The 72,089-nt window shown below is 37.9% G+C and overlaps 2 protein-coding genes and 1 long non-coding RNA gene across 3 annotated transcripts; all 3 read left to right on the top strand.

The window, feature by feature from the left end:
* The first annotated feature begins 25,516 nt into the window (after positions 1-25,516).
* On the top strand, positions 25,517-30,428 carry LOC139125402 (uncharacterized). Its single transcript, XM_070691489.1, has 3 exons — positions 25,517-25,520; positions 26,829-27,164; positions 30,292-30,428. The coding sequence occupies exons 1-3, from the start codon at positions 25,517-25,519 to the stop codon at positions 30,426-30,428; spliced, it is 477 nt and encodes a 158-aa protein (XP_070547590.1).
* Positions 30,429-33,992: 3,564 nt separating this feature from the next.
* On the top strand, positions 33,993-35,375 carry LOC139125275 (uncharacterized). Its single transcript, XM_070691363.1, has 4 exons — positions 33,993-34,010; positions 34,116-34,558; positions 34,858-34,952; positions 35,268-35,375. The coding sequence occupies exons 2-4, from the start codon at positions 34,153-34,155 to the stop codon at positions 35,280-35,282; spliced, it is 516 nt and encodes a 171-aa protein (XP_070547464.1). The 5' UTR covers positions 33,993-34,010; positions 34,116-34,152; the 3' UTR covers positions 35,283-35,375.
* A 936-nt stretch (positions 35,376-36,311) lies between these two features.
* Positions 36,312-37,460, top strand: LOC139125571 (uncharacterized). Its single transcript, XR_011550282.1, has 3 exons — positions 36,312-36,398; positions 37,054-37,153; positions 37,396-37,460. It is a non-coding gene; the product is annotated as an uncharacterized lncRNA (long non-coding RNA).
* Positions 37,461-72,089: the final 34,629 nt, after the last annotated feature.

Below are 72,089 nucleotides of genomic sequence, written 5' to 3'. Positions count from 1 at the left end.
TTAGTAGAAGACCCAGGGGTTAGTGCTATGGGTGCGGCAGCACCCTCAAACCTGTCCTGTTTCCCCTGGGTTGTGTCACTTGGCCACGTACTTTGAACGACTTGGAAGAGTCGCACAGTGCAGTCCACTTTGACGTAGTGTCAACGACATAGCTCCGCCATTGAAGGAAGGCGTGTACGTAGTTTGGCCAGTTCAGTGCACACTTAGCTCGTTAGTGTTACCGTTTCCTAACAGGTTAGTTGTGCAGTTGTTTCTAAGGTGCAGTTTTGTACCACCTTAGCTCTGGACAGTGCAACTGCACCATGCACTAACCCAAACGACAGATGGTCGGTACAACGTCTACGTCGCACGAGCACAGCCTCCGTTGGGCTGTGCCCCTCCCACGTGATACAACGCACGTTCATCCATTACTATAGCGTCCTTACGGATCTGCCAAAAACGAAAGTGGGGTAAAAACAAAAGAAACGAAAATATGCGATCCACAGATAGTATTTTATTCGGGAATAATTTACATTATGCCGAACAATAAATCTCGGAGTCTGTCTCGACGTCCGAGTGCATGGTCCGTGTTTCAAAAATTAAAAGGGGGGTGGCAGATCCGTGTTACAAAAATAATAATCGGGGGAATTGTACAAAATAATCCGTCTAAACAAAACAAAACAAACGAAAATATGCAATCCATAGATATAATTTTATTCGGGAATAATTTACATTATGCCGAATAATAAATCTCAGAGTCTGTCTCGACGTCCGAGTGCATGGTCCGTGTTACAAAGATTACAATCGGGGGATTGTACAAAATAATCCGTGTTTCAATTTACAATCAGCGGGATCGTAAAGCACAAACAACGGCACAACCGTGCTCAAAATGTGATCATGGTCCGTGTTAATAATACAGTCAAGCCACTGTAAGGCGAAGCTATCCCCTGTCCGTTATTTATGTCGGGTTCTCTTGCTGATGGGTGTCGTCGGGGCTGTGTGAGTAGAGGTCTGCACGCCAACGCTCCTCTTACCTCGTAGCATCATGTGATGATGAAAAGCCGCAAAACACTCGCCCTCGTGAAGATGAACCCCGCACAGACTACATCCTTTGGACGTCTCAGACAGTCGTCCGCTCGCAGTGGTCTTACCCTCTCTGCTGCATACTTTACAGCATTTCTGCCGCCCCTCCAAACGGCTGACAACGTGCATCGGCTGATTTTGTGGATTTATGTACGAGGAAAGAGAAACGGTGGCCTCGACCTCTCTCACACTGGGCTGCGATCGCCCACAATAACCGCCAATGAGTTGTTTCCCGACACGCAGATGAAACATCTTATGGGTCAGCTTACTATCAGGGTGTACATGCTTGAAGCATATATATGCATTTACCAAGGCAACATCAATCAGGTAACATGCCAGATATGTCCACCATCTGTGATTCTTGCGCCAGTGTGAAGTACTTGCGCTTCTGGTTGGCTCGGTCGACACCTCCCATGTACCGGCGATAATTATACAGCGACAGAGGCACTTGTCACTGCTCGTCTCCCTCCCCCACTGGCACGCACTCCAAGGGTGGATAGACCGTATTCAAGATCAGCACCTGAGCGTTACTATCCTGATAAGCAGTGATGTTAAGACGAGAGTCCGTTCTGGTCGTGGCTTTCATATCCCCAACAGACAGAGGAAGGCGCTTCCTCTTACCCGGCGGAATTAATTGAGGGGGCATGGTGCGACGATTACGGCGGTTAAAACTCCCGACCATGTAGATCCCGGTCTCCATCAGCTCTCTAGCAGTAACGACCGTGCTAAACAGGCTATCACAAAATAGGCTGTGATTATATCCACAAAATGGCTGGACCAGCTCCATCGTAATTCTTTTCACCACACCTCGCTCCTGCCGTCTCCCATCAGTCCGATCCCGAAATTTCACACCAGGTACGGTGCAAAGTTAGCGATGTATGCAGTGGTGGAGTCGCATAGCTGCCATATCTTAAAACCGTCTCGGTCAGGCTTATGCGGTAATCTCTGCTTAAATTTAGAACGGCCCTTGAATCGCACCATGCCCTCGTCGATGGAGATCTCTCTACCCATCTTATAATTATTTACGCACCTGTCAACTATGGGCTCCATCCATGGATTGATTTTATAAAGGGGATCCTCCTGACACCGACGTCGGCGGCGTGCCTCATCAGGATCACGACGTGGATCGTTCTCTGGGTCTGCCAGATGAAATATCGCATAGCTGCTGAAAGCGACTGCGGGTAATCACAGTAGAAATACCCTGGTTTCTCAGAAATGGATCGCTATAGACTAATAATCCTCCACTGATGATTTACGGTCGATACCCATACAGACTAAGACGCCAATGAACGCCTGCACCTCTCGGTAGTCAGCGTTACGCCAGTATTTATCGATCTTTCTAGCGATATATCGCTGGTGAACTTGGCGTATTTATTAGTCTCGTCCTTTGCCAATCTGATCAGTGTAGCTGGAATAAACTTAAAAAAGTAATCGATCTCACGGGAGTGGCTGAACAAGGTGAAAGTCAGTCCTCTCTCATGGTCAAAATCGGTCTCCTCAAATATATTAGCATCGGTAGTTTCCGACATACGCCAGACAGGAGGGGTGTCGTCCTCCGCCAACACAGCAGCAACGTCATCATCGTCGTCAGAGCTTGCCTCACCTACATACTGCCTGTCATAAAAGTCATCGTCCTCTGCCGCATCCTCGTCAACCTCCGAGTCGGACTCAGCGGTGATATCACCGTCGTCTGGGCGTCTGGGCCTGAACTCGCCCGTAGCGGCATCAAGGATCATATCTGGCTCAAAATCAGGTGGGCTATCCTGATAACGAACCCTCCGCACTATCTTTTTCGGCGGGGACATCGCAGCACACGAAACTATGGCAGGAGCGGGCTGGGCAGCCTCTGCTGATGACGAGGACTCAAGCTCTTTCGCACTGGGCACAGGAACCTCTCCTGACGCAGGATGAGGGCTCATGGTGCACGCAACAGGTGGTGTCTCTCCCGGAGCAGCCGGGGGAGAACCAATGGCATCAGCCGTCTCGTTACTAACTGTCTCACTAGCAGCAGCAGACGTAGTCTGTGCAGGTGAAGTATCTCCCACAAGAGCAGCAGATGTCTCTGCAGGTGAAGTAGTCTCTCCCGGAGCAGCCGGGTGACCCACCATCATCATCGGTAGAACGATCAGTCTTACGTTTACGCTTACCACTGGGCTTTCCAGCCGGAGATAGCTTCGCCTTACGGGCGCGTTTCTTGCCCGACTTCTTCGAACGTTTACTAGGGACATCACAACGATCGCTACCACTACCGCCCGGAGACTCTGCATCTTTGAGCTTCAGTCGTCTGCTCGCCTTCAGAAAACTTTTGCGGTCCGTCAAGCTCATGTCTGGAACAGTGTCGACAGACTAGCAGGTCCCACCCTTTTAAAGCCACAGGGAAACAAAGCCCTGGACATGACTGGACGCAGGGGTGTTTATATATGCAGCCACCTGTTATTATAATGAACCTACGGCAATCAGGCCACCAACCGGCGCTGACATTCCTACCCGTCATGTAAATTGCCTGTCCGTACCATTTGATATGCTAATAATACTCTTTGCAATGCAAATCCCTCGAGCACTTAGCATAACATAGTCAATGTCATTAGCATCTCAACTTGACATTCCATCCAGCTGGGTACGTGGCATGCGCACCTGCCACCCAAGGACGTTGGCCCAAGCCCATGCTCAGTACGGGTGGGAAACCCGTATCTTTAACCTCATGTCCCTTCTAAGTACGCCCGAGCAGGGCGTATTGTCATCCAAGTCGGTGACAAGCCAACCCGACTGATCGCCCATTAAGCAGTAATGGACTGGCCGTCTCGTTCTTGTACGGCAACGAACAGTGCTTCAGCGGCTTGTTTAGTTCATAACCGTTGCCTTCCGAGCGGCTTACACAACTAAGGCGGTCAAAGATGAAGGATACCAAAATTGTCAACAGCTGTCTCAGCCTCATCCGTTGGGCAATCATGGCTCCTTCAAATAACGTGGCCAGCACGTCTACGTCATCAGCGGTGATGACGACCCGTCATTGACGCCCGAGTGCGTAAAACTCGGAATATACCGACAGGTACCTCTACCTGAGTCGGTTATACCACGGTATAAACCAAACACAGGTCTGCCAACTCCCGTTAGACTCGGCCGTTAGCCGAACTTCACAGGGACAACATAGGCGTAACAAGTCGGTGAACAACGGTTCACGCACCTAACCGCAGCCGCCAAGTCAGTGAACAATGGGATCGAATTTCGAGGCCTTGTTCGTGAATGGCAAGGCTGAGGCGGTGTGTTTCGTTGCACGGCTTGAACGTCTAGAGCCAAGTGTAGCCGACAACGTCCGACATCTGACTGGGTAGTCTTTTCGAGAAGGTAACAAGTCGGTTAAAAGCGGTGGTTACCCTTCACAAATGTCGCTCAAGTCCGTTCGGATCAGTTCCATGTCAGGGACTAATCAAGCCGAGTCCGTCAAATCCGTCCGCACTTCCCGTCAATCAGGACGAAGTCCGTGATTTTCGTCTCGCACCATTGGCAAAAATTGCACCGCCAGCTGAGGCGGTCTTAGGCGGTTGCCTTATAGATTAGCGTTGCCGAAATGGTCAATTTCGGCCGCAATCTATGTAGTCGCTCAGAGCCAAGTTAGACCAAACTCCGCTAGGATACGTCACCGTGCTAACCTGCCAAGTACGCTACTCGTCCCCCCCCAAAAAAACCAGTCCCCCAACGGGGTGGGGGACTGGCTGGGTAGCTTCTGCACCTTTCCCTGTCCTTGGACTCCCTGTGAACCCATTTCCAGAGCAAACGCCGTTCCTCGCCCAAAACCTGTCCTCGAACGACCCCTAGCGTGAGCAAGGGTTTGCTACACGTAGTTCCGTCGACTAGGCAGGAAAGGGGGTACCAAAAAGTAGCCCGATTTCCACCGCCTTAGGAGAATAACGGCCGTGGCTGCTCAGCTTCTAGCTACACCGAATTTCAAGCGGATTTTCACCGACTTGGCAGGAAAAGGGTTAAAGGCATAGCTGAACATGATTTATTCAGTCACATGTGATAAATCAGGATACATTTTGAAAATTAATCTGGTGATAACCTGTTTTTTATTTTGCTAAATGATAAAGTGGACAATTTTGTTTCATTTCATGATTTTTCAAAAATTAGACATTTGTAGAAGCTTGCCCATGGTACATTATAAAGTTAGTGTATTTTGAAAATGGCATTTTTTATATAAAGAGAGCCTCGCCTGGGCCTTCGTCAGATCCAATTTCTTGAACGTACAAAATCCTATGCCATTGTGGTATAGGTAGACAGGATTTAGGCTTGATTATTGGGCAAGGGTCAGGGGTCATGAGGTGGACTGTCTGTCAGTCATCTGTGTAGGATAGGATCAGGAAGGCTGCTAGCTTGGTGTTGGGGTTGTCAGCCTTGGAACAGGATTGTACGTGTGGTGTAGAGAAATTATTCAAAAGCAATAAAATTTGCACTTTGAACCATTTGGTACATAAGTAGCACAGTTTCATTGACCATTAGAGATTCTGTATGCTGTATTCTAGATAAATGTTGATGATTTCAGTCACAGGAAGAATACTGACAAGCTGGCACAGAGTGGTCAGTATCCATGTCACACTAACAACTGCTATTTATTCCACATACATCATGTTTAAAAGCCAAAGGTTGCATAAAGATGTTAAAATCTCCAGGAATTAAAACTTAATTGAAACTTTATTTCAATTGTAATTCAATTTTCATTATGTTTTCCTTTTTACACAAAATTTTGCATTGAAACTTCACAAAAATTCACTTTTTTGGTGACCTAACACTAATATTTATATTTCACTATTGACTAGAAAACTACATAAAAAACAATGATAATGCTAATGAAATAATCCTGAAGGAAAGTCAGTCACAGTAGCTGTATGCTTTTATTGCATTGTTTTGACTAAGTTTTGTCATGAATAATTCCTCCATTTTACTGTCAGGTGTAATAAAAATAAAGTGAGAGGTAGGCCAAAATTGATGAAAAATAAGGGATTGTTGAGTAACAATGACATAATTCTTTCTTGAAGTGCACATTGAATTATAAAGTCTACATTGAATTATGAAATCTGCATTATTGCAGTATTGTTTACACAGGAATACTAAAAAATAAAAAAAAAGATCACAAGATATTTGTGTTTCTGATTTGCAGAGTACAACATGAAATAAATTTAACATAATGCACTTGTCAGTGTATTATTTTTGGCACCATATTCCAGACATTTTTATGTCGACTTATCCATACACCAATTTGCAAACTCAAAATCCATGGACATGTAAAATGCACTGTTTCTGTTTACATTCCAATTCTAGTCTGGACTAGAGGTCACTGGTCAAAAATAATATTTTGTAGTTCATTCATGTACAGACTGACTTGACATGCAGAATACTATTCCCAACCAAAAGGACTCGCAAAGTCACCAAAGTTTCAGTTGCTGGCCCTTTAAATACAAATAAATTTATTAATTAATGAATTGATTATTTAAAATATGTATTTATTAATGTATATTTATTTATTCATAATGTCATACAACAGGCAATGCCCAATATCAGTATGTGTTTACAAAGTACAAATTATTTAAAATGAACAGCTTCAAGACAAATTATGATCAAGAAACATGCCTCAATTAAAAAATGTAAGACATGCAATCATCAAATACAATCAGACTAGGATTGTCAGCAAGAGATGAAAAGAGAAGTCCCATAGTTTTTCTGACATGATCTCCCAGCCATCCCTTAGATAACAGCTCTGTCCCTTCTGTAATCTGAATATTGATACACAGACACAGATAAAATCTGCATAGTTTATCAAAATCCTGACAATGTGATTTTTGTAAAGTTGCCGTGAAAAATAAACACCTACCCTACAGGACTGGTCTTGCTCACTCAGTGCTTGACAGGATGACAGCGCCCTCTATCATAGAGTTATTGTGACATCAGGGTGTTGGCAAGTCTGTTCATAAATTAAATTTAAATGAAACAATAAATATTAAATATTATTATTGACTTTGTTTGTGTACCGTCTATTTACTGTCTGTTCTGTGCTGTTTGTGTCTATGTTTACAACTATTTCCTACAAATTTTGACCTAGTGTTATCGGATTATGGATTGGTATGATTGCGATTATTAAAGTCTACGGGTAAAGCAAAGTAAAATCAATAACAATGAAGTCAATGTTTTACACTTACAAGAGTGAGAAGCAATTACCTAGACTGAAGCTGTAACTGTTGATGATCTGTTTTCACTTTTTTTATTTTGCATATCAATTGTCAGTTCCATACATACCCCTAGTGCATAGTTGGTATCTGAGATTTGAAAACACTAAAATTTAAAATAGGATCAACATAAAATCAGAAAAGACAATGTCATGTTTCTTCAACAGACATATTTTCATACAATGTATGCTAAATTCTTCAACTACACTTACAACAAGAGCTTCCAAATAAGTCAATACAGACTCCAAATTATTGTACATCATGTTTCTAGACTTGTAGATTGAGCTGCAGTGCCCCAATCACTGCTGACTTCCTTGAAGTTATTTTCAAATATGAGTTGTCATTCCAAAAGAAATTTAATTCATCTCATGACAGTGTGATTGCAGATTGAATAAATTCATAATTTGCCAGGATAGATAATGCAACTTCTGACTTGCCAATGTTGCATATCAATTCAAATTTAATGTCAGCCAATTTTCAAATTTCCATTTAATACTGCATCACACAAATTCAACTTGAGAGCTCACAGTAAAATCAATGTCAAGTACAGAAGAACAATACACTGAATTGATGAGTTCTATGATTGACCTGAATAACAAAGAACTGATGTCAGATTTAAACTGAGATGTTTTTTAGAATACAAGTCAGACTGATCATTGTGATTCCTTTGATGTACATGCTGTGTTGGTATTTCTCAACTGTCAAGATAATCTCAAACAACAATGGATGATTTTTAAGGTTTTGACAGAAAACAAAAGTCATTCTCAGGTGTCTTGAATTTTTTAGCATTCATTAAATCAACTCTGTACTGCAGGATGGATACAAAGACTATTTAAAATAGTACTGGACATACATTGCCACAAAATTAATAAATCTAACTCCACTACAACAAAGGAACACACATGCCAAACATTGATGTGACAAAATGAATTGGGTTTTGAGGTGAAGTGGAAAATATACAGTTTGACTGAAGTCCATAAAGGTTGCTTTAAAATGATTAAATGAAAAATATGAACAAAAAACTGTTTAAAGTTATTTGCCAACAAAATTTCAAATAGTATTACAAAATGGATTATATCTCGGTTAACACATACTAACAGCATACAACATATGGCATATGAAAATAGCATGGCATCATTTTGTTGGACATTTGGTCCAGACAAATATAAATTGTTCAGAACAGTAATAACTCTGAATCAATACTGTTTATGATTATATTTCAAATTTTTTTGTTCTTGTTAATATATTCTAATATTAAAGTTGCAGCTTACAGAAATATTCTGCTATTCTCTGTCAGAGTTAAACAACTTAGAGTACAAGTGTTGAATTAATCAAGAAATTTCATAAAAAGGCTATTTAAAATTTTGTTCAGGCCAGTACCCGTAAATGTTACCTGGGTTCCCCTTGGTATATAAATGCAATCAGATTAGGGGACAGCAGAAATGTTACCAGGGTTCCCAAATCATTTACCAATATTTCAAAACCTTAAAAAGCAAAATCACTGTTTTGTGTTATTGTTGCTGTGTGTGGTTCACAAAAAAGTCAGCTTTCTCTCCAAATTTTAAGTTTTAAAATGAATGCAGTGTCACAAATTAATCTACTGTATTAATGAATCATAAAACGTCTGTGTTGATTGTGTCCCTGTCTAGTGTAACAAATTACAATAAGATAAAAAATACACTTTAAACTAAACAATCAAAGTTTCAATATTTTCAAATAGAAAAACCAGAGACTGGCCAAAGTTGAAATCTGATGCAACATATTTTTGTATGATAACTCATTGACAGTGATACAAGAATTTTTTTAATTTTTAAATTCGCTGTTGTAAAATAGCAGTAAACAGTTTGATAAATAATGCATTTTAATTATTTTTCACTAATTTCAAAGTGAAAACTTACCTGCAGTAGCTTTGTTTACATTCATATCCTTTACCTCTTTGTTACTCCTCAGGTTCTGAGTGGACAGTGCAGGCATTGGCAGTATGCAGTCTGGTACAGAGCCAGGACAGTTTAATTCAGCACATGGTCTGGCATGGCATGGAGATCAGCTTGTGATCTGTGACACAGAAAACCATCGCATACAAATACTCAATAAGAATAGGTGGTCATAGAAATTATCAGATTTGATGGTCAGTTTGACAAAGAATTCAAGCCATGGGATGTGGCCATATCCCCTGATGGTCACTTCTTTATCACTGACATCGGTAATAACCAAATAATTATTTGTGACCAAATTAAAACAATTATTCAAATTATTCCCCAAAGTGCTGATATTGAGGTTAGGAGCATTACTGTAATGGCAGCATTTATTTTTGTCACTGACAGCAAAGGTAAAAGTTTGATCAAATACAACATCAAAGATGGAAAACTTGTTGCAAGAGTCAGTGATCAATTCAGTGATCCACACTCTGTAATGGCTACTAGCAACAACCATCTCTTAGTGTCAGATGAAGACAAACATGTCATTCATGTTTTAGATTCTGATTTGAATTTTCTGAATTCATATCGCAATGATAGGTTACAGTCTCCACAAGGCTTGGATGTCGATTCACACGGCAATATTTATATTTGTAGAAGTAAAATGTGGAGTTATGGCATTGTAAAACTGAGATCTGATGGACAATTGGATTGTGTATTATTTGGAGGTGTTGGGTATTACCCAGAGTTCATTGCAGTCAATGATGACATCACAACAACAATTGCTCTCACAGAGTCCTTCCACCAAATCAGAGTATACTCTGTATCAACATAGATATGCATTACAATCTCATCAAAATATCACCATTTTTAACACATTTTTCACATCCTACACCCCAAGTTTGGACTAAAAATCTCTTGTCCTCAACTCGACACAGAACTTTATGTGCATCCAGATCAGAATTGTGAAAATTTTGGTGAAAAATTCAGGAATTTTTTGAAAATGCATTGAAAGCAATGGACGGTCTGCATCGGTGACGTCATCGATTGTTTTGTTGACTTCAAGTAAAGTAGGTCAGTAGGTTTTCTCCATTTTTCTCAAAATCCAGACATTTAGACATCAAGTGTGGGCTAAAAATTTCTTGTTCACAACTCGATGGACACGTTTATGGTGGTTGAAAACCAAGTTTGAAAAATTTGGGTGAAAAATTTCTGACATTTTCATAAATGCATTGATTGCAATGAGCAGTTTGAATTGGTGACGTCACTGGAATGCCAAGTAAAGTTGGTCATGATAAGAATTTCTCAATTTTTGGTGGAATTACAAGATTTAGACATCAAGTGTGGGTTAAAATTTTATTGTGTATGAGTCGCTAGACTTGTCTGTAGTGACAAGAATCCATGATGAGAATTTTTTGTGAACAAAATATGAGTAACTTTTGATAAATCATAATGAATGATGAAAACAATCATTGATTCTTGAAAATGCAATGTTTAAAATTCAACTTTCTGAATTCCAATAATGGTATCTGACTAAAATTTGATTTCCGTACTTTGTACGGATTGACTGCTTTCATTGAAAAGAAAAACCAGCGATTTTATAATTTTCCAAACTCACAACAATGGAATATTTTGATGAGATTGTGTATTGGACTGTCCTGACAAACCATCAGATCTCAATTACACCAGAGACAAACGACCGGTACGGTTTATTTGTCAGTGAAATGTACTTGTAAAACATTACCTGTATATCCTGTGATAACTCCTGCATAATATGCAACAAATATTTCCATCCGATCGCGATGGTAAATTCCAAACTGGCCATGATCTGACAGTCAGCAAGTGATGGCCAGCTTAGATGGCCGGCCACGAAACTTGAGTGAAGCCGAAATTCGGTAAAGCGCCCCCTCCGGCAGATTGTGATATTCTTTTGAAAGAGGGCGCTGTTAAACTCATCGTGTAATTCCAAAGTGTATACCCAAAGTTTCTGAAAGAAAGGCCACAGCCGACGATAAGATTTCCAGAAATATTGACAGAAAGAAAATTTTACTTGTAAATATGCTAGTCTGATATATTTTGAACAGAATAAATCTGTCGGGTAAAAGAAAAAGCTGTTTAAATTGATTTACTGAAAGTCTTCTCCTAGACATTTTCTATCATAGTCATAAAATGACGGTAAGCCAGCTGAGTGCATTGTAATTTTTGTGACAATACTCTTAAATAATTATTAGTTTCAGTATTGCGTGTATAATATTTTTATCCTGATACTTTATTTTGCTCTTAACAGATTTCCAAGGGTAGACCAAACCATTGTACAGATTCATTGATACATATGCAGTGGCCATAGTCAGTATTAAGGGACTGGTCAGTTTCTTCGGCCTGGGGGGGGCCGGTGGATTATTTTTTGCCGACGTCAAAAAGTGGCTGACCCCCCCTATTCCAAATTTTGAAAACAGGGTGACCCCACCTATTCCAAATTTTGAAAACAGGGTGACCCCCCCCCGGCACGCAACAACTGTTATATGTAATTATATAACACTGTAATATATATATATATATATATATATATATATATATATATATATATATATATATATATATATATATATATATATATATATATATATATATATATTATATTTTACATACATTTATATATTAAGTCATTCTGTGTTTTAATGAAATTGTTGGCATGTCAGTTGTAAGATAGGAATTTCAAAGTGTCAATCTTAAAGTTTGAATACAGTACATTTTGAATGAGCTGTGAATGTATTTCACACTTTCTATGCTTAACCAGATGTTCTGAACTGTTGTACAGGAATGGATGTCAATCATTAATATCAAAGAGGAAAAAGCAAATCCAAAACATTGATCCAATTAAATCCAATTAAATCTCCTGAGGAACCATAGAGAGGCATTTTAGCCAAATCTGATGTGTGCAGAGTCTGAGATGACCTTTTCTTGTAACATTGATATTTGTGCATGTTGCTTTCTCATACTGAATTCTCATAGAGAGAACAAAAAGTATCAGGAATTTGTCATGCTTTTCATATGAAATGCAGATTTCATAATACACTTTCACTTAGCAAACATCAAGATATCTCTGGCATATATCTCTGATTTATTAAAGAATGGCACCCGAGGGGCGCGGAGAAAATATGAAACATCCTGATATCTCTGATATATGTCTTGTATATTAAAGTAATGCACAGGAAGGGTGTGCTGAAAATGTCTGATATATTAAAGTAATGTGCTTGAAGACATATCTCTGATATATGTGTGCCTGATATGTTAAAGTTGGGCGTGCTGAAAAATATGTCTGATTATTAAAGTTACGCGCCCGAAGGGCGCGCCGAAAAATGCAACTGGATGAAATTTGTGGCTAACACGATGCATTTTAGGCAATGATGAGCCTGTGTCGAAATTCAAAAACACACTGACCCCCCCTATTGGGCATTTCAAAAACATGGTGACCCCCCTATCACCAAAGTCAAAAACAGGGTGACCCCCCCATGAATTCACCGGCCCCCCCAGGCGAAGAAACTGACCAGTCCCTAAAACTAGAAATTCTTGCTTTGACTGTACTTTCAGTTTTATATGCAAAGACTAGAAACCATGTGTGCTTCATTTCATTGTAATTCATTGTATAAAGTGTTATTGTCCTGGAAATAGACATGTATATTTTATACCAACTTTCATTTGTATCCAAGATCAGTGTGAATATTTGTTCAATTTTTTCTGTCAGCAATTTTAACGATTACTGACTTATACATGTATACATGAATTACACTGTTATACAGATTAGCCATTTCGATTGCTGCTGGAACTGTTGTCAATCACTGTAAACTGACAAAACATATAGTCCTCTTCCTTTTAACATGCAATTTACGTTTTTATGTTGTTATGTTTTCATTTTCTTCACTGCAATGTACCTTAACCGTTAACGCAATTCTTGCATTTGGTGTATTATATTGTTTTGTTTTTGTGGTTTTTTGTTTGTTTTTTTAAATATGACGAAATAAATAGATCAAGTATATGAAAATTCCGTATAGTGCTTTTACTGCTAAAACCTAAATAAATTAGAAATCACACACCATGGCATTGGACGGCTATCCGTCTTGCTTGAAAACGCTGTGAAAGATACAACAACTCCCTTTAGGGAGCCGCCATTACTTACAGCCTGGGGGTGTCGGAGGAATTTCGTCGGAAAATCCGAAATTTCGAGTAACCCCCTGCCAATCATGATGAATTTGAGCAACCTCCTTCTCTAATACAAAAACTTTGACTTACTTCCGCCATTTAGAAAAGTGAAATATCAATACATAATGATGACTACATGGAATCCTTGTAAAACTTCCACAGGCAAGTCTCGTTGAATTGGGGATTCTATTACATCGTCACACTCAAGGAATCACTGACATGATATGTGTGAATGAAACAATGTTTGAATGATGCAAGATGGTATGTATTGTTAAAATTACACAGAACGAAAATAATTGCCAGCACAACAGACATATGATAGTATCATACTCTATTACTCTCAACAACAAGATTTTATTCAATCTAAACTTCCATTACATTGTTGGGCAAAATCAACAGCATCCTAAGTATTGGTTTGTCGTATTTTTTAATGCGGATGATGATACCAGAATGTATTCAATATACACAAATTTTTATTTTGGCCAAAAAAATGACAACTACTCTAACATTGAGAGTTTCAAACTTAGCCTGTTGATTCAACATCTGATGCAGTCAAGACTTCATGAATCCATCGACTTATTGAAACCTTTCTTTGAGGCACCCTTGAAATAAGAAAACTAATTGTCATTGTATGCTGCCCTCCACGGTCAGAGGAAGTGTATTACTTCAATGAGGGAAAGGCATATTTCAACAACCTTTTAAGAACAATTCATACCGATCTCCAGGATAATGTAAATCTACAGCATTTCCAGGTGATTTCCTGTATTGTACACACCAGCTTAACTTAAGTTGTCATCGTCTTGAGTTTTTGCATGTTCACACAAACTGTATAGATGAGCGATATGAACAACGCTATCAATATATCTATTTTGCCTATCTGTCTCGATCCAAGTATCTGCTTTGGATGATTCTGGACAAAATGGTGTCTTTTAAAAGATCTATACCGACTAACAACCGTTGAAACGACAAACAGGCAATAGAGCTGATCAATATACGAAGCCGAATGCCACACTTGATCGTTGGTATTTCGCATCTCCTAGGCTAATAAAGAATTATTATTGGTAAAAACTAAAGCTTCCAGCAACCAACATTTATATGGCTGTGTACTTCCAATTTTTATTTTATTTGATGATAATCAATAAATTCCAGTTGAATTAAAATAACGGTATCAACTTTATACTTTGAAGGTTGCGAACAAGGTGCAGTATGGGTTCTAACTTAAAAAACACAGCATTTCACAGAATGTTACGCACACCGACAGTTATTTATTTCTTCAATCTATTAACAGCCATCTTTGCCAGTTGCCAGCGGTCGATTTTTCCATTGATTCCTACAGGAAAATATCAAAGAAAACAACGTACTTAGGAACATAACCATCGTCAAGTTTTTCCTTCAATATTTCAAGCATTTCTTCTTCCGTTGATTTCACACCAGGACGCAGTACAACACACAGACAAACCTCATTGATAAATTGCTCATCTGGGACAGCCACTGCTTGACACATTTCTACATTTGAGTGACCGACAAGGTGTCTCTCTATTTCTATAGTATAGATTTTCAAAGCATTCCTTGCCATACGTGTACAATCATCTTTCATCCCAAGGTACTGAATTCTTCCGTCATCAAACATGATCCCAACACCTCCAGTCATAAACAATTCACTCTGAGTTTTCACAGCAGATGTATTGTCTTTATCGCCATGGTAACACTGGAATACAGTTGGTCCACGGACACACTTTTCGCTCTTATTGTTGATAGGAACTTGAAGTTTACTCAGATTTTCATCGACTCTCTTAAGGGACCGTTCAGTTTTTACGGCCGGGGGGGGGGGCGGCAAATCCAGGGGGTCATCATAATTTTGGAATCCGCGAAGGGGGGTCATCACTTTTTCACTGGTAGGAAAGGGGGGGGTCACCACATTTTCAAAAACATAATACCTACAATAAAGTTCACTTTTATGCCATGGCCATGATCGACCCTCTTTACCGGCGGGCCGCCTGCAGCGGCCCACTACAATAAATTGACTTTATTGTAATACCCCATGACCATCTTAACGGCCGGACGCCTTCAGCGGCCCTGTTCAGTAAAGTTTACTTCGTGCAATGGCCATGATCGACCCTCTTTTTACCAGCGGGCCACCTTTGGTTGCCCACTAGAATAAAGTTGACTTTACTTTACGTAATGGCCCATGACCCTCTTAACCGGAGGGCTGCCTTTGGCGAACCACTCCAATAAAGTTTACTTTATACAATGTCCATGGACATAAGTTGTCTATAGAAATGAAGTTCAAATTGCCTTACAGTCGTCCTAATTAACAGACGTTTGCATGGATGTGGCTGAGAAGTTTGTGCACTGGCATCTCTGCTACACGAATAAAGTGCGCCGCGTACCGGAGTTCAAATCCAAACCATGCGGGTAAATTTGACATATGGGTTTTGGTTATTTTTCAGCGGGGGGGGGTCATCAAAATTTTTCGTCTGACAAAGGGGGGGTCATCATTTTTTCGCGAAAATGCAGGGGGGTCTATATTTTTTGAACACCGGCGACAAGATTTTGATGCAACCGTTTTGCCTATTTTACTGTATGCCTCTGAGATATGGGGCTATCAATATTACGACAAACTTGAGCAAGTACAAAGAAGATGGTGCAGAGTATATTTGGGTCTTCCTTCATCTGCGCAAAACGAAGCTGTTATAGGTGAATGTGGTCGTGGTTCCTGTGTTTGTATCAACTGTAAAGCGTTGTGTAAAATTTTGGTTAAGATTGATAGAATTACCTTCTGCTAGGTTGCCAAATCAAGCCTACGATATGCTTTTGAAACTAGATTCTTTGGGAAGACACACCTGGGTTACGTCAGTGAAACACGTTTTATTTACATATGGTTTTGGTTATGCTTGGTTTGCGCAACAAGTTGGTAATAAAAATAAATTTTTACAAGATTTCGAATTAAGAGTTAAAGATGTTTCTAAACAGAATTGGTGGGCAAATGTTTGTTGTAAACCCAAAATGCGTAATTATGTCAATTATAAAAGTGCATTGGAACCAGAGAAGTATTTACATATTAGTCTTAGTTTCAAATTTCTTCAAGTATTGGCATGTTTTCGGTGTGGCTGTCTGCCACTGAACATCGAAGAAGGTAGACGCACAGGTATTACTTCTACTGAAAGATATTGTAAAGTTTGTAATTCAAACAAAGTCGAGGATGAGTTCCACTTCCATTAGAATATCCCGCTCACAAAGACCTCCGTCTTATGTATATTCCAAATGATATTTCTACCCACCCGAACCAATGTAAATTTAACAACTTACTACAGTCTTCAAATGATGTAATATTACGAAAACCTCTGTATATTTCTTTATAAGGCATTTAATTTAAGAAAACAATGTCTCTCTGAATAATATTTTCTGTATTGTTGTGCGTACTTCATACTGCTTCAAAATTGTACAAGATTTTGAAATGTAACTCCTTGCAATGGGGCCGGAGGCCTATAAATGCAATAAATACACGAGAGTCATCTCTCGTTCATTCATTCATCCGAATCTGGCTAGGTCAATGGTATCTGCTCAAGGATATCCACAATGACAATCATGAGAGTGTGCAATTTGTAAATTCCTGGCTACATTTTGCCAAAATAATGAAAACGCAGCGCGTGACCTACCCCAAAAGTATTTTTCTGATGGTACAAGGCGAGACTTGGGCTATACTTTTAAGAGTTAATCAAAATTGATAATAATGGAACATTGAAATATTCCATCAAATAAAATGTTTAATCTCTAAGAGTTTTGATGTAATGATGGCAAACTTGGTAAAGAATAATTGCATTTATTCACTTTTTGGTTCATTTAGATTAAGAATCTTTAATGTATTAATGACCAATTCGGTGGAAGCAAAGTGTAATTTCAACGGCACACGGAACTTAATTATTCCAGGTATTTGGAAAAACTATATTTCAAATATGTTTATGGATAGTCCGTTCTCAGGCGGAAGGTATCCCGGTGAAAGTAATCAGAATCCCCCATTTTACTATACGTCACTTGTATGCCACGTATTTGATTATTAACATCCATTTATCATAGAACCTTTGTGTTGTAAATTATGACTTTTAATTGAATGGATTTAATAAACGGGAAAATACTGCCATATGAACGTGCAGCAAACCATAGGTAAATTTTGTTTCGAATTTCACATGGTGACACCTGACGTCTGTTCTTGATTTTGAAAGACATAGACGTTGAAGAAATTTTCTCTGGTGGAAATTTAGCACGTTTGAAACAGCTCTGCTTCGATGTGATGAGTGTGCTAAAATAAGGTAATGGAACAATGTCTATCGGACAATTATTTAAATATACGTTTGTCTTTTATTGAGTTGAGCAAAAAATCACATATTTATCTGTTGCCCGTGTGTGTGTTAAGGAGAACGTAAGACAGTTAAGAGGATTAAGGTATAAATGACTGTGCAACTGAATTGTTCGTGAATACCTGACGATGCTACTGCTTTCGAGGAAAAGAATCGACACGACTGAAAAGGTTCTCATCATTGTCTTCTGTCTTGTCGGCGCGTATCTCTCGGTAAAGTTTCTCGGGGCAGCAGAGACGAATGTGGCAAGCCTCGGTTTCGGAGAGACTGTGCTGAGAAGGGAGCCAGATACTTTAATCTATTCCAACGTCACCACCCTGGCGCGAAAAATTCATAGCAAGTTCGGTTTCGTTAATCTTCAGTTTCTAAACTTCGCATACATTAACATTACTAAAACCTGGATTTGCAATGTTCAGTGTTTTGGTAAGCTGGTATTACCACAGGTTCTTTTTATTACCAGCGATATTGAATCCTACAGGCATCTAAAGGCTTGGAAGCCTTCTTTGAACGTGGCGCTGCAAGAGTTTGGTGTGGAAACGCAATGCAGTATGGGGAAGTTGTTTACTACAGGTTTATACTTCATCGCTCACTTCTTCTCGATTGGTTATTGAAACACGAACACATTCCTGTATTTATCACAGAGGCAGACGCATTTTGGGTCAACATCCTATGACATCGCTATCTAAATCTCAGTATTTCGATATGAGAGCCATGCATAACTGTGATGGCCTGAAACCATCCTACAACGTGACAGGCGGATTTCTATATCTGAATGCTACATCCGGGACACTCAAAGTTTAGGATGAACTCATCAAGAGGTTGCAATCAATTTTAGATGAATACAATTCAAACACTGAAGACATCAATCACAAGGGTTCAGAACAAATCTTACTCAGCCAAACGTACACGAAGATACAACAGTTTGTCGTCGGAACGTGGTATTCACGGATTGACGTTCGGGCCAAGGCAAAACCCGTCATAATTTTGAACAATCACATACGCAGAAACGAAGCCAAGATTGAGCGTGCAAAGAAGTGAGGCCATCAGGCACTATCTGAAGACAGCAACGTGTGCCTTGAAAGCGCGTGCAAAATCAAAATATAAACGTTTATGTGTTTACTTGGCCAATTGAGCCGCAATTGTATGAACATGGATAGCGGAATTATCGTTGATAATTATTTGTTCCGGAGATTTTGTTTTCAACTTTCGCCAGGGAAATTTCAATTTTTAATTCTAAAAGGGCATTAATATTATTCACAAAGCATTCTACAGTGTTGAGATGTTTAGGCTGGCCTTGCCGAACTCACAAGGCTAACTTTCCACATGTGAGCCTTCACAGTGGCCAGAGAAAGTTGTTTTGTCTGATGTACAATTGAATTTCAATGAAAGGCAAGGGCAATTGTGAAGGGGCCACTATTGTCTGACGTTTGAACATTTTGTAGATATCAACCATTTTGATATTTTTTCCAACATAGAATTTATTAGGAAACCAGCGTAGAAATGCAAGCATTAACCACGATTATCATGTTAACAATGAATGACCTTCATAACGAGTCAAGGTAAGTGACATGTGTACTAACTGTATTAATAAATGTTGATATAAAATTAATTTTTAGTAGCCTTGACACAAAGTACGAGTAAATGGTGGATTGATTGACCTGAGGTTGGAAGGTTGAACGAATGGACAACTGATTAGATGTATGATGAATTGATAGAGCTACATAACTGTCTACCAACATGCTATTTATTTGTCTATATCAACGTCATTTTTCTACATAAAACCCACTTGTCCTATTATCAAGTATGTCAAAGCGCCTCTCGGGCAGATTGTAAGGACCTTTCGAACGAGGGCGCTGTTACGCTCGTCTGTTATGTCTTATCTCGTCGGTCCACAGGCGACCCAATAGGTTCTGGGTTTTTTCACACTGTTTTCTCTATCATTTTCTCTTCTTTCTTCATGCTCTGAATGATCGGAATAAATAAAATAAATGGTTTATATAACCTAACCTAGCCTCTGTGACTCTTTATTTATTTTACACTCCATTACAAGGACGTATATCTCTCATACACACATGCTGTAATTAATTAGTCAACACAACTAATTATGCTAATCCGTGGACTTATCAGAGGTTGGTCAACCTAGTGATGTGATGTTAATGAAAAGGGGTGTTTTGTAACCATTCCTATCTTTCGCGATGTTGACCAACCCGTAAAATCCCTGATAAGTCCACGGATTAGCATAATTAGTTGTGTTGACTAATTAATTACAGCATGTGTGTATGAGAGATATACGTCCTTGTAATGGAGTGTAAATAAATAAAGAGTCACAGAGGCTAGGTTAGGCTATATAACCATTTATTTTATTTATTCCGTCATTCATCAGAGCATGAAGAAAGAAGAGAAATGATAGAGAAAACAGTGTGAAAACTCAGAACCTATTGGGTCGCCTGTGGTCGTCTGGGGAGTGTACTCGCTGCTGAGAGGTACTTTGAGATCTTTGACAGAGTAGAGACTCACAGAGTTGCTGGATGTCAATGATGGTGGCTTATTGCTGAAGTGTAAAGTTTACACATCAGAGATGCCCAGCTACCTCCCACTGAAGATAGTGGATGATCATCCCTTTTTAAAAAGAAATTGCAGCATCCTAATTGGATTAAATTAGTAAAGCCTCCCATCACTAATGACTAGTATTTCTTGATTGGCTAAAATAATTAAAATATTCTCCCCTTTGAGAAATACATTACTAAACCTCCTTTCATTGGGCATGGATCATATAAAATTTTACATAATCTGCACAGGTGACATCATTGTTATACAACATTTCCCTTATGTAATCGTCCCAGGGTCCTGTCTGGAATTTATGTATTGATGATACGAATTCACTCTACTGCCTTGACAATAGATATCACTAGTACAAGTTTCTACCTGTATCCTTGATACTTAGGTATCAATAACGCAAATACATTGAATGTCCCTGACAACGGAGTTTTAACTGAGATGAAGGAAAATTCGTAATGATCATTAACCCTTACACAGACTTGGAAAGTTCAGCCGTCTCGTTCACTGACCTTTATACAGATTCCGAATTTACAAAACAATATCAAAAAGCCAGAGAAAATTTAGTCTGTAATACGTCCATGGAAGATGGTCTCCATGGTCTCAGTTAGCAGGGACGTGGTTTCACAGGGAAAACAACAACAACAACAACAACAACAACAACAACAACAAAACAGATACAGCCGATCATGAATTTTTGAGGAATATCAAAAATATTTTGCTTATGAATATGTTTGGCAAAGAACTTTCAAACTGAAGAAATTTGTCGAGGGGAATAGCCTTCTAAAGTAATCTCTCTCGTCTATTTTGGTCATGATGTTGAAGCTCTCTTTTACACAATCAAAATGTATTTAATAATGCAACTCAAATTATTGATTGCATCATTTTCTTCAAAAGTGCTTGCAGTAAGAACCGTCTTAAAAGTGCTGTAAGTATTAGATTTTGTACGTAGGTTGCAATGTGATTAATTTGTATTTTAAATTGATAAAATCAACGAAAGCATATGGAATAATTATGTTCTGTGTCTGTACACGAAACGAATTCAATACAACGAGTCTCATGCTGTGGGTCTGAACGTTTTCCAAAGATAGACTAAACAACTTTAAAACATCATTGATGCATGTTAAGTGGTATGTAAGTATTTAATGACGTGCCTTTCTGACTTGAAATGTAATTTCATTGTTAGGTTTAAAATAATGTTTCTATTGATTTTCTATTTAAGCAATAAAGCACACCAAGCTACGGTATACCACGAGATGTTGACAAGTTCACGACATATATGCACGAGCGATAGCGAGTGCATAAATAAATTGAACTGGTGAAAATCGAGGAGTATACCGTCGCTGGGTGTGATTTATTGCAACTATATCGTAACACTTATGACAGTATATTGAAATTCTGGCGTTGAACGCCAAAAACGGATTTTTGCTCAAGCTGAGAGCTCGCGCGTATGCCAGCTGTATAACGCCAATATACAATGGTTCTTTTCGCGTCTCGACCAATCAGATCGCTGTATTTGCGCCATCAATATACTGGTATGATATTATTTTTATTATTCACTCTGTACAATGTAACTACCAATCTTGAAATACCCGTTAAAATCTTAAACGATCTTTAGTTCATATTCAGTTCCAGTGTTGGCATTGTTCTGTAATTGTATAGTAAAAAATTTATATTCTGTAATTGAGCAATAACGAAGATGTCACGATTTTGATTTGTACTAGAACTGTTGTAAACAATTATGAATAGACAAAATATTCGAAATGCATACGTAATTTCAAGTTTTTCAGTAATTTTTCGTGTTCTGCACTTTCGTATGCTGTATTCTGCTGTATTCGGCATTACATTGTAATTGAGGAAATTCTTGTGCTCGCTGTATCAATTTTGATTATTTATTTTGATCAATTGTAACATATTACGTGATTTGTGAACTATTATTCGCAAAGGTATGGCGAAATATAGAAATGCGATCAACAAACTACTTTGCGGTAAATTAAATTTAAAATCGATCTGCTTCTTAATTGAGTGGAGTTTTGATAATTAATTGTAATAATTATATTTAATTCAAATCGTCAAATGGGAGGTTGTGTTTTCGATGACGAAATCAACAAAGTGGACGGCATGTAATGATTTTTTTAAATACACCGAATATGTAGGAGTGATGTTTTCATCAATATATTAAGAAGTGACTATTGTGTGACAGTACGTTCAAATTTAGCCAGCAACTGACTGAAATATCACTTGTAATTGTAAAAATGAGAGAAATCATCGCTAATTTTTCTAGCGTTTCTTGGGATAAGCCAGTTGTTGTCTGCACGAAAATAAGGAAAGCTTCAAGGGAGCATAGTTTCAAAAATACACCTCGCATGATGTTACTGGAAGCCACTTTTCATGAATATTTTGTCGGTTTCGTTGTGTAAAAGACAACAAACCAGACGTATATTTTGCTATTCTATCCTGTTCTACATTGACTTGCAATTGTAGACAGTGTCACCACGAATGTCTCCGTAACTGTGTATGTAGTGCAAACCAACCTTACATGGTTTACATCCAGATCGTGATCATGGTACAACAAGAATGTATAAAGATTAACCACGCAGGAAATGTGATCTTTTTTAAGGAAAGAAGGAATGCGGTCGAACGCTTTCTACGTACTTAGCGACCTGCCTTATTTTTCTAAATGACTCTGATAAATCCACTGCTATAGTGACGACAAGTTTTAAAACGATTCATAAATTGTCGCTGACTTTCTACTTTTCCATTACCTTCCCCTAGTACATTATGCAAACATAATATGCTGACCGTTATCGCCAAATGTCAACAAGGACAATTCCTCGTGTTTATAACATTGCGTTCATCGGCTTAAATCAGCTTGATGGACATTGTATCTTAGTAACTCGTTATGCTTATCATCAATGTGTTTTCAGTGACGAAAGATTCATGGAGCTGACAAAGTACTGTTACAGCGCTCTTTCAATGATCACCTAAAGTAAAGGATTAAAGCGACGAATAATTAAAGCGACATGGCCATTTGACAAAATAACGTCAGAAAAAGAGAGATTCGATGCACTCTCAAAACCACGTCACTGTACTTTGCACAATATGGTCGCATGTTCGCCTGCTCTCTAAAGTAAAGTTACAAGGAAACGACCATTTTCTGTGTACAATGTAAAATGATCTAAATTAAGTCTGTGTAAACAATACCAGAATGCATTTATCAGATATAGAGATACAGGGATTCTCTTTATTTTCTCTGATAAAGTCTGTAAATCATCGTTACACAACACTTCAAAAGTGATGACAGCAGGTCTATAGCTTGGCAATATAATGGTGTAGATCGTGATTTGTGAAAAGTTTTTTAAAGTTGGCATCGTCGAATGGTTTATACCTCAAGGTGATAACTTAAAAACGGTTACGAGATTGAACATAATTACGAAAATCAAACATGTTTAGCCTGTGTATTCACAATGCATATATAAATATGATTATCATAAATTGATTGCCAAAGTTAAAATGCCGCAAATTAACCATTTAGAACGCATGATGAAAATAATTCAGTACAATTGTTAAAACTTCCTGGGAGGAGAATAGAACCAACCTTTCAGTGCAGTGTACAGGAAGTTTGTTAATTCTTTTCTTCCATGTTGATGTGCTAGTGATAGATCTGAGAAAAAAATCGCGGAATTTGAAGCCTTTGCCTGAGTCGCGATCGCCTGTTCGTCACTATCGACGTCTAGCAAGAACATACAATCATACTGTAAGTCTGTTTACTTAAGTTACCCTGTTTTTAATGATGTTTGTCTGTAACGACTACGCATTTCGCATGAACATTTAAGTCAATATTTACGTCTGCCATTGCGGTAGATCACCGGCCAATTACAAATCTCGGCTTTCGTTGTGTATTGAATAACACACTTGTTTAGGAAGTTATAAACCAATAATACAAAAGACATAGTGTCGTGTATAGTACATTGGGAGTCTTCGATATAAACTGAGTCCAGAAAGACAATGATTGTCGTCAACTTAACGTACAACGTTTTGTAAATCAATATTTATTTCACTGTAAGATATACCATATTCATGTAGGTTTTGTAGAAGTTTTGCTATACTCTCTATACAACACAGAAAGTTGAAGCCTTAACAAGTGGGGACGTCACCATACCCTGACAGAGAATTAACAAATAGTTTTTGAATTTATCCTGCAGCTGCTGGAAATGCGACATTTTACTATCTTTACTTTTTGTGTGTTAAGTTTATACTTTACTTTTAGTCAAGCATACTTATGCGGTCATCATGGCCTATTATCATGGAAGCGTACATATCGCGGATCCTGCATTTTGTACTTTAACATAGAGAATATCTTGTTAAGATTGAAGTGAACATGTTTTATCAGACAGGATGCAGTGGTTTCATGTTCCAGAGTGTACAGTCACTGATAAGAAATTGCACACACACTGCTCTTTTACTTTCAATAGGTGTATTGTGTAAAGGTTATATGTGTAGGGGTTAAAGGAAATCTTAACAAAAGTTGACATCGCACTGGGAAGTCATGTGTAATACAATAACGTCATACGAGTAATACGACAATAGAGAGAAGATAAAAGTGAGACTCGTTGACCTAAGACCAAAGCTCTTTGGTGTTGAATAAAGATAAAACATACACAAAATTGAATTATTTTACAACTATTTAAGCCTGACCATTAATGTGATAATCCTTTTACAATTTTCACCAGCAAACAAACACAATAACTCACTTCAGTATTTTAACGGGAAATTCCTTTGCAAAGGAAGGGGTCTTCCAGTACCTTCCCTGGACCATTGTATGGTTTGTTAACACTGTCAATGAACAAGCCGACAATTAGATCACTTCATAACCCGGGTTGAGATTTTATTCCGTCCAGGCCTAATTTTTTGGTCGTCGGTAGCTGACTGCCTGACAAAGTGTCACATTTGGTGCTTTTGGAAGAAGAAAGTACGTGATTAAGTGGATAGCCTGTCATTGTATAAGAGGTCCAAGATATCCATACAAGCTGATTTTGGTTTTCAGTAATCGAGAACTTACAATTATATATCTCCTATTCTTCCTGTACTCGTGTGAGTTTAGCTTGGACATGGTAGCGACTGACTATTCATACTTTTCCAGATCAGTCGATAAATGAGCGGAATGAATATCGGTGAGTTATTGGCCTCGTGTTTGCTCCCACTAATGGGTAAGTTACGATTAACATTGATATCTTGGCTATATTACTGGGTGCCGTACGTTATGAGTGCGAATCTCATCTAGATTTTACTGAATTGACATCGATGGCGTAGTTTCCTCTATCTGTATCACACCTCAATAAACAGTGGGCAATATCTTTCAGGGTAGTATGCAGGGTTGTAAACATGCATTGAATTGTATTTTATCTCAACAAAGGCTAAGTGTGCTCCAATCACGCTGCATTCTTCACATCCGTATTAATACGAAAATGGACGGCCCGAAGCCCGACATGATTTTGGCATCTTTTAATTTGTCATCAATGCAGCATGTATTAACTATGGAATTAAAATTCAGGGGAAATGCGATGATTTACCAAGAGCTTTCAATAAAACTATACCAGGCATTGATTTGAGAAAATGTTGCGATATTACCTTTGTTTTCAAACTGCCTATAGCGAGCTAAACTACCAGGAATAACGTTGCGTTATAACTATTACAAATGGTCAACTGCCAAAGCTATTCCAATCGATTGACGATTCTGTGTGGTAAGGACATGTATATGATGGTAAAGGAGTGACGAGATTGAGAAGTAAGCCAATGGAAAACGTATTCCACTTCCGTAGATTCATGAAGATAGTGATCCAGTTTGTCAAGTACTTGGTGGCTTTCATCAATTTAAATATATCTTCTTTTTTTCTATTTGTATATCCCAGTCTGTACAAATGGTAATTTTTGTTTATCTGAAACTTGAATACTTTCCTGTTTTAAAACAAATTGCTTCGTGTTTTCAGAAAGGTGACCTGTTGAATACTTGCTATGCTTGTTTGAAACGTAAAAACCAACAGGACAATGTAGCATGTACACTAGTCTATAAAATATTATAATTCAGCCCAGATTTTCCATAGAAGTAAATGAGGAAAGTGCGTGGGTCTGACCTGGGATGGGGCGTGGTTAGTTTTGTATTTGCTCACAGGACTGGTTTGTTGTTGTTATCGCAGGACGGAGAAACATCAATTATCGTTACAAATCCAGTGCTCAGTACAAGGAGTCAAAAGTTTAAATGCTCATTTAATGAAATACCACAGCCAAATTATTAAGATAAAATGAACAATGTAAGATAAGTTTATCACTATACTCATTCTCCTTAAATAGTCTGATAAATTTGATACTCTAAGGCATCAAAACCAGGAGTAGGTTACTAATCTGTGAAAGCTTTCACCTGATTATCTTAGTATTATTTTTTGACAAGGTCAACGACGAACGCCGAGCAAAGTCTTTCTGTTGTATACTCGCAACTACATGACTTCTTGTTGTTACAGTCTTTTCACAGGATGCTCAGTTTATCAGCCATCCTGTTGACACACTTGTAAAAGTCGGAAATGAGGTTACCTTTGACTGTGTGTTGGAAAATGTGGGCGATGGAGTAGTGTCATGGCTCAAAGGCGAAGAAGACCTCTACAGGGGCATAGCAACAACTCCTGACCTATACGAATCTGATGCGTTCAAGGAATGCTGTGAGCTCACTGGAGATACAGCAAGCGGTGATTTTTCCATGAAAATCAAAAGCGCTAAATACGAAGACGCTGCTGCTTGGTATTGTAAATACAGTGGTGGTGGAGTTATCTTGGAGGAACACGGCAGCCTTTCTGTGCTTGGTAAGCTGTCACTCCTGTAGTCAATACCATGAAAATGTGATGAAATTTTTTATGCCTTCGTTTGATATGATGCTTTACCTTGGAGTGTAATCAGAGATATTGACATTGAAAGAATGCTGACGAACAGGGTCAGTCTAGTTCAAGTCGAACGTTTTTATCTTTTGTTCAATCTAATGTAGTCCACCACAGACTCAGAAACAGATACTCAGCGACGCGCTGCTTTTTGTAAACTCCCTGGTTTTGATCACTTAATTAAGAGCGAATTACTAAAATTAGATTTACTGAAGAATTGTTTTTGGGGAATCGTATGTCTCTCCCAATTTCTATCTAGATCAACATCTAAATTATGAACAGTGCAGTCTCATTGAAGTCGAAAAAAAGACCCAAAATTTGTCCTTTTTGTATCATCGCCTCCTCTAGCATTCACTTATCTTATCTGAAATAGGTTCCTGCTTGTCACAGATAATACTTATGGTTTACGACTCAAAATGTTTCTTAATTTTACTGTAAGTGTTTTCAGTAAGTCTTAGACTTCAATTTGTTAACGTTTGACTTGCACGGAAATTCGCTTACTGGACGAGATTGAGTGATCAAGTCGTTGGTAACCTTGACAAACAAAGTGGAGCGAAGTATCAAATTCTTTCCATCAATATTAGTTAAAGTTTCAAAATCTTGATTAAAATCGACACCTTCGTTCCAGCAATACTAACACACACATTTTTAATACGATATTTTCTTGCAATATAATTTTCATTTATAAATTCTAATATGACGTAACTTTCGATTCACTGATTATCAACTCATCGAAACAACAGTAACGGCAGTCCTCGTATCAATTAGTGCTGAAGTACTATGATTCATTATGATAACATCTACAGCATTGAAATCTTGTATACCATTGTCGTCGATATTGAAACCGAGTATATTAGCTGTACAATTATTTCATGTATCCGGCCGTAAGCGGCCACTTTTTCGCTAATGATACTCTCTTGTCAATACCTACCAGCTCATGCTACATCGTTTATTTAATATTCTTGCCCCTGCCAAACAATGGTGCCATTATTTTTATTCGAACAACGACATTATGTGCCGGCTACCCCAGAACTATAACCACTATGTCTTACATTAGAATTAACTTGAAGATAGTAACTGTGTCACTATGTTGAAATTCATCCTTCCGATCACCCATGCAAGCTCCCCATGTTTTACTCTTTGACAGTACTGTCCTAACGTACAGGGGAAAGGAGCTGGAACTGGCGACGATTGCTGATGTATACGTATGACCGTAACTTATTTATTGAATACGGAACCATGACTGGGCCTACCGGTTCAGCCGCTGATACATGAGTCTTAGTTGGTCCTAGTTCCTTGTTTCGGTCACTCCACTAGAGAGTGACCATGGTCCAAAGTTCTAGTTTCGGTCAAAGTTCTAGTTTCTCAGTTTCTGTGTTGGTTCTCCTTCCTCGTTTCGGTCACTCCACCAGAGAGTGACCGTGGTTATCCGTCCTCCAGTTCTAGTTCTTTCTCTGAGTTAGTGTGTCCATTGATACAGTACTTGGCTATGTCGGATGCCGACGCCAAAAAGAATATAAAAAGACAATACATTGATTTACCGACATTAGGAAAGATTACAAAAGTAGAAATTATCACTTGCCAGTGCGTGGCTTGCTACAATTCTTTTGTTTCAAACCCATGTCATGAATAAATTAAAATGATAGCAACGGCTCAATATTACTATTGGTTGAAACACACTAGAACATGGGGGTACTACGCAGAACCTGCTTGAGAAAAATAAGTTACTGGGTAATTTTTTCAAATGTGTAAATGAGCGATATTATGTTGTCGATACTGTGCTGGTATTTCGTGGCTCCAGCATTGTTAGAGTCCAAACAAGTAAACGTTGCAGCTTGATCAATCGCGTCCAAGAACGCTAATGTATTGTGAGCGTGGAATATTACTATTCTGTGCGCCAATTTGGAAGATTATGACAGTACGGTCGTGTTTTTTACCTTCTACAAGTTGGTATCGTTAACCAAAGAGTATTTGTTGGCTGTGGGTCATAAGTCTATGGTATCGCGAAGGAAATTCATTGTCGCGCAATGCTGTTAGAGTCGACGAATGTTAACGAAACATTAAAATGTGAATTTTTTTCCTGTGAAAATAACAGAAACACACGGTGATTTGGCCTGTTCTGGTAAAGATAAGGGTATGTGTAAACATGCAGAGCAGAGCGTTTACTCCGGTATTCGTGGCCCTTCTATCATTAAACTCCAGCCATTTTGTTCTTGTTATGAGTTTCCGTTCGGTCTGCGACTTATCGGCGATTAATTCTAGAGGATCTCAAGATTTATGGTCGCACTGCTTCAATTACATAATAGACTTCATCTAATAATTAGTTGTTGTAATGGCTGGAGTATAAACGCTTTCAATAAGTGAAACTCATGCCAGGCTGTTGACCATGAGATCTGTTTACAGAGCGGGATCAAAGAAAGTAGCACAAGGTCCCCCAGCTAGAAATTATACAATTCAAATAATTTTAAATCTGCATATTTCAAAGAATAATTCGACTCACAACTTTCTTTAAATACAGATTTTGAATTTTTACTATGTGTAACGACAGGCATATCCTCCATATCCATATTGATATCAGCAAGTTGATCGTGTGAAGTGTCAAAATAACACTGTATAGCTGTGTGTGATTTACGTTAGCCAAACCAGTTTGCTGATTATTAATTGGTGTTATTGATGGAAATTCAAAAGCTTGAAGGTTACGAACGCGGGAAGCAGGACATGATCTAAATCAAACTGTATCATATAATTTTATAAACATAAAATACCAAAGTGTCACGCTAAGCCTGAATAAAGTGATTAAAAGTTACTACCAAACAATCACTATAAATGTGCAATGCTTTTCCGAAATGATAACCTCACTTTCTATCGTTCACATATCTCTAATAAAAGATTTACGGTGCTAAATGCAGACGATGTAATTTCTTGAAAACAAAAACAGCTCGTAATTGAGAATTAATATATTTAGGTTTCAGATAAGAAGAATAAGCATTGCATCATATGAGGGATAATGACGTCTGTCAACAAAGACTCAGTTTAGTTATTTCTTTGTCTCCAGACAACCTTGACTGTTCGGTAGAAGATGGCACTAAGAATGAAGGTCTTTATCAAGTTATTGAAGGTAACACCAAGAAACTAAATTGTCTTTCTGACGGAGCTCCACCTGGTTCTCTGACCTGGATAGAGATGGCGTAGATTCTAAGTCGACGGGGGATTCACCACTTGTCTGGGAACCAACCTTTGCTGATGCAGATTCTAACCTTGTCTACGATTGTGAACTTCGTCATGAAACTCTTTCAGAACCGATATCATGTGAAAACACCATCGCATTTGATGTTCAATGTAAGAACAATTTTCGCTAAACTGTCTTTTAATAGGATGATGGCTGCCGCTTTTTCTGGATAATATTCTGAGGGCAATGTTTGAAGATCTAGTCAGTTTAACTAGTTGTAAGTCGTGTTGTATGGATAGATTTTCAGACTCTACTTCTTATTCGAGATATCATAGAAAGTTGGTGTAATATTTCTATGGGGTCAAGTTATTTCTCAGAGCTATAGCCCTCCCTCCAAAATGATTCTTTTTTGTGATAGGGCAACCTTTTTTTTGTATGTGCACATTACAATGTATCATTTTTTAAACATGGAGCAGACTACTAAATTGCGCTCTCCAAATCACCAAATATTTGGTGAAAAAGCTCTTCTCCAATATGTTTCAAGTCTATTCTCATACGCACAACCTAATCTTACTGATTCTAATCGCCATATTTAAACCAATTGAAATTGAATGTAGACTCGGGGCTTGGACTTTGAGAAGGTTGTAAGCTAGACTCACTACCATTAAAAATTGTCACTTTTTCATATTTTTATCACGTGTGCTTTTAATTATTTGACAGTGTGCTGCTCGAATTTAATAAATTTATTTTAAATTGTCACTTTTTGTAATTGTTTGCACTACCGCAATAGTAATTACAAAGACAGGGGTTATGAAGATTAATGATTGCTTTATCGATTGATTGATTGATTTATACTTCAAAAGGACCTTGAGATTTGTTAAACTTTTATGTAGAAAGGGAACCTCTGCTTTTATCATCATTGAGTTGTAACTTGCTGAGTGTCATGTTTTGTCAGAGATCTGAAGTAGGCTTCAGGTAAAACTGATATCAGGCGATAAAATTTTTTGTCGAGCTATATACCATCATCTCCAGCTTATGGTGTGTATATTTCACAACTCCTCAGATACAGTAGAGCATGCATTTCATATGAAGACTTTCGAGTTAGACAGCCTATTAGCTCAAAAGTTAGTGAGCCAAGGATTTTCAGAAAGTAGCTTACTGAAATCATTTAAGAAGTTCTACGGTAGATACGGAGATATTGTATCAAAATATGACCTGTCTGTTTCTCAAATGATGAGTGACAGCATACCAATTTTGACTCACAAAATAATTTGGTGAATTCACCAAATAACAATGGAATTTTCGCTTTGAGTCAATCTTGACGGGTGCAGCTAGCTGGCAGGACATCTGGTACCACCACTATTTCGTGGTTTAAGATGACCCCATTGTCTTTGTCATCATCGATATGTTCCTTGAACCAGGTAAATTCATAGAGTCCTTGAATGATAACGATTATTGGACCTGATTTGATGTCTATTGTAAAGAAACAATTCTTCTGAAAGGTTTGACGTACAATATTCGTACATCTTTGAAATTTGCATGTCTCAAGTAGATGCACCTAGAATTACGGATAAGGATGAAACATGGTTGTTGTAGAGTTCGGAGCCACTGCTGAACTCACTTGGAAACGTTTGTGAATCAAAATAATTTGATAAAACAGCATTGTTAAAACAAGGCAAAAATGAATAAGACAGTCACAGAATGATACATTTAACTTGGAATCACCTCACTTTAATGCAGTGTTTAGATATTATGGCTGCGTGTTGGTCTGCAAGTTCATTAAGCACTTGGCCATAATCACGTGTCCCTCTACCACTATAACATTACCTCCTACCTACCCCTTAAGTATTTATAATTGATAGTCTAAGAGATTCTTTGTGCAGTCTGTGTGAGTTGGGTCAGTCGTGTCTTAGGCACAATATCTCGATTTTTGTGTACGTCGATGTTCCGTTCTCGGACCAATTTTATTGAATCTGTACACTGCACCCTTGGAGGATATCATTTTAAAGCATAAAGTAGATTACATAATGTATGCCGACGACACGCAATCGTGTATCACTTGCGAGGCAGATCGAGTTCCGACAGCTTCAATTGAGCTATGTGTTAATGAAATTAGGGGATGGATGCGAGACAATATGCTCGCTCTAAATGATGGTAAAACCGAGGTCATTCATTTTCTTTTAAATTTACAAGGCGTAGGCTCGGTTCCTCGTTGTGATATTAAATAGGTGATGTCATTGTTCACCAATCTGACACTGTTCACAATCTTGGTGTCACGATGGATTCTAGTGGCAGTATGTCAGCACATGTTGTCAATATGTGTAAATCGGCCTCTCATGCTCTTTGGAAGATTGGTAAAATCCGTAATATACTTGATCAGCCTTCAACTGAGAAACTCATACATACTTTTATTACATCTCGCTTGAATTATTGCAACAGTTTACTTTTTGGCCTCCCTGATTTTGAAGTACTCAAACTGCAAACAATTCAAAACTCGGCAGCTCGACTTGTTACCAAGAAGAGAAAATGTGATCACATTACTCCCATTCTTCGTGACCTTCATTGGCTCCCTGTTGAACAACGTATCCAATTTAAAATTCTTTGTATTACTTTCAAAGTTATCTGTAGCCATGTACCATCTTACCTTGATGAGCTTTTGATTAAACGTAGTACGAATCATACATCGCGTACATTTTCAAATCGGGAAATTAAGTTACATCAACCTATTGGTCGCACAGTTTACTATGATGGTAGGGCGTTTCAATATGTTCGCCTCGTTTGTGGAATTCGTTGCCGTCGCACCTTCGTGCATCTCAGTCACTTGATAATTTGAAAGTCGGGTTAAAACTTACCTTTTTAAGTATTATTGTATACATGAGTTTTATACCCTTTTAAATGATTTCATACCTGAGTTTTATTTGTTGACCTATTTTAACCATTTCTTGAGTTTTACAAGCAGTTACTTTTATTGAACATTTTAAAATTACTGTTATCATTTGTCACTCTTTTGTTTGTTTTTAATGTAAAGCGCATTAAGCTATTAAAATATGTAATGCGCTATAGAAAAAGAAAGATGATGATTATGATTATGATTATTTTTTTCATCATTGACCGTGTCTTCATTTGTAGATATCTCTGGCTTAAGTACTGCTGGCATTCTCTGGGCATCATATTTGGACTTCTTGTCGCTGTCTTACTCGGGAGTATCTCTGTTGCCTTCTGGCGCTTTTGTCGTAACGAAGGCGATGGGAAAGGTAGGTTTTCTCCCAAATATTTGATTGTCCCTATTAGTCATTATGCATTAGTTAAAACAATGTAAATATTTCACACTAGGTCACTTACAAATTTACAGTGAAGGGGAGAGCACATATGGAGACCCAAATACAGCGAACCAAAATGCATGCAAGATTTATCATTTTCTCCTTAAAGGAATATAGTCACATTAATTCAAGGAAGTCGATACATTACACATTTCGAAAATCATTAATGCTAAGTGATGATTTGAAACTTTATAGGAATTATATAAATGTAAGGTAAAATTTAAAATCATAACATTGCATTAAATCTTTTTGTGACTTCATAGGTACAAGCTACAAGACAAAAAGGTGAGTTTTGTAATTTGCTTCATATCAGCGTTGACAATGGCCTTTCACAGGACATGACCTATTTTAATGCATTAAGGAAATTTTGTTATATATCTTAACATAAAGGAGTCATGCCAACCAGCATATCTCTGGGGACCTTGAAATGACGCCAGCCAACATCATGTCCGCCGTCTCATTTGGTGATGTTATAAATGCTGACGTGAATGATGACCCTGGCCTCCGTATTAATGAACCACAACATCGTCTCGAAGGTGACATTGCTGTCGTCCGGGAACCACGCGTGGATGGGAACCACGAGAGTAATGCCGATGCTATGCCTGTGAATTCAACAATGGACATTGAATCCTTATATGCAAGTATTGCAGAAGAAGACTTAGAAGATAACGTCTACTTGAAAACCGGAGAGGTTGTTTGGGAGTTTCCAAGAGGTAACATCTTTCTGAGGGAAACTCTTTCTGAGGGACGATTCTGTAAAACTGTGAAAGGAGAAGCATGGTATATTGGAGGGAAAGATGGAACAAGTGAAGTCATTATCAAGGTTGCTATAGGTACGATATTGATGTAATTGAACGTAATACTTATACTTGACTTGAGTTATTTATGTACACATGTTCCATTGCAGTACTTTGTGTCTGTACCGAATTTACATAATCTCAAGCTCGTATATAATTTCAGATTCAAACCTACGGATTTATATATTGTGTTTGCTGTCTTCTATACCGACGTGTTATATATATATATATATATATATATATATATATATATATATATATATATATATATATATATATATATATATATATATATATATATATATAATATATATATTGCTTTTTTCAATCTCCAGGCGATACCGATGACTTTAAACGGGAAATTCAAGCGATGAAAGTGTTGTCAAAACCTATAGGAGTGGTCCAGATGCTCGTTGTTGTACAGATCAAGGTATATGAAAATTACAATGCATTCATACAATCTATGACTAAATTGTCCAAAGGGATCAAAGTCTAGTGGCTTTCTGACGTTAAGCAATGAAATTAACAAATCAAACATGTAATATGTAAATAAATAGATAGTTAAATGAATAGATAGTTAAATAAATAAATATCTGAATAAATTAATAAATATTAAAATGCGGAAGGAGCACACAATGATCTGTTTCAATAATCTCCCATCATCCTCTTTGCAAGATTGCTCAAAGACAATTATGTCGAAGCTTTATATGTGACACTGTATTTTCTATAAATGTATTTTTTACAGAACCAATTTACCTGATAATCGAGTACGCATCGAAGGGGACTTTGCTATCTGTTCTGCACGACATGAAAACCAAACCCAACTTTCATCGTAAGAGTAGACGTCAGGACCATTTAACTTTGCCATTGATGTTGCCAATGCAATGTACCATCTTTCAAATATCAAGGTGTTTTATATTATTATTTCCAGCAGTAAACAACTGTTTCGCTTTAGAAAGTAAAACCATGTGACATAATTCTTTCGCGTTTTGGAAATTACTCCACGTAAATACGATGGTTTTTTATTTAAAACACTCATATTAAAGAAAAAAAATCGCCATACAATCTTTGCATTTAAACATTGACAATTTTCGTTAACTCTGTTTTCAGATCATTCACAGAGAGATCATGGCAAAAAATATCGTTGTTGACAGTCAGTGGAAGTGTAAACTCTCTGGTCTTGGTTCGTCAAGTGCTGTTCTTACCGATGAAAGATACAGACAAAGGATGGAGGTAATGTCAGATCATCAAATAAAGTGTCGTCATCAGATACTAGAGATAGTGTCATTTTGTCGAAAGTTGCTAAATTTTCAGTAATGATTGTTAATGATAGTGACGAAGATGCAGTACCATCAAATGGGGCTTATCAGCAAAGATTGCTGGAAGTCAAAACATGCAGAATGACGTCATAGCTACATAGATCTGTACAATAAATAAAACACCAGTCTCTCTCGCACTACACAGGGACACTTACCTATCTGATGGATGGCACCAGAAGTACTTTCAGGTAACGCTTACACAAGAGGACGTGACGTGTGGTCTTTTGATGTTCTTCTCTGGGAAATATTTATTTTAGGTAAGACTTTTCATTCTTGTGTATTTGCTAATAACAACAACATATACTCCGACGTGCTGAAGACAAACGACAATATAATGCTGATACTGGCTCAGGGATGGCAATAAACTTCAACTTAATTTCTTATTAACTTTGAGTAATCAAAATGTCGTACATTATTCAATTGATATATTTTTACCACTTTTCAAATTCCTTTCTTTTAGGAAGTGAGCCCTACGGGAAAGTCCCTGAGGAGGGTATAAAGAAATTCATTCACTCTGGCGGGACACTGAAGATCCCGAGACAGTGCCCACAGTCTTTGTAAGTCTATATGATATTCTACTACGAGATTTCTGTTAGGTTTTTGACGAATATTGCATACAGGGGTATACAAATTTAGAATGGTTCATATCATTACTATTCAAATTAAGTGAGCCTGTCAATAAATTATATTCGCTGATTTCAGGTCACGTTCAGCAATTTGTTAATTACACCTTCAACTTGCTATATTGAAACTATCACAGGGAATAATGACAATACGACAAGCCTGCATGTTACATGAATACAAAAAGGGGTGTACAGTGATAGTGTTCAAATAGGGGACTCATGTTTGAGCTTTAGCCAAATCAGATGCCCGAGCTTAGGTTACGATTCAAACCATAGTTAACGTGCAAGCTCTTAGCCAAGTAATGTTTGAAGTAAGAAGACTTTGCCAAAGATACTTTTTGTTACAATTGTAAAATGGCTTGACAAATGACACAACCCTTGACTGTGACCTTCCACATAAAATTTTACTCGGAACTTATTTTTATTATTAACAGACAGTATAAAATATACAGAAATTTGTCATGAAACCAAGAATTTCAAACCTAAGTCCACAAAAAGTTTCCCCCGATAAATTTACTCACCATACACTAACCCTAGCATTGAGTCATAGAGAAATTCACTTACGAAGCTTTCATTTATTCTTTAACAGTCACAAGCTCATGATACTTTGCTGGTCGACGTCCCCGGATGAAAGACCGAACTTCACTGATCTTTCTTATGCCCTGAAGAACATTAAGTCGGGAAACAAAGTAAGTTGCCGTTCTTTCTGAAGTAATCTACCGAACCCTGGTATTGGTCACAGAGTTCATGTCACCAGTTGTTACTGCAATCGAGAATTGCATTTCGATAAACTTATCTTACCGAACTATCGATGGTACAGAGTTCAATTTTCGACTTTTCAGAATCACGTTATTTTCAAAATCGCAGGATGACATATGATTGCTTTGTTTGGCCAATAAACCTTGTGGGCTTGCCTCTCTTTATTTTTCAGGATTACATGTTACCTGCAGACGTAAAATAAGGCTTAACAGCAATTAACGTCAACTGAAAAACAAATCGACCATGGGAAAACTGTGTGCTCTATTTTATTCAATACTCTTCAGCAATATTTTTAAATAACAAACAGCAAGAAATATGAATCATAGGCATAACAAGTTAATTCCGAACTAGTACTTTTCAATACAGTTTGCGTGAATAAATGCTGCTCAATCGCGCATTTTACAAAATTCTAATTTTTTTTGTTGATGTAGAGCGTAGCTCAATAAGTCATATTATGAAAGTAGTCTAATATATTTTGTATAACAATAAAGATTTTTATTTGTGTAAAACGTACAGTGAAAACATGTATGCAGATACGTATTACTTGGACTCTATATGCAACACATGTATTCAGATACGTATTACTTGGACTCTATATGCAACACATGTATTCAGATATGTATTACTTGGACTCTATATGCAACACATGTATTCAGATATGTATTACTTGGACTCTATATGCAACACATGTATTCAGATATGTATTACTTGGACTCTATATGCAACACATGTATTCAGATACGTATTACCTGGACTCTATATGCAACACATGTATTCAGATACGTATTACATGGACTCTATATGCAACGCATGTATTCAGATACGTATTACTTGGACTCTATATGCAACACATGTATTCAGATACGTATTACTTGGACTCTATATGCAACACATGTATTAAGATATGTATTACTTGGACTCTATATGCAACACATGTATACAGATATGTATTACTTGGACTCTATATGCAACACATGTATTGAGATACGTATTACTTGGACTCTATATGCAACACATGTATTCAGATACGTATTACGTGGACTCTATATGCAACACATGTATTAAGATATGTATTACTTGGACTCTATATGCAACACATGTATACAGATATGTATTACTTGGACTCTATGTGCAACACATGTATTGAGATACGTATTACTTGGACTCTATGTGCAACACATGTATTGAGATACGTATTACTTGGACTCTTTATGCAACACATGTATTAACATATGTATTACTTGGACTGTATGTGCAACACATGTATTCAGATACGTATTACTTGGACTCTATATGCAACACATGTATACAGATATGTATTATTTGGACTCTATATGCAACACATGTATAGAGATTCGTATTACTTGGACTCAATATGCAACACATGTATTCAGATATGTATTACTTGGACTCTATATGCAACACATGTATTCAGATATGTATTACTTGGACTCTATATGCAACACATGTATACAGATATGTATTACTTGGACTCTATATGCAACACATGTATTCAGATATGTATTACTTGGACTCTATATGCAACACATGTATTGAGATACGTATTACTTTGACTCTATGTGCAACACATGTATTGAGATACGTATTACTTGGACTCTATATGCAACACATGTATCAGATAGGTATTACTTGAACTCTATATGCCACACATGTATTCAGATACGTGTTACGTGGACTCTATATGTAACACATGTATTCAGATACGTGTTACGTGGACTCTATATGTAACACATTGTTAAGTGCAGAGAAAACAAACAAAAGAGTGAACTCAGCAGTTTCCGTTTAAACAAAATTTATCACGAAAATAAAACTAATGCTAAGTCAGGGATAGTGTACAAGCTTTAAAAGTGTACAGACTACTTATCTCAGCTGGGACGGCAAAGCTCCAGTCTCAGAGTTGTAACAGTCTGTCGGATGAATGAACAGTCCTTTGGCTTGCAGGCTTGAAGTTGCACAAAGTCCACAGTATAAATCCAGCGTTGGCAGTGAAGGTCTTGAAAAGTCTTGAGAATCTTGAGAATAACTACTGCTGGGTTTCCAAACACATGTAGTAACACACAAGAGACACGATCCCAAAAGTCTGACTGGAAGCTGTGCACGTCCCTTTTATACCCATGTGCTTACATAAGGGCATATAAGAACAATCTAGAACTTTTATTGACATGCTAATTACTGTTCTAAAATTATCTCTCTTACACAACTAATTAAATTTCCAGAACATTCCAAACATGACTAATTGAATTCAAGTTTGTGAGGTCATTAAGGGCAGTGACCTTGAGAATGTTCTAGACTAATTGAACTCAGGTCATGATGAGTGTGTGAAAATGACCTACATAACACACCCCCTCTTCAAAAGGAAATTTTTCAAAGAAAAAAAAATTCTTTTACAAATGTAATCTTAAAAGTGTGAACAACAATAAACTCTAAATACGAGAGAGACAGTCTGCAATTAAATTGTCTCTGCCTTTGATATGTCTAATGTCAAGATTAAACTCCTGTAACATTAAACTCCATCTTAGCAATCTCTGATTTTTGCCTTTAAATTTCTGCAGAAAAACAAGAGGGTTGTGATCAATATAACCACTATTGGCTGATTTGAAGAAGTAGCATAAACTTCAAAATGCTGTAAAGCTAATATCAAAGATAAACACTCTTTTTCAATTGTAGAGTAGTTTCTCTGGGATTTGTTAAATTTGCGTGAAAAGTAGTAAACAGGATGATCTGTCCCATGACTATCCTCTTGCAATTTGGTATTGGAAAACTTGAAATGGCACTGAATTTGGCATAAAGTATGCATGGCAAAGTCCGGTTATTTTTATTGAGTTCGATAAAGACATTTTTCGGCAAACAGGATGATCTATACCATGACTATCCTTTTGCAATAAAACAGCACCAGCAGCCGTATCACTAGCATCCACAGCTAATTTGAATTGCAAAGTGAAATCTGGTGCAGACAACACTGGAGCACTTTGCAGTATGGCTTTAAGTGTATCAAATGCCTGTTGGCATGCTCTGACCAAACAAACTTTACTTTCTTTATAAGTAAGTTAGTCAAAGGCTCAGTAATTGTGGAGAAATTTGGACAGAATTTTCTGTAGTAACCAGCCATACCGAGAAAGCGCATCTCTTGTCGTTTGCAGTTTGATATGAGAAAACTTCAAATGGCACTGATTTTGGCATCAAGAGGTTTTACCTCACCCTGTCCTACAGTATGTCCGAGGTAAGTCACCCTCGCCCAACCAAACTCAGATTTGGCAAGGTTGACAGTCACATTGCTTTGCTCAGTCTCTCAAAGAACTCCGCATGAGCTTGATGTGTTCCTCCCAGGTGTCACTATACAGGACGACTTCGTCAACGTAAGCTGCACATCCGTCTAGCCCGGATATGACGTCGTTGATCATCCGTTGGAACGTTGCCGTAGAGTTCTTCATTCCGAATGGCATCACCTTGTACTGGAACAATCCGTATGGTGTAACAAAGGCGGATATTTCACGAGCACGATCCGTCAGAGGGACTCGCCAAAATCCCTTCAGTAGGTCAAATTTCGTCACATACTTGGCTTTTCCCACTCGGTCGATGCAGTCATCAATCCTCGGGATTGGGAAAGTGTCTGTCTTTGTTAAAGTGTTGACTTTCCTAAAGTCCGTGCACATACGATAATTGTGACCTGATTTGGGAACAAGTATGCACGGCGAACTCCAGTTACTTTTACTGGGTTCCATAAAGTCATTGTCCAGCAGGTATTTGACTTCTTCCTGGAGATATTTCGCTTTTGTTGGATTCAGTCTGTATGGATGTTGTTTTACAGGCTTACTGTCCCCAACATCAACGTCGTGATAGATGACGTTTGTACTCGTTGGAACGTCTTGAAACAGGTGTTTATATTCGTGGAGCAGTTCTTTCACCTGTTGTTGTTGTTCTGGCTGGAGGTGTGCCAACTTTGTAGACTCCAGCTCCTCCAGGATTTCTGAGTTCTGAAGCTTGACCGAGCCCAGCTTTGAATTTAGAGTATTTTCACTCAAGTCAGTTTCAGTATCACTATCTTCATAATGGTTTGAACTGACTGCACTGACAGGCTGAGTTATAGTAGGATTATCCCTATCCAAATATGGCTTAAGCATATTTATGTGACATAGCTGTTTTGTTTTCGTCTGTCAGGTGTTATTATGATGTAATTTAAATCGCTCAATTTTTTATCAATTAGGTATGGCCCAAAGTAACGAGCATGGAGTGGTTTGCCAGGAACCGGAAGTAGAACAAGAACTTTTTGACCTGGTTCAAACTTCCGTTTTGAGGTGTTTTATCGTATTTGATTTTCATTGACTGCTGAGGTGACTCAAGATTTTCTCTGGCTAATTCACATGCTTTAGAGAGTTTTGTACGAAAATCTGACACATATTGCAAAATATTCAGACAATCATTATCGTCTGATAGGAATTTCTCTTTAAAGAGCTTAAGTGGGCCACGGACTGTATGTCCAAATACAAGCTCAAATTGGCTGAAACCAAGAGACTCTTGAATTGACTCTCTAACAGCAAAGAGCAGAAAATGAATTCCTTCATCCCACTGCTTCTCTGTGTCAAAACAGTAGGTCCTAATCATATTTTTCAAAGTTTGATGAAATCGCTCAAGAGCACCCTGACTTTCTGGATGATAGGCGGATGACCTATACTGTTTAATGCCTAGCTGATCCATTACTTGTTGAAAAATACCAGACATAAAGTTGGAGCCTTGATCGGACTGGACACATTTAGGGAGGCCGAATAAAGTGAAAAATTTGACTAAAGCTTTCACTATAGTCTTTGTCTTTATATTTCTCAGTGGTATGGCTTCTGGGAATCGAGTAGATGTACACATTATTGTCAACATGTACTCATTTCCTGATCTTGTTTTTGGTAGGGGCCCAACACAGTCTATTAGTATCCTACTAAATGGTTCTTGAAATGCAGGAATTGGCTGTAAAGGGGCCTTTGGAATGGTCTGATTCGGCTTTCCTACCATTTGACATGTGTGACAAGTTTTACAGAAATGTGTTACATCCTGCCTGAGATTAGGCCAATAAAAGTGACTGAGAATTTTATGATAAGTTTTCCTTACTCCCAATGACCGGCCCAGGGCGTTTCATGGGCCAGGTGCAATATTTCAGCATGATAGGCTTTGGAACCACAATTTGATGTTTATAGCCCAACGTCATCAACCAAAACATCTGGAGGTCTCCATTTACGCATGAGATTACCAGATTTTGTATAATAGGAAACAGAGCTATCTGAAGTTTTACCTTCATCATCTACCCTGTCAAACAAAGACAAAATATCTGGGTCTTTGTGTTGTTCTGCAATGAGATTTGATCTAGAAAATGTCTGACTTTGGTCAGCAGAAGTTTTACTGGAAGTTTCAAATCCACGAGGATAACGGAATGATCCGTGTCAAACACCTGACTGAAAAAGGTGTCATTTAAGTCAACATCTGTGACATTATTTTAAGAGTATTTTGATTCTCAGAAGTTTTCTTTGACATGCCTCGAGTAATAGCACTTGAAGGAAAAGGCCGGGAATTTTTCCTCTATTGGCTCTGGATTCTGATCTAAACTAGGATTATCAGTCACAAGTGGATTAGTAACGACCTTGTCCCCAGCAAGGTCGTTTCCAAGAAGAAGGTGAATCCCTTCAAAAGGCAAAAAAGGCCTAATACCTAAAGTCACAGGTCCAGAAACAAAGTCCGAAGACAAATAGACATTATGGAGAGGAACAGGAATGTAGTCATTACAATCTACCCCCTTAATAAGAACTTTAGAACCTGAAAATGACTTTTCAGAAAACGGCAGGGTATCTGCCAACAAAAGAGACTGGGAAGCCCCGGTATCTCTTAAAATTTTGACAGGGTAGCGGAAGAGAAATCACTAGAAAGTGATATAAAACCATCATGAATAAATGGTTCGAAAATACCCATAATGCTATCTTGAAAAGAATTGACCTTGACCTCATTAATGGGGATAAGAGGGATTTAACCTCAGAAAATGCATTACATAAATTATTAGACTCTAATTGAGTTGATGAAGAAATAAAGCCAGTGGGCTTAGATCCACTTTGACCACTTTGACCTTCACGTTTTCTTTTCAATTTGAAACAATCTGACATTAAATGGCCGTCTTTCTTACAATAATTACAAGAAAGTGTACCGAACTGTTTGTCAGAAGGAGATTGAGACTTGGGATCTGATGATGTGGGAGTGTTACTTGAACTCTGTGAACTATTGTCATTTGATTTCCTACTGTCCTTTGAAAAATTCTTGGATGAAAAGGACGAGTTAAATTTACCTGTATTGTTTCGATATGAAAAGGACTGTGGATGGTTTGCTGAGAAATGAAGATTGTGGGTCAATGAATAATCATCGGCCATACGTGCAGCAACCTCCAATGTATCTGCATTTTGTTCATTGATAACCGTCTTGATGTCACTCTGAATGCACCTCTTAAATTCCTCAATCAAAACAAGTTGTCGTAATTTGTCATAATTCTGACTGACCTTTTCCAAAGAACACCACAGTCAAACAGTTGTTCTTTTGTCCGAGCGAATTCAACATAAGTTTGATCCTTCACCTTCTCGCAATCTCTAAATTTCTGACGGTAAGCTTCAGGCACCAACTCATAGCCCTTGAGAATTAATTCCTTCACAGAATCATAATTTGAAGCCTGCTCTACTGACAACTGAATATAAATTTCTCTAGCTTTACTCTCCAAAGCACTCTGCAAAAGAATAGACCAGAACTTCCTAGGCCAATTCAGAGTCTGAGCAATTTTCTCAAAATGAAGGAAATATTTATCAACATCCTTTTCTTGGAAAGGGGGAACTAACCTGAAATGCTTAGTGATGTCAAACTTGTCTGAAGGGAAGAATTTTCCTGACTGTCCAAGCTCTAAACGTTTTATTTCTACCTGTAATGGCTGTTCTTCTAATCGCAATTATTTTCTCTCTGTCTTTCTTCCATTTCTAATCTTTCCTGCCTTTCTTTTTCTTTCATTTGTAATTCTTTTTCTTTCTGTCTTTCTTCCATTGCTAACTTTTCACGTGCCAAATCTGCCTGTATTTCTAACTCTAATTTTCTCAGTTCAAAGGAAGACTCAGGTTCATAATCTTTTCGGGCAGACTCCTCAAAATGGCCTGAATTAACTAAATGTTTTGCAATCTTGAACTGTATTTCTCGCTTGTGCATAGATCTTTTAACTTCTACTTTAAGGAAATCGGCCAGTGCGATGAGGTTGTCTTTTTTGAGGGAATCAAATGCGTCCTGATCAAGGTCATCCATAAATTCGTCTGGCTTAAATTCCGCCATGATTGGATTTCGCTGAGTTCACAGTGTACAGTAATTTTGAAAAGGCTGTCAAATTGTTGTCAAATGGCTCAAAATATTCGTATCCCGGACAAGCCCCCCAATTTTGTTACGTGCAGAGAAAACGAACAAAAAGGGTGAACTCAGCAGTTCCGTTTAAAACAAAATTTATCACGAAAATAAAACTAATTGCTAAGTCAGGGATAGAGTACAAGCTTTAAAAGTGTACAGACTACTTATCTCAGCTGGGACAGCAAAGCTCCAGTCTCAGAGTTGTAACAGTCTGTCGGATGAATGAACAGTCCTTTGGCTTGCAGGCTTGAAGTTGCACAAAGTCCACAGTATAAATCCAGCGTTGGCAGTGAAGGTCTTGAAAAGTCTTGAGAATGACTACTGCTGGGTTTCCAAAACACATGTAGTATTACAAGAGACACGATCCCAAAAGTCTGACTGGAAGCTGTGCACGTCCCTTTTATACACATGTGCTTACATAAAGGCATATAAGAACAATCTAGAACTTTTATTGACATGCTAATTACTGTTCTAAAATTATCTCTCTTACGCGACTAATTAAATTTCCAGAACATTCCAAACATGACTAATTGAATTCAAGGTTGTGAGGTCATTAAGGCAGTGACCTTGAGATGTTCTAGACTAATTGAACTCAGGTCATGATGAGTGTGTGAAAATGACCTACATAACAACATGTATTCAGATACGTATTACTTGGACTCTATATGCAACGCATGTATTCAGATATGTATTACTTGGACTCTATATGCTGCACATGCATTCAGATATGTATTACTTGGACTCTATATGCAACACATGTATTCAGATACGTATTACCTGGACTCTATATGTAACACATGTATTCAGATACGTATTACTTTGACTCCATATGTAACACATGTATTCAGATACGTATTACCGCAGGGAACAGATGAAAGGACCCTGGGGTGGGGAAGAGGTTTATTGTGCAACGGTTTACCTTATTTGATTTTATTAACTTTGACTGTGATATTTCAAATAAAGATTTCAACTCCACACCATCTGACTGCTTTATATATTACCGACAAGTCCTTATCTCCTCTCCAACTTGTGTACACACCACTGTAATTGCTCCGAAAATATTGCCAACTTGCTAATCCGCTGTTGGTATCAGCCGATTAAGTGATTGAGTCAACACCACAGCCGCCCCACACCCATTAAGATAAGGAACGTGTGAGATGGCTGTGTTGTTGACTTATTAAGCTAATCCGCTGATACGCGCAGTCTTTAACAAGTTGGCAATGTTTGCGCAGCAATTAGAGTGGTATGTGCACTGGTTGAAGAGGAGATAAGGAATTGAGGGTATTGAAAACACAGTCAGATAGTTTGGAGTCGAAAACTTTATTTGAAATATCACAGTCAAAATTAATAAAATCAAATAAGGTAAACCGTAGCACAATAACCCCTCCTCCCCATCCCAGGGTACTTTCATCTGTTCCCTATGGTATTACCCGGACTCTATATGCAACACATGTACTCAGATACGTATTACATGGACTCTATATGCAACACATGTATTCAGATACGTATTACTTGGACTCTATGTGAAACACATGTATTCAGATACGTATTACTTGGACTCTATGTGCAACACATGTATTCAGATATGTATTACTTGGACTCTATATGCAACACATGTATTCAGATACGTATTACTTGGACTCTATATGCAACACACGTATTCAGATATGTATTACATGGACTCTATATGCAACACATGTATTCAGATATGTATTACTTGGACTCTATATGCACACATGTATTCAGATATGTATTACATGGACTCTATATGCAACACATGTATTCAGATACGTATTACTTGGACTCTATATGCAACACATGTATTAAGATATGTATTACTTGGACTCTTATGCAACACATGTATTAAGATATGTATTACTTTGACTCTATATGTAACACATGTATTCAGATACGTATTATTTTGACTCTATATGCAACACATGCATTCAGATACGTATTACTTGGACTCTATATGCAACACATGTATTAAGATATGTATTACTTGACTCTATATGTAACACATGTATTCAGATACACATGTATTCAGATACGTATTACCTAGACTCTATATGCAACACATGTATTCAGATACGTATTACTTGGACTCTATATGCAACACATGTATTCGGATACGTATGACTTGGACTCTATATGCAACACATGTATTCAGATACATATTACTTGGACTCTATATGCAACACATATATTCAGATATGTATTACTCGGACTCTATATGTAACACATGTATTCAGATATGTAATACCATGGCGAACAGATGAAAGGACCCTGGGGTGGGGAGGAGGGTTTATTGTGCAACGGTTTACCTTATTTGATTTTATTAATTTTGACTGTGATATTTCAAATAAAGCTTTCGACGCCAAACTGTCTGACTGTTTTCAATGCCTACAATTCCTTATCTCCTCCTTAACCAGTGCACATACCACTCTAATCGCTGCGCAAACATTGTCAACTTGTTAATGACTGCGCGTATCAGCGGATTAGCTTAATAAGTCAACACCACAGCCGTCCCACACGTAGTGAAATAAGGATGCGTATGGGGCGGCTGTGATGTTGACTCAATCACTTAATCCGCTGATACCAACAGCGGATTAGCAAGTTGGTAATGTTTTCGGAGCAATTACAGAGGTGTATACACAAGTTGGAGAGGAGATAAGGACTGTTGGGAATCACGTGTATGGTGTAGCTCCGCCCACCCTTTCCTTTACTAATTATGTAGATTATGCATCGGGCGTGTCATTAGTTAGTCGTGTCATTCATTGATTCTAATGATTATTCATACTACACTGTATATATGGACCTGTGATAGTAATAAAGGTCAAGATTTGAACTTGGTCATACTAAGACACAATACAAAGCTGTCTCCGGCCTATCTCTAACCGAACCTACCCCCAAGTGTGTACCCCACATTTGTTGGTGCCGAGACCAGGATACGAAGATGTCCGACATAGAGAGAGACAAACGTTGCAGAAGGGGCCACAGCTCACAGATGACCAAACTCACAACAGGGCTGAAGAAATCGTTAACTCCGATACTCCACTACAACCCAGCAAGATCGATGTGCTGAAAGCTACCATTGCGAGTATGACGACGAAAGCACAAGAAATCAACGCCGCTGAAAGTTTATGGATCCGTGATACTCAAAAGCGCGCTTATTCCACAGAAATTAAGGCGCTTAACGATAAACAGAAATCAGCTGGCCCATTAGCCCACCAACTTCGCTTGTTTATTGACAAAGAAGGCTTCGTTCGTGTTGGTGGTAGGCTTCACAACGCGCCGTTAAGTTGGGAAACTAAATTTCCGCTTCTCCTTCCCCGAGAAAATCACTTCACAAAATTGATAGTGATCGCCGCTCATTGGCAAATAAAACACTCCGGATCACAGACAACAATCACACACATTCGGCAGAGATTTTGGATTCCACAAATTCGACCGTTTGTAAAATCAATATTGAGAAGATGCGTTGTCTGTCGGGTAGTTTGCGGCAAATCCTACAGAAAACCAATCCCCGCACCCCTACAGAGTTGTAGATTGAGCGATGCTCCACCCTTTACTGTTACTGGCGTGGATTTTACTGGTGCAGTGTATGTCTCAGTAGGAAAGTCTGAGCAAAAAGCGTACATTTGTTTATTCACTTGTGCCGTTACTCGAGCCGTACACTTAGAATTGGTCGCAAACCTCAGTAGCAAGACATTTTTACGAGCCTTCAGGAAGTTCGCCGCCAGATGCTCCTTACCGCGCAAAATTATGTCGGATAACGGATCCACATATTTATCAGCCGCGACGGAAATAGAAAACATGATGAAATCAGTACCAGTACGGAACTACTTTGCAAACTGTCGCGTGGAATGGACTTTCATTCCAAAACGTGCGCACCGTGGTTTGGTGGCTTTTGGGAACGACTTATCGGCTTGACTAAAACTGCCCTCAAAAAAGTTCTCGGTCGATCGTTCGTATCAGTCGATGAGTTACAAACAGTTCTTGCTGAAATTGAAGCTACGTTGAACGATCGTCCACTGACCTATCTTTCCAACGATCCCAACGATCTTTCACCCTTGACCCCTTCACACTTGTGAAGGGGTCATTATCACAACTTTGCCATATTACTCAATCGATGAAGATGAGCTAAATGACCCAACATTTGGTTGCCAAGAACGTCTCCAGAGGAGATCAGAGTATTTAGGCAAAATTCACACTCATTTCTGGAAAAGATGGTCTCAAGATTACCTCAACACATTGCGTGAAAGAGATCGTATTTCAGGGAAGGGAGCCATTCAGAATCAGATAAGGGTGGGTGATGTTGTTCTAGTGGAAGACAAATCTGTCCCACGGATAAGGTGGTCTCTTGCCATTGTTGAAAAACTTAACACAGGAAATGATGGTTTAGTGCGTTCCGCTTGCATCAGAACGCGTACCAGCAAAACTAGTAGACCTATCACTAAACTGTATCCATTAGAAGTTCATTCAGAAGTTGAAAATAATGAAACGTGCGCCGACGCTGACGAAGGTGCACATACCACAAATAGTAGCGTGATTAGTTCACGACCAGTTCGTGAAGCAGCTATGAAAGCCCGTCAACGACTAAAGGAAATGTCATCAATTCTGTATTAGTAAGTTTTGTTTCAGACTCGCATTCACTATCTTCAGTGACTGCTTTGTAGTTTTAGAGTTTTACTGTAGTTTGTGATATTTGTAACTTTGAACTAATATTTCAGTTGTGATTTCATTTGACGTTCGCTATGAACATCCGTTACATTGTAACTTACATTTATTTTTTGAATTAGAGATTAATGTAACGTTTACACAAAGTATTTCCACCATCCTATTTGTAGTTTCTTTCCGTTAAAGCTTATAACGAACCAGTACTGTAAGAAGGATTTAATTAAGTATAGTTTATATAAGGATTTGCATTAGAGTTCTCTTTGAAGTTTGTATCACGTGCCACAAACAGAAGCAGATTGTGATTTAATCCGTACCACGCGTACTTTCTTATCAAGCATGATTAGACACCAACCGCCATTGATCTTTCAGATTATGCTTTCCAATCTTACGTTTATCATAGACACTTTACTCTTGAGATTTATTTCGTGTTGGTCTTTACATTTGTGAATTCAGTTGTGTAAGATTTTTGAAACTCTTTATCTTGCCGGCGGGAGGATGTTGGGAATCACGTGTATGGTGTAGCTCCGCCCACCCATTCCTTTACTAATTATGTAGATTATGCATTGGGCGTGTCATTAGTTAGTCGTGTCATTCATTGATTCTAATGATTATTCATACTACACTGTATATATGGACCTGTGATAGTAATAAAGGTCAAGATTTGAACTTGGTCATACTAAGACACAATACAAAGCTGTCTCCGGCCTATTCTGTCTCTCTCTAACCGAACCTATCCCCAAGTGTGTACCCCACAAGGACTTGTCGGTAATATATAAAGCAGTCAGATTGTGTGGAGTTGAACTCTTTATTTGAAATATCACAGTCAAAATTAATAAATCAAATAAGGTAAACCGTTGCACAAAAAAACCTCTTCCCCATCCCAGGGTCCTTCATCTGTTCCCTGTGGTATTACTTGGACTCTATATTATACAATGCAAGATCCGAGGTACATGAATATTCCACATTGATTAAAAGTCATTAGCATTGAATTTTAATACCGAAACAATGCTCATTAATGTAATCTGCATATTTGAATATAATTATACCTCGCATCTTGCACTAATAGCTCTATATGCAACACATGCATTCAGATATGTATTACTTGGACTCTATATGCAACACATGTATTCAGATATGTATTAGCACAGGGTACAGGGGACAGTCCCCTGGGGTGGGGAGGAAGGTGTTTTTGTGCAACGGTTTACCTTATTTGATTTTATTAATTTGACTATGATATTTCAAATAAAGAGTTCAACTCTACACCGTCTGACTGCTTTATTATTACCGACAAGTCCTTATCTCCTCTCCAACTTGTGTATACACCTCTGTAATTGCTCCGAAAACATTGCCAACTTGCTAATCCGCTGTCGGTATCAGCGGATTAAGTGATTGAGTCAACACCACAGCCGTCCCACACGCATTAAAATAAGGAAAGGGTTGAAGATCACAGACACAGTGTCACGATGTCGTCCGTAAAACTAGTGGACGCTTAAAATATTCATGAATTCGTAAATAAACAGGAAGGTAAACAACTTATTATTCATAAATAAACGATAAAGGAGCTCCCTAGTGACCGGCCATTGAGAGAAATTACTGAAAAAAGTCGAAAACCTGAAAGCAACAACCTCGCGACCGGTCGTGTAGACAAATGTTGGCAAATATTCAACACTTTACACTAACAGCCACGACCTCATGATCGGTCGTTAAGAAAAATTACCAGGAAAAAGTCAAAGCCTGAAAGCCATAACCTCATGACTGATCATTGAGAAAAGGTCGGGCTAAATTCAACACTTTACAGCCACGACCTCACGACCCATCGTTGAGAAAAATTACCGGGAAAAAAGTCAGATTCAAAGCTTGAAACCGTAACCTCATGACCGATTGTTGAGAAAATGTCGGGAAAAATTTAACACTTTACGTCCACGACCTCAACCGGCTGTGGACAGAAAATGAAGTCGAATACCTGAAAGCCACGGTCGTTGAGAAACATGTCGTGAAAATTCAACACTTTACAGCCACGACCTGGCGCGATCGGTTTGGGAGAGAAAATATTGGGAAAAAATCGGAAACCTGAAATCTACGACCGTGGACGCTTAAAATATTCTCGTGGAGAGAAATTGAAGCTCCTTGTCTGTGATGAAATCAACTAGGCTACCGTCTGACCAATCAGGAGAGAAAATGTAGAAAAGTTAAAAAGTCATTAAACAACAGCCATGTGGAGAGACAGCTCAGAAAAAATTAAAATAAATCTGAACGGCCTGAAGGAGAACAGCAACGTTACAAAATTTTTGATGACATAGATTTAGTTCCTGACTGCATTTTCCTACCCTAGGACTTTAAAAAGCTAAGTCCATGCTTTTAGCTCATTCATATTATGTTCTGCCGTCGTTGAGTTGCGTGTTTGAAGAATGATAATGGTGGAAAGTGCATAAAAATACAGCGAAAATATATAAAAGTCAGCGTGGACCCTCTGTTGTGCCGCGCAACAACATAAACGTAGCCGCTGACGTTTTTACAAACAGAATACATAGACGATGTATCAAATACCATGAAATCGTTTTTATTGAAAAGGCGTGCTTGCAGTACCAGCACCTTAACAAACAAAAAACTGAATAAAAAGTTGATGATTTTATCCATCTAGTTCTCGGAAACGGAAGCGAGGGCTGTCCGTCTTTGAGGAAAATGCTATAACTTACGCTTGACATAGACGCCGAAGGGAAAAACACTCTAACATTCTAAAACGAGAACGGGCAAGAAAATGTCAGCAAATTCGTAAGCCTGGTAATACCGGGGGTAATACTAGGAAGTCTAAATCGTGTTCTTTGCCATTCACGATGTTTTGTTGATACGATGTGCACATGGTGGAGGTTCTTTTGGAATACAGTAGGTGAGAACTTCATTGGTATGGATAGTCGCTGATGTATTATCGGGGAAGCCGGGCAAACGAATCGGTCACAGCATGGATGTAAAAAACAGACTATTGTTTGCATCAATGGTCAAAGTCGATGACGGTGTGCTAAGTTTACGATACACGCTAGATGTACGGTGACGATGCATCGATGGTGGCATCGAATAATACGGATAGTGTATAATACTAGAATTCATGATGACATCAATCTATATTGAGCTGCCTGCAGCGGTGTTCGTTCGGTTGATGCTGTCCGAGCCTCGCTACAAGGAGAAAAAAATTCTCCTTTTCTGTGGCTGAAGAAGCTACCACCTCGATTGACCAAGGAGGTTTGTGTAGGTGTATGTGCAAGATGCGAGAGGCAAGAAACATGATACCTCACCCTTCATCTCTTTCTGTGCAGAATTTTCAGAAGATTTGTTTATGTTACTAACTCATCGTTATCAACATTTTTTGTGACAAAGAGGATAAAAATTGAATCCTTGTTTTGATTTTGTAGGATTGATTAAAACCAGTCTTGTAGCGTGCTCATATAGAATGTACGAACTTTTCATTATATAACATCAAGGGAAATATGTTTACTTCTTGACTGGAAATAAACAGGTTTGAGGTCAAAGGGTTCTACTTCCGACTTCCGCTCTTACGGATGACATCGGACCATGACCGACTCAAAAATGTAGGTTGGTTTTCTGGCTCAAGATGACCATTTTAGACGACGTACTTTGGCATGTAACAGTTCATTGGTATAGTGATACTTTTGATAGTCGTTAAATTTCGATTGACTTCTATATCTGCTCAAGATTTGCGTTTTTTGTGACACTGTGTCTGAGATCTTCAACCCTTTCCTTATTTCACTACGTGTGGGACGGCTTTGGTGTTGACTTAATAAGCTAATCCGCTGATACGCTCAGTCATTAACAAGTTGGTAATGTTTGCGCAGCAATTAGAGTGGTATATGTGCACTGGTTGAAGAGAAGATAAGGAATTGTAGGTATTGGAAACACAGTCAGACAGTTTGGAGTCGAAAGCAAGTTGGCAATGTTTTTGGAGCAATTACAGTGGTGTATACACAAGTTGGAGAGGAGATAAGGACTTGTCGGTAATAATAAAGCAGTCAGACGGTGTAGAGTTGAACTCTTTATTTGAAATATCATAGTCAAAATTAATAAAATCAAATAAAGTAAACCGTTGCACAAAAACACTTTCCTCCCCACCCCAGGGGACTGTCCCCTGTACCCTATGGTATTACTTGGACTCTATATGCAACACATGTATTCAGATATGTATCACTTGGACTCTATATGCAACACATGTATTCAGATACGTATTACTTGGACTCTATATGCAACACATGTATTCAGATATGTATTACTTGGACTCTATATGCAACACATGTATTCAGATATGTATTACTTGGACTCTATATGCAACACATGTATACAGATAGGTATTACTTGGACTCTATATGCAACGCATGTATTCAGATACGTATTACTTGGACTCTATATGCAACACATGTATTCAGATACGTATTACTTGGACTCTATATGCAACACATGTATTCAGATATGTATTACTTGGACTCTATATGCAACACATACATTCAGATACGTATTACTTGGACTCTATATGCAACACATGTATTCAGATACGTATTATTTGGACTCTATATGCAACACATACATTCAGATACGTATTACTTGGACTCTATATGCAACACATGTATTCAGGTACGTATTACTTTGACTCTATATGCAACACATACATTCAGGTACGTGATGCTTGGACTCTATATGCAACACATGTATTCAGATACGTATTACTCGGACTCTATGTGCAACACATGTATTGAGATACGTATTACTTGGACTCTATATGCAACACATGTATTCAGATACGTATTACTTGGACTCTATATGCAAACACATGTATTCAGATATGTATTACATGGACTCTATATGCAACACATGTATTCAGATATGTATTACTTGGACTCTATATATAACACATGTATAAATTGCAGTGACGTATTTACCATAAGTATGGTGTTTATATCAAATTATTTTGCACGGCAATTTCACTCTGTATAACGCATTAAAATTGACCTGCGAATTAAGTAAATATTAATAGGAAGGACTTTATGATACCATACCTGAACTCGTGTATTAAAGAAACATTTCAATATGTTTGCATTGAATTGTAAGATGCTCTTACATATGGATGCTTTTTCACCCTATATATAAAGTTAACTTTACTATAATATTGTATATTAACGGAAACGTCTTGTCGTTTGTAAAGTTTTTAAATTCAGAGGCTGATACTTCTGTATACACTCATTTTCGCCAGGACTGTTTTAAGGAAGAAAAGGAATGATTTTAAAGAGTGTTAGCGCAGTACAGAGTATCATAATTATAATTTGCAGTTACAATTTCCCTTGTGCTCTCTCTTGTCCCTTTTCTCATGTTTTGTATCGGTACAGTGTTTTGAAATTTAGTCACGAGTTCGGCTGGTGTACACGACAGCACACACAAAGTCCGTTGTGAAATGACATTATAGTATGCGGAAAAGACACAGATGATTTCTAGCTCTCCACACGCAAAATAGCATAAGAAACACCAAATGTACAAAGTCGTTTTTGTCCTTAGTAGCGATGTGTTATCAATATTGCCCATTAGTCTACACTTCTCGCATTGTTTACATGAATTCTCATACGTCTTGACTTCCCTTCAAAGTTGAACAACCTCTATCTCTTTATTTGACAGGGAAACATAACCTTCTTTACTGGGTGCAAAATTCGTAAATACGATGTCAGTAGGTCCGAATCTATTCGGGCGCTTATCGTGTGCAGTGTATGTTTCGTTGATACAATTTTGTTCTACGCCTGTGTGTACAACGGAAACCGTAACTGGCGTATTTCGAGCCATTGTGACGGGAGGTATATTCTAAATAATTTCGAATAAAAAATCAGCTTAAATGGGAAACTAAAGCTAACTTTTCGGTATAACCCCTTCCCCAATGGCAATAAAAATACAACCCTGCCGTTCCTATTCAATGATCAGTAACTTTGGATAATGAAGAAAAAGATAGTCGGGGCGGTCAGTTGAAATTAGCTTTTTAAATCTAGAAAGAGGGAGTCCTGAATTGAATTTCTTAAAATGAAGTAATGTGAAGTAAAGCGAATTTTATACACCAGCAACATGTAGACATAATATGAGAAAGACAAGACAAAAAGTCATCTCAGATGTGGTAAGCGGAATAACGGAAATACTTCTCAGAGAACAAGTTGAGTCAGTGTTCCTAACAAGCAGAAGACAGGCAGTTATACGTAATGACACAAATAATAATAAACTTAAGAAAACCGCACGTGTTTGAGTACATTATTTTAAGAAGTACTTTTGATATGTCGTGGGAGCAAATTCCACTGGAAGGTAACTGCGTATCTTACATGTTCCCTTTGTGTCAGATTTACCCTAGGTATATAAAATTTTCTTGTTCAGAACATTGGTTGGGAAACCTTGGGGTATTGAATCTAAATAGAGATTTACCTAATGGGCGAACAGGCCATGTAATAATATGACAGAACCCCATGACCTGTCAGTGCAAACGCGCCGTGCAAATACTGCAAATACTTCACTTGAAAACTTTAAATCATATTTTATCTCAGCTACATTGTACAACATCACAAAAAAGATCATCTCTAGTGACCTTTCTGTCTACAGTTTATTGTTGCGTGAGAGTCGGCTATTCAGGCTTTCAGCATGATGGTTGTAGTTTAGGCAAAATTCTATGGACGGCTGAGTACCAGTGCAGTAGTCTTGTATTGTTAGATTTACAAAGGGCTTTTTACCAGAAGAAAGTTTTTCTCGAGGGTCTATGGTTCACTGAACAAAGGTTTTTGTTACACGATTGGCCTGGGTTGAGCGAGTCTTTATAAAGCCATCTTGGAGTTTCATATATGGTGTTTATTATGGTTAATATATCATCAAATCACTTTCTCAAAAGTTTTACTTATTACTGAAAAAACAAAGTAAGTACAAGTTTGCCTCTCTCTTGTGCCGCGCAACAACAAAAAAACGCAGCCACAGTTGTTTTTTTACACTCCGACAGAACACCAAGACAATGTAGTAAATGCCATGCATCTTTTTATCAAAAAGGCGAGGCGTTACCAGGACTTACTTTTTGAACGTGTTGTTTTCATCATGGTGTGTTAGACAAATCTATCCATGTTGTGTGTGTGGGATGGGAGCAGGGGTAGAGGAGTCGATCACACAGTCGATGACATTGTGCTCACTGTCGTCAAAATTTCATCTGGACGTTTATAATACGTTCGGTAATGGCGGTGGAATAAAATTATATTGGTAAGGTGTATAATACTAGCAATACAATGACAGCAATCTGTATTAAGCTGCTTGCTGCTGTGCTTGCTCGGTTGATGCTGTCCTATCCTTGCGTACGATGCTGCGTGTTCCCGGCCACCACAGCCCTGCTAACGTCCACAGACAAAACTTGCGACGTGCGGTACCGATTCAAACCGCACACGAAAAATGACTTTTGTAACTACTTTGAACAGAAATAAACTAAATTCTGATCTACGCCTATCCTTTTAGCAAAGGACAAAAATGCTGGTAACTAATCTTATTTTTCAAGGGTATTCAATAAGTGAGCAGAATGGATGTTGTGAACAAAAGTTAGTGGCTTCGTTTATGCTGACACTTGCTGGTAAGTTATGATCAATATTGGGGTCGATGGCGTTGTTTTCTGTAGCGGCAGAGCACGTGAAGAAAATTGGCCATATCTATAGGGTTGGATGCAGGATTGATTTCGCCTCAGAGTATATATGCTCAGGGATCTTTGGTTTTCCCTGTTTGCCACTCCAAAGTATGTATAAATACAGAGCTCCTCTAGTAGCCTGAATTGATTATGGCATTTATGTCTACTAACTGAGATATAGATGTCCGAACAGATCGTGTTCAAAGTGCCTTTTCAAGACGGATCACTGAAATTTCTTGTTACACGTTAGAAAATGGACATTACTTATAAATTCAAGGCAATAACCAACGTGAAAATCGCTAGCGACTTAACATCCTTGGCTTAACGATGAAAAATTAGTCGGAGTGTATAGGTAGCCGCTGCTCCGACTTGTCGATGATTCACACTTCGACCGGTGATTCCTAACAGTTGCAATAGTCATAAGACTTTTTTCAACTCTGAATCTGGAAATTGAGCCAAATCCTAATCCAAACTATTAAAAAAGTATTCTAACGTTACCGACTTACAATAATTAACGATACCATGTTTCTTACAATCGATGGCGTAACTTTAATATCCTAAAAAGATAAGTGCACTAAACATCTTTGGGATATCCTAACTGATTCATTTCAAAACCAGGGATTATACACGTTGCCAACGCATTAGATTTAAAAATAATTCCTGATGTATATTTAAGCAATAACACCGCAATCAGAATAGCGCATTGTAACATAATATACTATAATTCTCGTTAATTCGATAATTTCAAATCGCGATCGTTCTTTGTTTTTAATCTGGCAATTTTAAACTTCCGAGGGGCCAGCTTATCGAAATGTAATAAAATCAATTACAAATGTGATTAGTCAGTCAACCATGAATGTAACAGCACAGAACCATAAATTTACAATACAGAAACTGACCCAACATATATTTTAAAAACATATATGTAAAAAACTGAAATCAAAACGTCATGGTATATGCTCCAAAATGTTCTCTGGAAATGATAACATTGTAATACGACTACGATGGCCAAGAGAGTTCTTCCAATGCAAAATGCAAAATTCAAAATGCAAAATGCAACTCTCTCGGCCATCGTAAACGACTACTTTGTCATTATTATATACTTCCTGCATTTCAATTTCACTACATTCGGTATCTCAATAATTAGGTCTTTTTTATACACGTAAAGATGCTTATGCCATTTTCCATGCATAATCTGGGATACTAACTTAAACTGAAGTAATTGCAGGGCAAAAATTCGCATTTAGAAGCCACCGCTTAAGATGAAAGCACAGTCCCCTGTGCTGTTTGGATACCAGAGAAGTAAAGATTTACCATCTCTGACAGGCAAAAACTTTCTCGAGTTAATAACAAACAACTACATTTGAAAAAGGAGTGCGTCTGCAAGTAAATGAAAAGCACGAAATGTGAAACAATAATTTCCCTCACAAACTAAACCCTTTACTAAATCGATCCAAGTCGAAAATATCACACATCATGGTCAAGGACGGGTCAACTTTAACGCCATACAAACACACAGCCAAGTACAAATATTTGATAACACTATTTGCACCATGGCTAACACCAAGCATACAAAATGTAAATACGAAAAATCGAGCGACTGATAAAGGGACCATGCTGATGTTTCCAAACCCGTGTTTAGGCAAACAGTACAGATTGATAACAGTCATATGTCCAAAATCAATACACCATGCAAACTGATACACCACTTCATAGAATTCAGCTTTTTGTAAATTTGTTTAAAACTGCGATCCACAAACCCCTTTGCGATAAATTGAATTTGAAATCTGCTACTCAATGAATTGAATTGAATTGAATATAGTTCATTGACAATAAATTTTAATAATTATATCCAATTCAATTTCGTCGAATGGGAGGTTGTCTTTTCGATGACGAAATCAACAAAGTAGATGATTGTTTAATGCACAGAATATGCAGGAGTGATTTCTTCGTCAATATGTAATTCTGTGACAGTACGTCTAGCTTTAGCCAACAACTCACTAAAATGTAGGTAGTTATCTTTACTTGTAATATGTAAAAACCAATGAAATCACAGATAATTTTTCCTAGAATATCTTAAGATTTGCCAGTAGTTGCCTATACGAAAAATAAAAAAGCTTCAGGATCAGCATAGTTTAACAAAATGCACCATTCATGATGTCCATAGATAACCATGCTTTGCACAATGTGGTGGCATGCTCGTCTGCTCTTTAAGTATTGCAGCCTTGAAACGATAGCAGATATCTGCTCGAGTCTCATTTACGTCATTCGACGTCTACCAAGTTGTGTGCAATCTTACAGTAAGTCTGTTATCTATAAGTTACCTAGTTTTTGTTGGTTTGTAACGACTATAGATATTGTAAGAAATTTTGTCGGGGAACGTTTCTGTGTGAGAATTGAAATAAGTATTCGTCAACATAAACCCTAATATCAAAATAGTGTTTGCATTAGCCATTTCTTTTCATTCATCGTAAATTTCATAACGATATTTTTCACATTTAATGTGGTCTTTTGAATTAATATGGTTGTTTGATTTATGCTGTAGTCTTAAACAGTTACCGTAATTAATCAATGATATCAAATAAGATATCTTATGATTCACTGTGAGTGGTAAACACTTGCATCGAGCGTTGAAATGTATCGAATTTTTCAGTGCATTGGATCCAACAGAGATATTTTGGAACGCAAAGAATCATACTGTCGTTACCAATTTTCTTCCTGAATGCGACATTTATACACCGGTATGTTTAAACTTTTAATTCTTCTTGAATAAGATGGCAATTCTTAAACTCCTGAAATATATTTTTGCAAATAATCTGCAATGTAAAATGCAGATATCCTAGCCAGTAACACCTATCTTGAAAATCACGTAATGATGATTTTTTTAAATATGACTTAAAAAGTTACAGGCTATTAAAACTTGACATGTTGACTATCACAATAGCAGATAACATATTGTACAAGGTAAAAAGAAAAATTTTTGCATGTACTGTAGGGGTTTGCATGCAATTTGCATTTTACACATGCTAGTGGTGTTTTTTTATTATTTTAATTGACTTGTCACATACAACCTGGAGAGTTTTACACTTAGAGTTGCCATGTCAGCATTTTTGTCGCGCGCGCGAAATAGCTGTCCGGCCACGCGCTCGCTACCTTTTCGGAGGCTGACCGTGCCGTACGACAGGTGAAATATTTGTTAGATATTGTCTAAAAATTACAAGAACTTTAACTTAGAAACCAAGTTTATCACATTATCCCCGTACTTAGCTACATGAAATATCCTTGTTCCTCAAGGCTGTCCAAATTTTTTATGTCGTCAACATCGTATCGTTGGCGAAGAGCGGCAGTCATCTTGTTTGTTTACTTAGCTTACTATCAAATTGGAAAGGTAGTTCGAGAACACTCTAAAACCGATGACGTGTATCGTCCATATCTCGACGTTAACTGTAAACAATCACGGCTTATATTTTACGGTTAACGTTACAAGGAAGGAGATATGATTCCGGGTGAAACTCCCCATATCGCGTTTACCAATTGATCGCGTTCACCCGATTTACATGTTCATACTACACGAGAACACAAATCATTGCGTTTACCCAACTCACACGTTCACAAATAACGGACGTTCACTATGAACTACATACACACATAGACACCCTTCGAATGAAAGCATGCAATGTCTACAAAATTACGACAAATTTATCTCAGATCTTCATGACCGATTGTTGTCTGTGCGCTGTCCAAGATGGTGGATCTATACGAATACTGCGCAGCTTCAATGAAGTATACAGAACGGTACCGCTCAGAGCTTTTTTTTCAGAAACTCAGGCAACATTCAGTAACAGACTAGTTGTGCTTACACATGGCTTTTTTTTGCAAAAAATACTGGCTGCACAAAGTCTGACTGTCATGCCATGTTCATGCAAAGTCTAGTACACCACATAGATGATGTTGACGATGACTTCCATAACTTTCTGTCTTTACATGATAGTGGTTTCTCATCTTGACAGTCAATGGGGTCAAGTCCATGTGTAGCAAATGACGCCGCAACTTAAATCACTACTGAAGATCGTAACTTACAATACCCATACCTTATGCCAAATTACAATACAGCTCAACAACTTGAATCTTCATCGTCAAAATGTTGAACACGTTACCAACACTTTACTAAAGTTGCATTTCGGAAGTCATCAAAGTAGTATCTCTGTACAGTCAAATTTACACTGTGGGCACAATTTAGACTTCAAGTAAGTAGGCACAAGTTTGGGAGAACTGCAAATCAAAAGGCACAACCCAACAAGCAACGGTATATTGTCTGCATTCCCATTCAAATTTGAACCTAAACAACACCCTGACCCCAAAATGAGATCTCCAAGTAATACTAAACAAAGCTAAGATTCAAACAAAAGTGATATTCCCGACTAGCAGGAAAAGTGTGCTGAACTGAAATAATGAGATAATGACCTATGAAATAACCTTTTCACTCGCACCATTTTCAAAATATTGCGCCTTAAAACACTTAGAATAGCAAAACGGAATTTCTCACATTATCTGTACGGAAGATACTGTGGCCTACAGAAATACTGTGTTCATTGCTTATCAAATTATAACACAGACAGATAAGCATTGTAATTTCTGAATAAGGGCCACATAAATTGCAGTGTATACTGGTCAAAACTTATCTCCCGGACTATTTGTACTGTGTACGAGTGATTAACAAAAACAGGAAAACGTGAACTGAAGAGCGCCCTCTTTATTGGGATGCTACAAGTTTGGCAGTATAGCAATACACATATCTAAGTAACCATAGGTTACACGCGCTTGTTCCCTTTCCATGGCCTTTTTGTTTGTGTGTTTTATTGATTTGACACATACTTAATGAAAGTCGAAGATTAAAACAATAATGTCGATCTTTCAAGTCACTGCAATCAGGTGACGTTTCACTGAACAGGTCACGAACCCGGAAGACAGTGCTCGCTGTACTGGTATTGTCGTGTTGTCGAGGCTTGCATATAATAATGTCGGTCACCGTCACGGTAACATTGTCTGTGATTGTGTTGTGTGGTGAGTACAGATTGTACATCAGTATCGTTTTGACAGGCTGCTGCCTATTCTGCTTGTTTGAATATTGCATTTCCGCTTGAACATTACAGCCTGGACGTGTACAAAGTATACTTGTTAGTTTGAATGTGAGTTATTTTAATAAATCACTTTATTGCATAACAACACACTTCGGAAAGTGCAGTATAGCAAGAACAAAACTAAACATTGCATAAAACATTGTTGTCTATGTCTTTACCTGCAGCTGCTGGGGGAAACATAGTGTTTGTAATATATTTCATGAGAGACAGCTTATCATCTGAACGTTAAATGTACAAAAACTTATCTCTTTCATTTAAACTATCAAATATAGGATAATACAACTTCATTGCAGAAAAGAGAACTTCTCTATCACTATTATATTTTTGACACACTTCATTAAAGAGTGAAATTCATCCTCGACGGAAGACTTACAAAACTTACAAAATCTGGATTCAGGTGGAATTCTTGGTTTTGACCTTCTGCCCAACTCGATTTGTAAACAGTGATCAGAAATACGAAGTTTTGTGACCAATTTTCTACAGCGTAAGTTCTTAATATCCAGTAATTAATTCTCTAAACCAAACTTAGTTTTAAATTCTCTGTACGTTCTGAGCTTATTATTTCCCTTCCCAAGAGACTTATTATCATTGTGTAAATCACTGTACCAAGAAACTTGATAATGCTTGCGCAAGTTATTCTGTACAATTTTAATAGTGGCATTAATGTTACAAACAGCTGACCAAATATTACCCTCGCTATAAGTATCTAGTATGTTTTGAATGAACTCAAACCACTTTGAATGATATCTTGCAGAAAGATACGCTGAACGTAACAGAATGTCATCACTGAAAACTAACTTATGCCAATATTTTAACATGCGTTTGACTATGGCAATTTTGATAGGATATCTACCAAGTTCACCTATAATACCTGCCTGGGGAGCATGTTTTGAAACTCCCAGTAAATATCTGTAGAAAGAAAAGCTAACATCATTTAAGAAATTACTCTTATCATTAATTTCATTCCCCCAAATTTCACAACCATAGGTAAGAATGGGAACAATCAAATGATCAAAAAGATCTAAAGCAACTTTCACAGAAAAATTCCCATTATAAGAAATACCTTTACGAAGACTAAAAAGAGCTTTAGTAGCTTTCATCTTAAGATTGTGAAAATTTGCTTTAAATTTGCCATTGGGAGTTATAACAAAACCGAGATAACAATACTCTTTCACAACATCAAGGGCAAGTCCATTATAGGTAAGTAATGTACCTTTCAGTAAGTGATTACTTTTGTTAAAAACCATGACTTTTGACTTCTTTGTACTAATAGAAAGCTTCCACTTCAAACAATAAGAGTGTAATTTATCAAGACAACTTTGCAAACCTTCTTGAGTTTCTGAAATCAACAGCAGATCATCAGCATATGAAAGACAGTTGATGTGCAATGAATCTAATGTAATGGGTCTGTCCTCACTGGAGCCAAAAGTACCTGGAAGGTCATTTATGTAAATGTTAAATAACGTAGGGCTCAGATTACACCCCTGTTTAACTCCTACTTTAGATTCAAACATGTCAGTGAGGCTATTGTTAGATTTAACACAATAGTTAACATTTTCATACATAGACTTAATCACAGAAAAGAAATTACCATTGATACCATAATTCCTAAGTTTCCAAAGCAAACCTGGTCTCCAAACTTTATCAAATGCTTTATGAAGATCAATAAAACAACAAAAAAGATACTTGTTTCTTAAGTTGCAATCAGCTTTGTTCATATACGAAGAATAAATATACTTATCAACAGCAGATCTCAAAACAAAAATATTATCAGAAGTAGATCTCATGACTCTGAAACCAGACTGAAATGGAGTGTAAATTCCTTATCATTCAAGTACTTAACAAGCCGACAATTGAGAACGGAAGTGAACAATTTTGCCAGACAGCTATTAATTGAGATTCCTCGATAATTGGATGGATCACTTCTGTCACCTGACTTGTAAACAGGAACTAAAAAAGCTGATTTCCAAGAACTGGGAAACTTACCGGATCTAAGAATGGTGTTAAATAAAGAGCAAATTGGAGTACGCAAACTTTGTCCACCAAACTTCAACATTTCATTCAAGATACCATCTGCACCTGGGGACTTTTTTGATTTCAACTTACAGAGGGCTTTAAGTAATTCTGCTTCAGAAAAAGGACAATTGAGAATAGGACACTCATTATCATAATTACTCTTTACCATGCAATGCAGATCAGAAAGTACTTGTACAAAAAAGTTATCAGAAACATCATGACCACCATCAGCTAAATTTCTAAAATGATTAAACCATTCCCCTTGAGAAATTGAAACGTCACTTCTGTCAGTAACACTATCGCCTATGATTTCTTTCCATAACTTCCATTGATTCTGCGTACTTTCAGAATGAGAATTCTCAAACTGTTCAAGCAAGTTCTTTTTGTAAATATACTTCTTTTGCTTGATAAGCTTTTTATAATGCTTTTTTAAAGTAAAGCATCTACCTCTAATGAAAGGATCACAAGGGAAACGACTTAAAAGTTTACAAGCCTCATTTAACTCTGTGCTACTGCATAACAAGAATTATCAAACCAGGTTTCTTTTCTTTGCTTTTGATTTCGATTTTTGGAACTAGGTCTTGGTGTAAATTTTTTCAAAGAACAATCAGCAACTTTGTGGATAATAGCTTCAAAGGTAGCAACAGACTCATCGCATGAAGTAGAACTATTACAGACAGTACTGAAATTACTGAGCTCAGCTTGAATGGATGAGCTCTGCAAAGATTCTAAAAATTGTTGTTTTGCATCATCATTCCAAATATATCTGCTTGGACATGGATTACAAACAGTGCTATCAACTGCGGAAGAGGAACAAGTACCTAAAACAATAGAAATACCACTGGACAATGATCAGAAAAACGTGTGTAATCATATACTCTAAAATATTGAATATCATCAAGAAGGTTCTTAGCAGCAATACAATAATCTACTGTACTGTATCCATTATTTTTATAGCAAGTGGGTTTACCATTTAAATCTCCAACAGTTCTACCATTCAAAATTAATAAATTGTTCTTGAAACACAATTCAGAAAGTTGTCTACCAAATAGTTACTACAAGATTTCCCATTATCCATTGAAATCCTTTCCTGAATAATGTCAGGTACATAACCCATAGGTGTGGGACAAAAGTCTACATCATCATGTTTAATAAAATCTAGAAGCTTACCAGTCTGGCATTAAAGTCACCAAAAGGATTATTTCCCCTAAGTGAGAATAGTTTAACATCTCTGACTGAAGAGTCTCAAAGTAATCATTCGATAAATGCATAACAGATCCTTGTGGAGGTATGTAAACACAACAAATAAATATGTCTTTTTCTAAAGAAAAAACATTTTTGTCTACTTTCAACCAAAGAAAATCAGAAATATTAGATCCAAGTTTATGAATGCCCTCTTGAGGCAAGACTTAAAGAAAACAACAGTTCCCCCAGCACACGCTTACTACGTCTATTTTTTATAATACGATCTGATCTGAAATAACTATAACCATTTAAATGTAAAACATTAGACTTAGAAAGCCAAGTTTCCTGCATACAAACAATATCGAACTTATTAATGATAGATTCAAAATCACTATCATTACACTTATTTGATAAACCACCCTGAATATTCCAACTTCCAATGCGCAGATGAGAACGTACAGGTTGTTTTGGGCCACAAGGGCTCTTTCTCAAAGCAGTGAAACACATTAGTTAAAAAAAGTTATAAAAAAAGACAAACAGCAACAATGCAACACAGTATGGAGTAAACGACAAACTTACTCCTCTTAAATTTTCTAGTACACTGTGCAGTAAATTCCTTTAAATGCACAAACACAGTATGAATACCTATAGGCAACTATTTAGAATGCAAAGCGAACACTACAGTGAAGTGACTGTTCAGACTGGCCCCAGGCAAAACCAACAAAACAAGTCAAGGGAATACAAAATTTCAAGGAAAATTACATGTAACAATCACAATATTGCAGTCAAAGACACACTAGTAATATCTGTAAACTCGATCAGTATACATGTTGTTGGTATGAGTTTTACCATTACTACGGTATCGGGATATCTGACTTGTACTAAACATATTGAACTGGCGAGGACTATGACTATTATATTGAAATCCTCTATCATGTTGATCACTCCATGAATGATAGGCAGGTCGTCTGTGCCTACTCCGTAAGAAAGCTCTCACAGACCCTTTAAAATCACCAACTAGTAAACTAGTACCCTGCGGGTTGACGTGAACCCCATCATTGTGAAAAAGATGGCGGCTTTTACTCAATTTATTGTGAGTAACAAACACACAATTATCAACAGAAGCGCACACTCTTTTGACATGATCATTAATAAAAGCAATTTTGTCGTTCAGATATGAATCAGCACCCCAAAATGGCAAAATGCTTGAAATAACTACAATTGCATTTGGACACACTTGTTTGGCTGTATTGCATAAGGAAACCAACCCATCAATGATGAAATCTTCATGTTTGTCAGCAACATCATTTGAACCCACATGACAGATAACAATCTCAAATTTCTCAGCTGGACCATATTGAAAATTACGAAGACGTGCATGGGCATCGTCAATATCACTAGCTCTAACTTTGACAGAACTTCTATTTTTATATAACACATCTGACCGGACATATTTAATACTAGAATCACCCAGCAACATCACGTTATGAGTCTGTTGAGGATCTCTCGCATACGCGCCTGTAAAGTTGTTGTACTGATGACCACGACTCCGCTCTGAACTGCGACTAGCGCTGACATCAAAACCTTTCGAGTTCAATGTCGGGACTGCGGAGGATGGTGATTTGTCCTGGCATACATCGGCGTTAAGCACAACTTCCGACATATAGGACTTCTGGACCAGCGGAGTAGACTTGGGATCAGAAGTCGTTACCCTATGTTCTCTAGATGATAACATGTCATCGTCGCGATCAGAAGCAGATCCACGGTTGTCAACGGGGGAGTTGTACGTATTAAAATCTGTGCACTCACGGCGCTCGACGATGTGACCCGAGTACTGAACCTGCCCCATCTGTGACGTCGGAGCGTTCACCTTCTCCAGCTCTGAGTTAACAATCGAGAGTCTTTCATCAATTTTAGAAATTCTGCTCATGACATCAGAAACACCACGATCTGCCACAGCATATTTACTCTCGACATCGGAAATTTTCTGGTTGAATAAAGTTTTCATTGAAGAAAGCTCACTTTTCAACTCACGTACTTCTGCCAACACTCTACCTTTGCACTGCGACTCCACAGCCAGTTGCGTGTCTGATAACTTGGTCTGAAAATTGATACACATCGCTCTCACATCTGCTTTCAACGAACTCATGTCCTCCAACAAAGAATTATATCGATCTGTCAAGGAAATGTAGTTATGCTGTAACTTCTCATAACTCTGTGAACATTTGTCGCATGCAAGACAGTTATCTTCCGCTAACTTTCTATCGGTACCACAGTAATTTTCGGCGACGTCACCACCACAATGAATGAAGCTCTCGTGGAGTGCTCAGACGCGCGGGCAAACTCTGTCCGTACATCAACTGGTGGACCACTCATGGTAAAGGGCTTCATATGTGGTTATTGTACAGTAGAGTGCGGTATATGAGTTATATGATTAAGTTTACAGTGCGAGCTCTCACTCTAAGTCGAATTGCTACACTGCAATTGTATATGTAAACTTCGTCGATGAACTAACATTACATTCCTAAACTTGTTGTAAGCTAACACTGTCATTTCAGCTGACTCGTTGTTGACCTATTGGATTGGAGTACCAGCCGGATATGAATCCTTTGAGCATCCTTTCGAAGCAGGAAGTCGAATGATTTTGTGTTGCGTTTGTGACCCGCATTACTAAGACATATGAAGACATTATTTCACATCATACGCATATAGTGTTCTGGACGATTCGTTAGCGGTTGGTTGATCCAATGCCCTGAGCGAATCTAAATGAGAACACGATATCTGTGTTTAGAATCAAATGATAAGCTGATGCCCTTATTATGCTTAGAAACCAACACAGTACACTGGTTGTTATCCATTTTTATTTCAATTCAGTAGTTACAAAAAGTACCTCAGTCATCACATAGACCATATTTTTATATCTTAACAGATTAAAATGTCTTGTTATTCCTATCAAACTCTGCATTATATATTGATTTGGTTAATTTTCTCTTTTTAACGATAGAAGTAATTCTTTTTATAAAGAAAAGCGATGAGGAATGACAAAGACATGAAGTAGTAGGCATGATGGAAGAGTCACAGATTGAGACCATTCTGTTCAGTAGCGTCGGTGCTATACTATGATAGATAGAAAATAAAGTAAGACTTTATTTTCACAAGGATATAGAAGCATGGCGTCACAATAGCCATACATAAACACAATGAAAGTCAGTTGAATTTCTGCGATCAACTTTCGTCAAGACTTTGAAAATTCCTTAACAACGAGCATACACCTTAGCTCTTCGAAAGTGATCACTTATGGAAATAACTCACAAACATTCAAATTAGGGAACGGTCAATGTTCAGAATAATAGAGGAATTGAGCTTTTTCCTTCTCCGACATGTAACGTAAGTTCTCTTGCATGAAAGATTTTCATGATATTGTCCTTTTGTCGACAATTGTAATGTATTCCTGCAGTTCTTCTCTCGCACGCCCGGACCAAGTTCATTGCCATGCAGATACATTGTATTTGTATCAAACTAAGTCTACATCATTCGACTTCACTGTCACCTGGGAAAAAACTTACTTCACCTTTAGAATGTTTATTCTGCCCTTCGTTTTTTATCCCAACCGTTGTACTTTAGATGTAAATGAGTTCAGTGAGTACAAACCAATAACAGTATGATCACATGTTCAGTTTTCCAGGGATGTCATTCACAGACTACAGTAATTGGACCGACGGATACAGTTTACGTAAAACAACTTGAGTCTGGGTCATTCAATTGTAGTGTTACTTGGGATGCTTCTCCTATAGTTTGGGGAAGAAGCAGAGATTATGGAGGCTCATGGGAAGAAATTATAGCACAGTGTGGGGATAATGGACAATGTTTGTTTATTGGAGATTCTGAAACCATCTATTCCATTGAAAGCAGTGGACAAGCCAATGATTTCTTCAAACTCACTGTAGACTCAGCAACATTGAATGAAGACGCACACTATGACTGCTGGCCTTATACTGATGGGAGACCGACAGCTCCTCATGCAAGACTATTGTGTTAGGTGAGTACAAGTTTTTTAAAGGGCAAAGTTCACCAAGGCTGCATGATTTTACACATATCCTAGCTTTAGGGTCGCTTATTCCAAAAAAGTAAGTTCTGCCATTTGTAAGTCCCTTGATTTGTTACAAAAAACCGGACGAAAATAGTGGCGGAAGTTGCAGTTTAGGGCTTCATTAACTTAATATATTTTTAATCACTGGAAAAAAGAGCAAGCTTGCTTTTTTGCAATGATTGAAAAAACATTACATTGATGCAACTTCCGCCACTACTTTCGTCCGTTTTCGTAACGAATCAAGGGAGTTACAAGGGGCGGAACTTGATTTTTCGGAAGAAGCGACCCCAAAGCAAGCAAGTACGTAAAATTAGATTGGGTGACCTTCCCCTCTAAAGTAGGACAAGAGGGGTAACAATTAATTTACCAATTTAACAATTCTCTAGTGGTTAATAAGCTCAGAACCCCTTAAATTATATATTTCGGAAAGACTTGATATGAGAGAACATTTTGGTTACCATAGTGACACCATTGTTTACATAACTATCATGTGACAGGTAATTTCCATAACCTTTTAAAGACCGGTTTTGTTTCAATGCTTTGAGATATCTGGCTGGAATTTGTGTGAGTGCAAGCTGTCCAAGGATCTTCAAAATTCTCAGAATTTTGAAAAATCTTCTGAAACAATTTTAATGCTAGAAAAACTTCCAGAGCGGTGTCTTTTACCCCAGTTGATTTCTTTAAAGTTGTGCTCCAAAACAAAATAAGAAAAATATAAAAATCTGAGATACACTGTGGAAAAGCGCTGTGACAGCTTGAATTGCAGAAAGATTGAGTCAGATATTTTTAAGGTTCCAAATTTAGCAGTTACAATTTCACGAAACAAACAGCAGACGAAATAACAAAGGCGGCATTTAAACATTATGTCTCATATTTGAAATCTTGTCATTCCTTGACCAAGATTTGATAAGACGATATAAGAGACATCGATATAAATTGTATCACGGGTGATAATTAGCTGGAGAACAAGAACGCAGATATGATTTTTTAGTCCCCACGGACACGGTCCGGGGGGACTTATAGGTTTGGTCATGTCCGTGCGTGTGTGCGTGCGTCCGTGCGTGCGTGCGTGTGTGCGTGCGTGCGTGCGTCCGTCCGTCCGTCCGTTCACGCAGATATCTCAGAGACGCCTGAAGCGATTTCATTCAAACTTGGTACAAGGATTACTTCATATGTCATACAGATGCACGTCGATTTGTTTTGTGATACGATCCAATATGGCTGCCAGGCGGCCATTTTATTACGATTTTTCATGTACAGAGCCATAATTCAGGCATGTTTCAACTGATTTTATTCAAAGTTGGTACAAGGACATTGACCAGTGTCATAGATATGCACGTCGATTCTTTTTTGTGATACGATCCAATATGGCCGCCGTGCGGCCATTTTGTTACGATTTTTTCTTGTACAGAGCCATAACTCAGGCATATCTCAACCAATTTCATTCAAAATTGGTACAAGGACATTGACCTATGTCATACATATGCACATCAATTTGTTTTGTGATACGATCCAATATGGCTGCCAGGCGGCCATTTTATACGATTTTTTCATGTACAGAGCCATAACTCAGGCATGTTTCTACAGATTTTATTCAAAGTTGGTACAAGGATATTGACCAATGTCATAGCTATGCACATCAATTTGTTTTGTGATACGATCCAATATGGCCGCCATGCGGCCATTTTGTTACGATTGTTTCATGTACAGAGCCATAACTCAGGCATATCTCAACCATTTCATTCAAACTTGGTACAAGGACATTGACCTATGTCATACATATGCACGTCAATTTGTTTTGTGATACGATCCAATATGGCCGCCAGGCGGCCATTTTATTACGATTTTTTCATGTACAGAGCCATAACTCAGGCATGTTTCTACAGATTTTATTCAAAGTTGGTACAAGGACATTGACCAATGTCATAGCTATACACATCAATTTGTTTTGTGATACGATCCAATATGGCCGCCATGCGGCCATTTTGTTACGATTTTTTCATGTACAGAGCCATAACTCAGGCATATCTCAACCAATTTTATTCAAACTTGGTACAAGGACATTGACCTATGTCATACATATGCACATTGATTTGTTTTGTGATTCAATCCAATATGGCCACCATGTGGCCATTTTATTACGATTTTTTCATCTCCTGAACTACAACTCAGACATGTATCAAGCGAATTTATTCAAAAGTATTTTATCACAGACACTAATGAAGAGGACTCTATCCTCTCTGAGGACCTGAAATCAAAGCACCCATTAACAAGTGGGGACTGTGTCATCAACGATGACTTGTTTCAATCACTTTTGACGAATATCCTGATGTTATCCACCATTTTGAAACACCGATTCAAATCTTCGGAGAGGTTTGTGACGGCTAGAAGGAACAAATGTCTCAATTCTCCATCACTCCAAGACAGCAATAGGTTTCATTTTTAGGCTCTAGATATCATAAATATACCGGCAGAACCACAACTTACACGTGTAAATTGTAAGTTGTTTTTATCATTTCGTGAGCTGATCATAGCATTGAAAAAGTATATGAACTTCATTTTGAATCAAGTCTTTCAATTTCAAACGACTCACTCTTTCTACAACCATGCACTATTTTCAGTTGAAGTGAGCAGTGTCATGATTGATGAATCAG

This window comes from Ptychodera flava (genome assembly GCF_041260155.1).
Source record: "Ptychodera flava strain L36383 chromosome 3 unlocalized genomic scaffold, AS_Pfla_20210202 Scaffold_25__1_contigs__length_14229661_pilon, whole genome shotgun sequence".
Taxonomy (NCBI): domain Eukaryota; kingdom Metazoa; phylum Hemichordata; class Enteropneusta; family Ptychoderidae; genus Ptychodera; species Ptychodera flava.
The sequence above is the reverse complement of the archived record's forward strand: the minus strand, read 5'-3'. Positions and strand labels throughout refer to the sequence as shown.

What these genes read in the sequence shown, in the direction of transcription:
- LOC139125402 (XM_070691489.1), top strand. An exon ending in CGGCAGCCTTTCTGTGCTTG is followed by an intron (nt 27,165 to 30,291) that starts GTAAGCTGTCAC and finishes CTTTGTCTCCAG; the next exon opens with ACAACCTTGACTGTTCGGTA.
- LOC139125275 (XM_070691363.1), top strand. Translation starts at nt 34,153, where the DNA reads ATGACGCCAGCCAACATCATGTCCGCCGTCTCATTTGGTGATGTTATA. An exon ending in CATTATCAAGGTTGCTATAG is followed by an intron (nt 34,559 to 34,857) that starts GTACGATATTGA and finishes TTCAATCTCCAG; the next exon opens with GCGATACCGATGACTTTAAA.